The sequence below is a fragment of the Oreochromis niloticus genome, linkage group LG15, assembly GCF_001858045.2.
Source record: "Oreochromis niloticus isolate F11D_XX linkage group LG15, O_niloticus_UMD_NMBU, whole genome shotgun sequence".
Taxonomy (NCBI): Eukaryota; Metazoa; Chordata; class Actinopteri; order Cichliformes; family Cichlidae; genus Oreochromis; species Oreochromis niloticus.
Window position 1 is genome coordinate 21,643,989 of NC_031980.2, and position 60,948 is coordinate 21,704,936.

Below are 60,948 nucleotides of genomic sequence, written 5' to 3' on the forward strand. Positions count from 1 at the left end.
CTATAGGGTGCACAGTAACTGTGCTGGATGATGAGCTAGAAAATGTATTATTGGTCAAAATGACCCAAACAGAACATAACGGTCACTTTCAGGAAGTGATAAAGGCTTGAAGACATCACAGTCAGCTTCTTTAGCCACTGTGACCTTTTTCAACTTCTTGTAATGTGTCCACATAGAAGTGACAAATGGTGAAGATGTGCAGGAGTTTGCCTTCAGGAATCAAGTTCCTGGTATAAAACAGGTGAGAATTTTGTGTGTGAGGTGCTCACAACAGATTTATCCTGATTTTTGTGTTTGTTTGTGTTTTTTCCTTTAAACACAAAGAATCCTATAGTTACTACTGATAGGTACAGGATACTTAAGAGTTATCAATCACTGACCAGTGATGCTGTTGTGTAATCCTTTGTACTGATGACATTCAAACATATCACTGTCACGTCTGTGCAGCACATAATGTTGTCTTACTGAGACTGCACATGAATTTCCTCTTACATCTTTATGTTGCTTCTAATTGCAAAAGTTAAGTTTTTTTATTAAGTGTATTGTTGATCAATAATGGAATATACATTTTCAGAGAGAAAACAAATGGCCTCTTTTTTCTTTTTTTTTTTTAGTAAGAATTACGTAGACTTAACATATAGGTCACTTTGAGGAAGTGATGTCATCGGAAATAATTGGTACATATCTTTATAGGAGGGACTATTTTAGAGCCAGTGTGACAAAGAAGAAGAAAAGCCAAGAGGCACGATGGTGGAATTGAGAGGGATTCAAATGTTTTTTTCTCTAATGATACTTATACATCAATTATTAGGTAAGAATACATGTACTTACAAGTAAAATTTTACAAGTAAAATTTCAAACTTTTACTTGGTTGAAAGAGATGTATGGGAGAAACCACTTTCAGTTTAATTAAGTGAAAAAGATCAAATTAAAAAGATGCCATATAGTATAAGTACCATTCAATTTAATCATTCAGCCCCCCCTCACATAATGTCTTTGTGAAAATGAGAAGGACTATTTAAAAACTGATGTATCTAAAGTTATTATAACTGTATTCTAATATCTCATTTTTGCATTTGTTTCTCATTTTACCAGCAACAGAAGTTCAGGGCTCTGATGTTCCTGTTAGAGTTGGAGATAAAGTCACTTTGTCTTGTGGAAATGTGAAAGATGATCAGGATAAATGTAACAGCAGTGCCTGGCTCTTCACTACATCTAGAAAGCCAAGAGCAGTGACACTATTTGAAAATGGGAAGATGCATGCAAATGCTAAGAATAAATCACCCAGACTAAGTGTGACTGTAAACTGTTCGCTGGTGATAAATGTCACAGCTGAGGATGTTGGCGATTACACCTGCAGAATGTTCGACAAATCAGGAAAACAAGAAGGTCCAGATTTTATAAACAGACTCTTTCCTGTTAACAGTGAGTATTTCCATCATAATACTATCGGCTCAAAACGGCTCAGTTCAACATCATATTACTGTAAAAATCATAGTTACTTTTCCTTTTCCATCAGTGAGCGAACGTAAAGAAGGCAACATGGTGACCTTGACCTGTTTTGTATGAACAATGCCCATACACAGTCAAGTGGCTGTATGAAGATAAACCCATTGATAAAAATAACAAAGGCTTGCAGACGTCACAGTCTGCCTGCTCAGCCAGTGTGACCTTTACAACTTCTCATAATGTTTACACATCAAAGAATTATGACTTATTCAAGTGCCAAGTGAAAAATGATGATTATGACAATATAAAGGAGTTTACCTTCAGGATTCAACTTCCTGGTATGAAAACAGGTGAGAATTTGGTGGTTTTTTGATTCGTTTCTCTTTTTTTTAATCTTAAAAATATTGCAGTTCCTGTACTCCTGTGTAGTGATGACTCTCAAGGTAAGTTAATGTTGTCATTGGGCTCTTCGTCACAATTTGGAATCCAAGTAATTTCCATATAGAATAATCATTATTCATTGAAACTCCTACTGTCCTTCTAAGAAATTCAAATGTTGTATTTTGACACATTTCCTATTAAAAGTTAATGTTCTAAGTCACATCTAAGGCTTACATCATGTTGTTGTTGCTCAACAAGATCCTCTTTTACTCACAAGAAAATGATTTCACATTTCTTTGCCTGGACAAAAAAAACTAAACTTTTGTCATTTATTTTATTTTTAGACAAAGAACAGAACAAAAAACTGCAGCAATATTTTTTTAAATGTTGTCCTTTTCTTCAGAATGGTGGAAGGTGATTGCTGCGTTAGTGGGTGTAGTAGCACTCCTAATAAGTGTAGTTGTTGTTATATTCATCCAGTGGAAGAAATTTAAAGGTAAAAGCCTCCACAAGATGAAGCTTTTATGAACAAAAACATCTAAGCAGCCTGAAGACTCTAACTGGGTTTCTCTTTTTCAGAAAGCAGATTGCAGACGAGGGAAATCACTGTAAGTTTTTTTTTAATTATAAGCCTGTTATAGGCTATGATTGTTAAAGGCTTTTTGTATGGGGCATTCTTGTGCTCTAACACAAGAATACCCAAAATCTGGGATAAACTAAGCACATGTGAACTTCCAATTTTCTAAAAAAGGGAAGAAAGAATCAGAAAAATGACCTTATACTGACTCAGTCTGCTCTCACAACCATTCAGCTCTCTGTAATAGCAAAGAGTCATGTACTGCTTCCTCTCTGAAGTGTGGAATCAACCGAGCAGTCATTATGTTGTTGTCTCTGTGTAGGCTGATCCTGAAGATAGTGTTCGCTATGCTTCCATCACCTTCACCAAGAGTACAACTAAAACTTTGGTAAGCTTATTGTCATCAGTTACATGGACTGCACTGAAAAAATGGGAATTGGCAGGCTTTTGAATTTGCACAAATGAATTTAGTTAATTCTACACAAGCCTTTCATGTTTCTCTTATTTACATGATTGAATAAAGTACAATTTACTTGATTATAAACAATACTGAGACTACTCATTTTTCTTGCATTGATTTAAAGTGACTAAATTAGAATACTAAAACCATTGTAATCATGTTTGACCACAACCGGAAATGATGCAATATATTCAAAGACAACAACTAAATATGATTGGATAATAAGACCTAGAGTCTTATCCAATAAGACAACAACATAATTTAAGGAGAGCGCAATTGACCGCCAGATTCTGGAAGACTGTTTAGCCACATGCAACCTTTCCTTTGGCTCTGAGTCAGGCATACTGAGAAGGTAAGTAATCTAAATACATTTGTTTTAGTTAGGTACGTTTTCACAGAATTGTTGTAGTGCATGCTATATGAAAAGTAATCTGTAATGCATCTACATGTTGTTTTTACAGTGCTAGCTAAAGTTGGTATTAGCTTCGTGGCTAAAGCTGAAAAATAGTAACAAATTGCACATAGTTGGGAGTAAGCAGCTGTTATCGGTTGGATATGGAATTTATGTCTGTGACAGAGAGCACTGGCGTTTTTGATGGCTTAGCAAGTTAAAACGTCACTGAGAGCGCAATAGGGTTTGTGTTACTCGTGCTAGTTATGGCTACAGTGGCTAATTAGTCAGGCTGTAACCGTCAGAGTTTAAGAAGCTGGGAGCGCCACAGTGCCATACCTTAATTCTTGCTGCTGACACGCACTCAAGTTATAATAAGGATCCTGCCACCTTAGACGTGGGTTTAAGAACCTGTGCCCATAAATGCCAAATCATTTTTCCATTTAGTCATTGTTTTAGGTGTGTCACTTACTTGACTATTCTATTGGTCAAGCCCAAATAATACAGCAGATATCTTCAAGGAGATAAGTTTATTAAGTGATGTATTGTGAATTTTCCAACATTGTCCTAACAAAAATTAGGACCCTTTTTTCCCCCTTTTTTTTCTACTTTGTGTGGAACATATGTGAGCTGCTTCTCAAAACATTATGTATAAATGAGAGAAAGATTGGTACTCTTCTGGACTGGAATACCTTTTTTCAATTAAAATTAATGTTTTTTGTGATGGTGGAATTTTTACCTTTATGATCACAGAAGTCAAAACATCAGATGATGATACCTTACCATCTAAACTCCCCATCTCTTGGCAAGTCTGAATTAGAGGTCTCAGCTGTATCAGCTTTTCTAGTGGATTTGCTTAAAGAGGAGATAGCTTAAGTCATTGGGTACATATTCCCTGACATTCAAGAGGTCAACCTTGGACAGTGTGTGACGTTAAAGGGCATAACTTATAGAAAGGGAATGGTACTGGCCCAAAGGGCAGCAGGTGGATTGCCAGAATACTGAAAAACCATATCTGCATTGTACCACAGCATATTCTACATTGTCAGAGAGCTTGGTGGCTGGTACAGAGAGCACGACAGAGCTTTTGAGCTCAGCCCAGTATCCACAAGAATATTCACTCTCGTTTCAATCTGTTAACTCCTTGATACTTATCCATTGGTTGACTATAAGATTGGATCAGTCCACATTGTGACTTTAAAAAGACATATAGAAATAAAAGGTGTTCAGATAAGTGTAATAGGTTCAGTCGCATGTATTTCATTAGATAAATTCTTCTTTTTTTTTGTCTGATCTTTATAACTTTGACTATTGGGTATGGATAGCTGTATGAAAACTAAACTGAAATGGTTCTTTCTGAATGTCTGATATGTAATTCTTTTTTGCCTACAGAGTCCTGTGGTCCTAAAGACTGTCTTGGCTGACGGAACCTGTCGAAGGCTCACTCTCTAATGGAGCGCCCGAATCAACTGAGGATCTCATCGTTGAAGTCAAGAGACAGTGTGGTCTTCAGGGCAGTTTCAGACTTCAGTTTATGGATTCCTTGTTTGGGAATGAGTTTCTTAATCTTACCTCCGTTTCAGAAGTAGCAGACAAAGGGACTCTTAAAGCTATTGACATGTCAAAGCCCACCACATGGACATAAAAAGAGTAACAGAGTTGGTGAAACTCAAGATGGAAGAGACTTTTTCATACAGAAGACATGAAGTTGTTCGTGATGCACCAATGGTGGAGGCTTTCATGGCAAGATGGCCTGCTCTATTTGACTTCCATGAGGTAAGGTTTGCCTCATACACGGTGTTCTTGTGGTATTAGCCTAAAATGGTTAAGGCACAGTTGTTGTTTGACAGCCCATTTCTTCAGCATGAGTGATTGCAGCCTTCTTCCAGGTATTAAACCTTTGAAGCTCATTCCTCTGTGCTCATGTTTTCAGATCAACGCTGAGTTTAAGAGAATTGCCACCATCCCCCCCTCAAACAAAGTTCCTGGCTCAGCTGGATCTCCACTTGGACAACCTGGTGAAGTTGGTCAACAGAAGAGGAGAGCTTGGACTAATACTGGAAAGAATTGTGGCACAAATGGATAATGTAAGCGATAAAGCCTCAACACTCACTTAATATGATCCTCTTTGGATGAAACTTTATAATTGTGGAAGATTTCAGATGTTTTCCCATGATAAATTCTCTCATTTTGTATTTTTACATCTGCTTGTTTTTTTTAACCTTCACTTTGTCAACTTATTATTAATTGCCAGTAAACCTATTATTAATTTGTGTGCCTTTACTTTAAAAACATTCATGTAAAGTACACTATTAAAACTTAAATGAAGGACAAGGGCTGAATGAAGATGCTAATTACGTACATTTCATTTCAGTGTGAAGATGTTGATGCTGGACGTGAGTGTGTCAAGGGAGTGTGTATCTACATGGGTGAAGACCCTGGCATGCTTATCCGGGAGTATGTGGTATGTACTTGTCTTTTTTTTCTTTCTTTTTTCGGACTTTCCACAGTGTGTCATATTACTTACTTGGCATGAAATGACTAACATGGCTTCTTTTTTACAGGGCATGGAAGAACGTGCCATCAATGAGACTGTTGAAGACACCACTGTTCGAATTTATCTTCTTAAAGAGCAAGCTTCAGCAGAAGAACAAGAGTTGTCCTTGCAGGCATCAGGGTGGCGAAGAATTTGGATAATGTAGCATTTGCTGTGATAATGCTATTTGGACTCATGTATGCATTAAACCTTGCCTACCCTGCTGACCTCTGCTACACCTTTGACGTTTTCCAGAAGGTTTTCATGGAACTGGATGGAGCTAAACTCTCTAAAGTTCTTGCTTTTAAAAACCATCTGTTTCATTGAGAAGTCAAAGACTGCACTTCTGCAATTCTTTGCAGTTTTTCATTTTGTGTTCAGTAACGTTATACTGCTTATCTTTTTATTGCTTTCCCCTCATGTGACTGCAAGGATGATTTTTCCTTCTGGTATTATGTTGTAAGAAATATTTACTGACGATTTTTAGCAATATGATCTGAGTCAACCTTAATGTCCTGCTTACATGTTTAAAAGGAAGATTAAGATTCATGTAGGTGTTTGGTATTAGTTATGTAACAATGTCATTTAAGGCTCAGCTTAGTTGAAATTTTGTACAGGTAAATACTTGTACAGAAGCTGAAACTGTTGTCAAATAATACACAAGTTATATTTGTGTAAATCTGTTTATTCATAAAAGCGTGTTGCTTTTTTCAGGTAGTCTTAATTTAGTTTAAATTTTCAATTGTGTAATTAATACAAATGTTATATGTAAGAGATGACAGGATCATCTATAAGCACTTTCTTTTATTTGCTGTTAAGGTCAGTTTTTTGTGAAATATTTCAAATGTTTTACATTTTTCTTTTAGTTATTTCTGCAGGCTATCTTTAAAAATGTGTTAAGTTTATATTGATGTGATTTTGGGGTTGTTCATGGCAGCTTGCTGCTTTCACTGCTGTTACAGTTTAATAAAGGTGAATTGTTCAGCAGCACTCACAGTCTTTGCCTTTTTTGTCAATAATGATCAGTTAATATTTCAATTGAAAAAATTAAGTAGGATTTAAAGCCATAATTTGTGTTGCAGGAACATAATTGCAATGTGTTTACATTACACAATATCATTGCGTACCACTGGCAATCAAAAATAAGTTGGTGTTAAACATTAAAATATATTGACATTATGCAATGCATTGATATTATGGTAACAAATAAATAGTATGTACATCAAACATGATTTTTTAAAGTAATCTGATGTAAATAAAATACTTTGATTTGACAAGCATTAATTACTTGAGGGAAAGTGGAAAATTAAGTCAGTCATACTTATTCATATTATGTGGGACCGATGTACACAATAAAATCAAGTAAATTGAAAGAACTTTTTTTTTCAGTGTGGGCAGATTAGGTGCACTTCGCTTTTACTTAGCTGGGCCCCCTTTTTGCCTTAATTCTTAGTGGTAAACATTCCTCATGACTGTTGGTTCATATTTAAATGATAGCATCACACAGTTGCTGCAGATCCATGATGGCACTCCCCCACTCCCCCACATCCCAAAGGTCTACAGAAGGTACACTGAACCCAATTTCATATTCTAGAGACCCATGTGAGGTGATTTGAGCTGCATAATATGGCACAATATCCTGATGGAAGCAGCTATCAAAAGATGGGTACACTGTGTCATAAAAAGATAGACATGGTCAGCAACAACACTTTGGCTTTTGCATTTAAAGAAAGAGCCCAAGATTACAGTATCCCACACATCAATATACCCACCAGTCTGAACCAGGATGGAGCCATGCTTTTGTTTAAACCAAAGTCTAACTCTGCCTTCCAAATATAAGAGCACAAATTAAGACTCTTTAGAACAGGCAACATTTTTCCATTTTCTATTTTTGCTTTGGTTACTTTGGTTTTAATAATTGGTTATTTGAGTTACTGATGCCTTTCCATCAGCTAGAAGAAAACTGGCCTTTGACCTCTGTTATCAACAAGGCATTTTGCTCAGACTGCTGACATATGATTATGTGATTATTTGCATTACTGAGGAATAGAACAGGTGAGCCTAACAAAATGGCAAGTGACTGTATACATTATAAAACTAATCACAATCTTGATTCATTTCTAGGTCCTGGCAAAAAATGGCAGAGATGAAGATGAAGCAGTTACCTACAGTATGGTGAAAGCTTCCTCCTGCTCTTATCCCAAACCTGTAAACCTCTATGCTACCATCAACAGCCTGAAACAATAACAGAAATGTGCAACATTACATAAAGAGACATACTTTTGCTGTGTGTTTTGCTTAAATATTAATATTTCTTTACCTATGCTTTGATATTTTTTTTCTGCCTGTTTTTTTAAACAGTAATGAGATATTTAATTCATCTTTTATTAATGCAAAACTAATAAACTGCAGTTCTAGTGTACATCAATAAGCACAGCTAGGTATTCCTGACTACACATCACAGTCCACATACATCCATACTACTTTTTGAATAAAGCAGCTAGAAGGTTAGTTTGCTGATAAATTGATCTCTTCTCTCTCAGTCTCTTATGTCAGAAACAAAACAGAGTGATCAAGACAATCACAAATAAGAGGCTACACAACAAAATCTACATATTACAAAGCTGGAAAAGTAGCACATATAAGGCATTTTGAAGGACGATAACATTTGTATTTTATTCCTCTCAATAAATCTCATTCACTTGTACTCGGATCCATTCAGTCCTCATTGCAATTGTATTGATTTGTTTACCTGTTTGTTTAATGACCTTGTTTTCAGATCACAAAAGTGGAATGAACTTCAGGTTGCAAATGTTTACCCAAGACAGCAACTGGTTCTTGTAGCCTTGAATGACATTTTAGTTTTTAAATTTAGGCTGTTTTGTATTTTTATATTTCTTTATACTTTCATGTGTGTGTGTGTAATAGCAGTTTGTGCAGCCCCTGCTGATGTATTTACACTAAATTTCTGTATTTAGATGTTTTCAGTGATGTACTCAGGTGTACTTTTGTTTCCAGCAGACATATCTTTTGGGAATGTGCAACAATCAGAGCAAACCATATTTTTATAGGATGTCTGGAAACAAACACAGAGCCATTCACTTGTTGAGAAAGTGGTATATTGAGTGTTAAAGTTTATATGAAATGAGTTTACACAGATGTGATTATCCTCTTATTTAGCAAACAATCCCGTCCTATACCACGTGAGAACAATTAATGTATCATTTTCGTTGTAACCCACAAACTGAATAGTAACATAACAACACTCATTTATCACTTTTTTACAGAAGTAAAAAATCACTACTTCCAAGTCTAGTTGGTTGGAATGGAGGCGAACTCAACTGGATCCACTCTCCCTGTCCAGTGCGCTTCCAACTCAGGGGAAACAAATTCTGTCGGGAATAACTACCTGATTGACTGTAGCTTCACAGATGAGGGCTTGCCTGACAGCAGTCTTACTTTTTTTTACAGTGATTTTAAACTTGCGCCACAAAGACAGATAAAAACGAATAATATCTACAGGATCATTTCAAACCTGTTGTATCATGTTACCTTACATCAACATTATTTTTGAAGTGTTTGACGCACACTAAGAACGTTCGAAACAGGTGAATTCTATGAATTCTATCTGACTTCCTACATTGCCACATTGCACTTGGCAGCAGCTCTTTTATCTGCTCCAACTCGTGATTGTGTAAGGGATGTTGAGTGAGGGGGTTATGGGCAGGCTATATTACAGCTTTTTCGGTGAAACGAAACTCTTCACCATCTGGAGACTGGAAAGTGACCACACTTGATAGATCAGCTGCTTAGAAAAAAGCAAACAAACAAACAAACAAAAACATGAATAGCAAACCTGCAATGAATAGTGAGTACTTTCACAACTTTTATTCTCATTTAGAGCTAATATGCTTTTCTATAATAGATATCACAGATATTTATGATTTTGACGTTTTATTTATTGTGTAAGATTAGAAATAATCTATTTATCCTATATTTTGTAAATACTCTATCTTTACTTTACGTGGTTCTTTTGTCTTTATAAAGACAAAAATCTGAAGTTAAAGTCAATAAAAAGCCAATTAAATATGTTTTGTGTTTAAATTATAGAACAGTTCAAATGTAATCATTCTGTACAAGGGAATGATTTCAGTGTGTTTTCCAGTCTTCTACCTTCTACCTTTTGAAAGTTATTTGGTATACTTTATATTAAAGTTCATATAAAACGCCAGACACTGCTACTTAAAGGTTGAAGTCAGGTGTGTTTGGCTGTCTCCGAATCTGATGTTCACATGAACTACTCATAGTTAGTCTGAGCCGTGTATTCCCCATCAGCATGAGGGGATTTCCATCTGCTCACTTTTCATTTTCCAAACCATCTTTCATGCATTTAGTTTTAGATGTGACTTCTCCGATGAAGAAGATAAAAACAGATGAGAAACTGTTAGATTATGTAGATATTTAAAAAAATGTTTTCAGAATAAATGTCTACCAAAGTTCGTTCACAAACATGAGAACATTAGAGACCGAATCATGCAGTCAGTCATTTCAGTCTGCAGCATCTAAAAAAGGGGTTTCTCATAGTGTGCCCAAAAAGAGAGTTTGTTTGTTTAGTTTTTATTACATCAAACCATCAAACATCAAACCAGATCAAACCAGGCCTGGTCTGCGGTACCGCTGCAGGGGAGATAGACAGACCTGCACGGCATCTGCAATCACGCCAGCTTAAAAAGCTGTGCTGTCTGTCTGTGGTCGTTGTTGTTGGTGATGTGTATTCGGCGGCTGAGCTGGAAAGCTGAGACTGAGTCGTGTGTGTGATACAGCAACTGTAATAACAGTGTTCAAAAATGCTGAAAAGCATAAACACGTCGCCAGGTCTGCTGTGGTTATATTACACACACATTTGACTTTCAGATTATCTGCTTTATTCGTTTTTTTTACTGTGTCAGAGTATAGATACATAGGAAGAGGTAGTTTTAGATCATTAGAATTAAAAGTTCGAAATAAAAATCAAAGTCAGCTTTATTGTCCGTTCTGCAATACAATGCAAAGGATTTAAATGTCTCCCCCAATCCACGGTATGCAGCTAAAATAAATTAAAATAATAAATAATGTAAAAAGAGAGCTGTAACATTATGAGATACCAGCATGAAAGATAAATAAAGTATCAAGTATTGCAATCTAATGTGATGACATCTTTAGAGGATTTATGGTATGTGATGGTCTGAATCCCCTGCCACAGACTTCTTGTGTCTCTGCTATCCTTGAAATGGCTCATTACCTTTCTTTGTGACAAGCACATCCTGGCAACTCTCAAATTGCCTGTGTTGCAGGGATTAAGTAACCTGTAGATTATCCCCAGTCAATCATTTCAGGTGGCCATTGTCTGTCCGTCATACCATATATGCATCTGGTGATCTGGACAGTGATGGACACACATGTACGTGTATTTTTGTGTGTCAGCCTGTGGGTTGTAAGTGGCTGCCTCTTTAAACATGTTCCAATCTTCTGTGTCAAAGCAGTCTGTGCTGCCATGGCCCCCTCTTCCACCTGCTTCGGAACTTTGTTGGCTATCACTCAAGGTCTGTAGGCTCTTTTTTACATAACACTGATGCAATCATAGAAGCCTAGGTGGGGGAAGGGGGACACCTTGTATGCTATTTTTCAGGTTGTGTAATGCAGGTTCAGTGCGCTGTTTCCCATAGTGAGAAAATCAACATGTTGATGAATTTTTGGAAGCACAGTCTTAAGAACTCCATCGTTGAAATCCCCAGCTAGAATGAGGAAACCATTAGGAAAAGCTGTCTGTTGAGCACTGGTAGCTGGATAAAGTTTGCTGAGTGCTTTATTCCTATAGTTGTTGTTTGGAGTGGGTGAGTAAAAACAGCCACCAGCAGAATAGTTGTAAATTTCCTCAGCAAGTAGACAGGTCGGCACGTAACGATTATAAACTCTGCCACTGGTGGGCAGTGGTTACTGACCATCACAGCAAAACCTTTGATTGTTCAGAGGATGACTTAAAATGTCTAAGTAAATAATTAACAAAGACGCACATTTATACAGATAATGACTAAGATATACACTAATTATCCGTGAGTGTATTACTATAGCGTTTTACATTAAGAACTGTATCTATCCGTCCACACATACATATTCTTGCTCTGTGGGCGCAGTAGCCTAATAGAAAGTGCTTAAACCTCTCTCTCCCCATCCATCTCTGCCATCTCATCCGGTGGAAAGCTGAGTTAATTTGTTGACCAGGTTCTATTTAACTCTTCCCCAACAAACCTTTATAGGTGATATTATAAACCCTGTTTAGATTCAGAATCATCGAGAGAAACCTTGTGGCTTTAACAGTGTTAAAGCAATGGTGCTTCCTGCTGGTGATATGTGGTCATATCACTTGCCCTCATCAAATGCTTTTAACAGTCACAATCAATCTTTTTGAACTGGAACAAAATATTTAATCAAAATTACAAAAGTGAAAAATATATGGTATAATCTGTGACAAAGGGCAAGTATAAGGATGTGTGAAACACAAGTGGGGGAGCCAGGAACATTATCAACACTGTTAGCAGTAAAACTGACAATAATTAATTCAAAACAGAATTAACTTTAGTGTGGTGTCTCTGCAAAAAAGGTAATGGTCATGGCCATCACTGTTGACCAGTTTGGGCTGCAAAGATCTAAAGCTTTTATTTGTTTCTATTCAAAGCATTATGTAAAAATGTTTGCATATATAGTGGTTCTAATGGAGGTAAACAGGTAACATCATTGTGTTTGTGAAATTCTTCAACAGATGTAAAGCAAGGAGATCTCAGGATTGTACTTGTTGGGAAAACTGGAGTTGGGAAGAGTGCAGCAGGAAACACCATTTTAGGAAGAGATGCTTTTAAATCTGAGCTGTCTTCTTCCTCAGTGACAGAAGTGTGTGAGAAAAAGATGGGAGAGTTTGGTGGCCTTAAACTGGCTGTAATTGATACACCAGGACTGGGTGACACAAATAAATCTGAAGAGCAGGTGAGGAGCGAGATCGCTCAGTGCATGTCCTTTGCTGCTCCTGGGCCACATGTTTTTTTGGTTGTGCTCCAGCCAACCAGATTCACAAAAGAAGAACAAAAATCAGTGAAAATCATTCAGACAATATTTGGAAAAGAGGCACCGCGTTACACCATGGTCCTGTTTACCCATGGAGATGAGCTGAAGAAAAGACATGCCTCCATAGAAAAATTAATTAATGAGAATCCAGATCTCCGCCGCTTCATCAGTCAATGTCACAGAAATTATCATGTTTTTGACACCGATGACAGAGATGCCTCTCAGGTCAGAGAGCTGCTGCTGAAGATCCATGCAATGGTTCGACTTAATGGAGGAGGCTTCTACACCAACGAAATGTTCCAAGAGGCTGAGAGAGCCATAAAACAAAAGATTGAAGAACTTCTGAGAAAACATCCAGGCATGAATCTTGAAGAAGCAAGAAGAAAGGCAGAGGAAGACAACTCCTTTATTCAGGCTGTTCTAAAGGGTGTTGTTATTGGAGCTGCTGCTGGAGGTCTAGGTTTAGCTGCTGCTGGATCAGCCGCTGCTGGAGTTGCTGTTGCTGGAGTTGCTGCTAAAGCTGGTGTTGCTGGAGTTGCTGTTGCTAGAGCTGCTGTTGGAGCTGCCGTTGGAGGTGGTGTAGGAGCTGGTGTTGCAGCTGCATCTGTCGGGGTTCCAAAACAAGATATATATTTCAGAGTGAAAGATGCAACAGGATGCATCGTACAGTAATTAGATCATTCCACCCATATGATAAATTTAGATAAACTTTAAACTATAATTCATATATATTGTTAATATTTTCTAGTCTGTCACCATATTATCTTTATCATGAGGCTGATTTGTGCTCTGATATAGATATAGATTAGCATCTTATTTCTTTAATTAAATGTGTGATTAAATGGTTTTTTATTTTTTTGTCTGTCCTTATGCTGTATGTCAGTAGAAGACCGTGTCTAAACTGATTCTCATGCACACACACACACATTTATGTGTGTGTACATGTGTGGCGTGTGGGGTTTTCTGTTGATTAAAAATCAGAACAATTCCGTGCCTTTCCTGTACTTTATGCATGTTCTAATAAAATATAAAGATGACAATCTGTGTCAGGACTTTTGTTATACAACATTATTTAAAGCATCAACATGTGGCCTGAATCATTTCAACATTCAAAAACTAACATTTGGAAGTTTTCTGAAGAACACCTAATCACTTCACTATACAGTGTATGGGGTGGGAGGAAGGCAATTTGTTGTTTCTGAAATAATTCAGACCCTCATATATACATGAGTCTCACTTTGTTTGTTTGCCACTGATGGACTCAAAGGTGATCAAAGCAAACACCCTGCAACAGTCCAACGTTTGGTCAAATGTGTCCCTCTGGATTATTGAGGATAAGAAATGTTAAAGTGATCCTTTTAAAATAAATCTGCATCAAGAGAAAAAGCACATGCTGTCTGAAATGCTGTTTATTGTTATCTGCTGTTTATAAAGTGAGCTATTATGTGTTCAGGTGGTGAGCATACTGAGACACTGGTGTAATACCCCGTGATGACCTGTGTTGTTTCAGGCTCACACCTCAGGGTGGTGCTGGTGGGGCAGGAGAGAGTGGGGAAGAGTTCAGCAGGAAACACCATCCTGGGAAAGAAGGCGTTTGACTGTAAGATCAGTTCCAGCCCGGTGACTCTGTGCAGTCAGAAACTAGAAGCTGATGTTCAGGGTCGCAGAGTCTCTGTGGTCGACACTCCTGGACTCTTCAGCACTCGGTTGTCTACAAACATGGTGAAAGCAGAGATGTTAAAAGCACTCGAGCTGAGCTTTCCAGGTCCTCACGTTTTCCTCCTCGTCCTTCAGCTCGGAAGATTCACCAAACAAGAGCAGGAAGGGCTGAAAACCCTGCAGATGATGCTGAGTCCTGACGTCTCCAAACATACCATGGTCCTGTTCACCTATGGAGACCGACTGAAAAACACCATCGACATAGAGAAGTTTGTCAGCAAAGACAACAACCTGCAGGAGCTGCTGAAAAATTGCAGCGGTCTGTACCACGTGTTCAACAATGAAGAGATGGAAGATAGATGCCAGGTCCAGAAGCTGCTAGACAAAATAGACTCTATTACAGATGGAGGACATTTGTACTATCAGAGAAGCTTTGAGTCACAGAGATCTATCAGGAGTTTCTACCTGTGTTGCTGGGGTTTAACACTCTGGGTTCTTAGACAAGTTCGTCGTGGTTACATGGGGATATACAGCACTGTCTGTTTCATCTTCACATGGTGGGAGACACATTTTGAGTGAGATAAAATTGTAGAATGAGGCAGAGGAGAGAAAGAACACAGGAAGATGGCTGAGAAACAAAGGAGGAAAACAGGAGTATGTGACAGAGGAGGAATATTTTCATCAGTCCTTGATACCCAGAGTTCACACATCCACATATTTTATTAACTATATGTCCAGATTAGGATCATAGCTGGGTGGAGTCTATTCCAACTGACAAAGGTGTGGTTGAAATCTGAAATAAACTGAGGCGCACGCAACCAGGTTGTCTTGATGAGTTGTATTTACCTTTGCAAAAGGGTCAAAAAACAGCACTGAGAAATTAACAGTAGTCTGCATGTTTTTGACAAAGAGAGACTGTAAGCCTAGATTAAAAAAGAAAAAAGAAACATTTTATGTCTCAGAATCCTGGGTAATGAAAGATAACTTGTACATAAACATGTGTTACATCTGTAAGATTAAATTGAGAGCACTTAATTCAGTAAGATCAGCCTGACACAGAAGCAGCAGAATCTCCAATACACTCTTACATTTATTGATCACACAAGTATTTACAATTACAAGGTAAACATGAGCTCTAGAAATGCGCACAGGTTAAATCAAGGTCATCATTGTCTGAGCTACAGAAAGAGTATTGTTGTGTTTAGTGTAGGGCAACAGTTATGAGCAACAAAACAGAGGCAAAGCATCCATTTTACACTGAAGCGTCTGATTCTTTATCAGAGTAAAGATAAGTTGGGATCCTCAGGATGTTCCTTGGGGTCACGTGCACACTGAACCTGCTGAGATGACAGGGAGTGATCAGTAATCCATAGAAGTATCAGAGTACTACAGTACTGTAACAGATTTTCACACTGAGGTATGGACAGATAAAACACATCAGAGCAATAATTATGATATTTAGCTCTTTCATATTGCACACAGGTAAGTCAGTCCATCACACCATAGTACCCTGTCCCTCTACAGTTCTGCTGCATCTCAACATGTCACTTTCATAGTGGTTAGGGTGAGGTGTTCTGTCTGCTGACCCCACCCATCACCAGGGACTTCTCCAATCAAAGGCAAAGGTGAGTTCTTGTCCCTTTCCCCAGCAGCAGGCAGCAAAATTTTAGATTTTAAAACACTGCATTGTATTTGAGCAAATGTTTTAATGTGTCTAGATCTTCCCAGCTGTCACATCTGTACACATCCATCAACATCAACCTTCCCTCTACAGTGCAGGTGAACAGATGTACCTCAGAGCCAGCAGTGAGCAGTGAGTATGAGGTGAAAAGGCTTTATTGGGGGCGATCGTGCCTCAAGAGTTTACAGTTCGTCTTGTAATCGGAAGGCTGCCGGTTGGAGCCCCGGCTCAGACAGTCTCGGTTGTTGTGTCCTTGGGCAAGACACTTCACCCGTTGCCTACTGGTGGTGGTCAGAGGGCCTGGTGGTGCCAGTATTCGGCAGCCTCGCCTCTGTCAGTGCACCCCAGGGCGACTGTGGCTACAATGTAGCTTGCCATCACCAGTGTGTGAATGGGTGAATGACTGAACGTGTAAAGCGCTTTGGGGTCCTTGGGGACTTAGTAAAGCGCTATACAAATACAGGCCATTTTTATTGGTAATTAAATAAATGATCCTTGATCATTCTTGATTTTGCTTTAGGATATTCTATTGATGACTTTCAGTTTTGCAATCCAGTGTGTCATTTATGTAGGTCATTTAGTTTTAGTTCTCATAGGGTTTTACTTCTACTATCTCATTTTCCTGTTGATGCCACTGTTTCTGTTGTCGTGTCTGGTTTGATTCTTCATCTGTATTATTTTTTCAGTTAAAAAATTTTATTTCTGAGATGACAAAGTTTTTTAAAAACAAATAAGAGTCATGGGGCAGGAAGTGAGATCACAGTTACCAAAGGGAATCAGTGCTGTAGTTCTCTGGAAGAAGCACTTTATTTAGTCACAATTATCAGAGTGACAAATAAGAGCAACAGTTGAGAAGCACAATAGTTCAGTACAGATGGATTAAGATGTTTTTGTTAAGGACAGCAATGCTTCAGCTAACAGGAAAGAGTGCGTATACGTGATATTACAAAACCTGTAACTGTACTGTTATTGTGGAAATGTGCCTAGTGCCATTTGACAGAATTAGTACTTTATTTTTGTTTGAATTGTCATTAAACTGCTTAGTGCTGACATATATACTACATGCCATTACACAGTATAGTGGCTCCATTAAAGATTTAAATACTCATTATATATATTACATTTCTTAATACTGATACATCCAAGGGTTATGTGTTATTGAAGTGGTTCAGAATTCCTCCTTTAAGTATTAAAACTGGTAAGAATATGAGTAACTACAGTATAATTACTATCGATTCTAAATAGCATTACAACATCTTTCACAAAAAAGATGGTTTTTTTTCTCAGTAGCAACAACTGAACAATCTCACATTTTCATCAAAGATAGAGATGAAGTCACTTTGTCTTGTGGAAATGTGACAGATGGTCAAGATAAATGTAACAGAACTACCTGGCTCTTCAGTAGTTATAGTAAGATGTCATTAGCAACACTGCTTGAATTAGGGAAGATTCACAAACAAAGCAAAATCCAATCAGAAAGACTGAGTGTTAGAGAGGGATAATAGACCCCTTATGTCAAACTGAGTGATTTATGACCCCAACAAAAATGATTTAGCAATAAAGGAAGTAATAAAACATACGGTAGCCATAAAATTATGATATTAATAAAATTATTATACTAATAAATTATGATATTTAATAACTCATTAATTCCCAATAATTACAAAATTATTGGTTATTAAAAAATATACAATTTTATCATCAGCAGCATTTTCTAATTTTTTAAGCCAAAAAAGGTTTACTTTTTTAATGGGTAAAAATGCCATCTGTTCGCGGGCCTGTGTCTTTTTCCTTTGTGTGTGTGTGTGTGTGTGTGTGTGTGTGTGTGTGTGTGTGTGTGTGTGTGTGTGTGTGAAAATGTGTTAAACCACAGTAAAAGTGCTTAGTTAAACTTGTGCTTTTGTAACGTTCAGTATGGCGAGACATACAGGTTGCATGCCCCGTTGGAAAACTTCAATTTATTTGCATTTGTTTAATCCGACATATGAAAATGAGAATTAAACTCCGGGTCACAAACTCTCGTGATCCCCAAAAAACAACCCTCAAGCATAAGCTCACTGTGCCTCCCACCTAACCCCAAACCTTAGGCAAGTCAACAGGATAAACTCCTGAAAAACCCTCTGTCTTCTCCCGAACTCACACCGCTCCTAAACCCCATACGCTAGCTTACTAGGGACTCCCCATCTATCCCCAAACCCTTGTGTGCGATAACAGGGAAAACCGTTGGTCGTGGGAAGAAAACCTCTTTTTACAGTGAAAAAAACCCCTAAACTTCCAAGCAAGCACCGAGTGCGCTGCCACGTAATGGGAAATTCACAGAGAAACTCGCGGATTCTTCAACTGACCGCTGCAGCACACCTGCACCAGGGTAAACCTCCGTCTACCCCACTCCTGCTTTACAGGTGAAAATAGAGCAACAGGACCGTGAGTCCTTGATTTTATTTATTTTCTGCTGTGTTTTACTTGCATCTATTTGAATGAGTGAGTGTAAACACAAAAAAAATATTTTATTTTATGTGCTGGAATGTGCAGAAAATAGGTTTAAATGTTAAACAAATTTCTTCCAGTCAGAGAATGTTACATATAATTCAATTTTTGGGGTTTGTGTGTGTTTGATCAGTTGAAGTCTTTGTTGTGGAGTCTGACAGCAGTGGGGAGGAAAGACCTGCGAAATCTCTCCATCCCACATCATGGGTGCCGCAGCCTGCCACTGAAGGAGCTGCTCAGTGCTGTCAGAGTTTCTTGCATGGGGTGGGAGATGTTGTCCAACAGGGATGACAGCTTAGCCACCATTCTCCTGTCACTCACCACCTCCACTGGGTTCAGAGGGCATCCTAGAACAGAGCTGGCCCTGCGGATCAGCCTGTTCAGTCTCTTCCTATCCCCGGCAGAGATGTTGCCATGCCAGCAGACCACACCATAAAAGATGGCTGAGGCCACCACAGAGTCATAGACGGTCTTCAGGAGTGGGCCCTCCACTCCAAAAGACCTGAGTCTCCACAGTAGGTACAGTCTGCTCTGACCTTTCCTGTAGAGGGTGTCTGAATTATGAGTCCAGTCCAGTTTGTTGTTCAGATGAACACCAAGGTACCTTGGATGTTCAGTGGTTGCAGTGGAGGATGTTGGGGCCAGATCTCACTAGGCCACTGCAAAGCACCAGCAATGCACTCAAATGCTGAAAAATAAGAGTCCACCTCAGTCTCTTTAAAAGAGGGCACTAAAGCAACGCATTTACTAATGTCATAAGGAGTAGTAGACACGGGGCCAGAACCTGGACAATCAGCGGAGACAGATGAGGCTCATGGCTGAGACTCCAGCTCCAGCTTACGCAGCCTCACTGTTTAATCTGCCTCTATTTCTAGCCTTCTGATCTCAAGCTCTAATTGAGCTCGCCTGACTTGAGCCTTCTCCTCGTCCTCCAACTGGAGCCGTGCCAGTCGCACCTTTAGCCGGGCCCCATCCCGTGCTTCTGAACTTCCAGAGGAAAGGGGATCATAGCGAGGGAGCATGTGCGGCATCTTCCCCCACTCATCTCCCACACTGTCATGACCAGAACCATCTTTATGGTCCCCCTCAAATGAGGAAGTTTGACTAGGCTCTCCAGAGACCACAGGCATTTCAGGCAGATCAGGGACTTGCACTAGACCAGCCTCCACCAACTTGTCTACTACCCGCGCTTTCAGGTCACTCTTATGGAGTGTTTTAGAGACCTGTAGCTTAAGGTGTTCTGCAATTTGCAGCAATTCACATTTGTGGCAGCTCTCAAGGAGCACAACAGATGGAGCTTTTAAGAAATCCTCTAAACAAAATGCAGCCAACATGGCGCTCAAAACAGGGAAGAGGGCGGAAGAAGAAAAAAAATAAATGGAGCAAAACACACATTCTCTCTTTCACAATTGGGAATTCTCCTTATGGGGAAAAGGAGATCCCGGACGAGCTCTCACGTATGCTAGGTGACAGGTGGGGAGAAAGATACACAAGCCCTCTCACGAAATCAGAGTAAATAAGGGGTTTTATTGCAAAGGTTAAACTGAAAACCGACGGGGCTGTTCAACAGACCACCAGGCAAACAATTAATACACAAAGAAAAGAACAGGCAAGAATAAAAGCTAAGGGTTAACTAAGGAGAGCCAGCAAACACAAGACTCTAATAAAACTAAGGTCAGCTGTATATCAGGGTTTACAAACACAGTTCAAATGCTAGGCAGACGAGGAGGACATTGCATGTTCACTTCAGAGCAGCAGTTCCCCGCAGTGTGAAGAATCTTCAGCCTTTTTATACTCCCAGGTGCAGACAATCAGCCAGTCAGTTGGTCTTGGAGTGTCATGGGGTCTCTAGGCAGCTAGTCGTCCGTGTGGTCTGGCACACTTTGATCTGCATAAAAGAAGGCTGGCACAGGACTCCCAGCAGCCAGTCATCCACGAGTCCTAGCACACTTGGATTTGCATAAACAAAAGGGCAGTCTCACTTCCTCCAAGGCCCAGGGCCATAACAGACATTCAGATCATTTTGAAACAGTTAGAACTGGGTGACTCGCCTCACCCACACTGGCTCTATCTGAACTCTGCATTGCCTGCTGGGTAATAATCATGGGATCAGAGATTAGAGCCTGTCCAGACTTTCTGTACTGGGGTGCTGGTCCCTCAGTTTGACAACATAAATTACAGTATCAGGCAACATTTAAAAATATAGTACTGTCTAGTACAGGGCACAAACCAGAGATCTGCTGTTTCGGTAGCCACATTTTCAGAAGTAATTAAAATATAAATAAAGGTAAAATTTAAAAAGTGCCGTGAGTCATACACTAACATGCGCAAAACATTTCTGCGTCCCTGTTGATGTGATGCTGTCAAACTGTGGAAGGTAAGGAATTCCACCCTTCAACTATCTGTTACCGTGTACTGTTTGTTTAATTAATATAACCCATCACAAGAAAGAACAGCTGCAGACAAACAGACATTTATTTTAACCTACACTCTCCACCTAATTCTTCTGGAACTAAAGGGATTCAAAATTTAGAAATTAAGAACCAAAGTAACAATATAAAACAAAAAACATTTAAAGTCCCAAATGCAAAAGGACCATGACACTTTCCATCTGTAACGTTTGACTTTTTTAATATTTTCACTATGAGTAACATAAGGAAGTAACACAGGAAATCACTGCAACATCTCTTTCCAAGAAGCACTATTTTAGACACTGTGACATTTATTAATGTGAGAAAACATTTCATTTATGAGTTACTAGTTTACTCGAGTGAAAACAAATAGAACAGGGGTATTCAGCTAAAATTTGAGAAAATCCAGTTAGAGAAAATTTGACGGGTAATCTGACAAATAATTCAAAAATTATTTTTGGTCATGGCTGCTGACAGTTCTCACCATTGAAAATTGAGCATGCTCAAATGAAGTGGTTAACTTCAGAAAAATTAAATACATCTTGAATTTCCCCTTTTCTGTTTCACATCCTGAATGAACAGTCTCAACCAACTTTACAGATAATAAATTTCAACACAGCTTAACAGTTGTGAACAGTTTTAGAAGCTCACTTTCTTCCTGTCTTTTAATTATGGTGAGAAATTTGCAGCAAATGGATTGCAATTGTGTACGATATGATCCACGAGTGTAAACTTGGGTTTGAACGAGAAAAAGAACTCATGAAGCTGAATTAAAAAATTGTCAGTAAGACATCAGTGTTTATTCAGGTTTGGATATACACATATGTAAAATAGTTTTAGGTGTGGTCAGGTTACTTCATTTTTGTGTGTGGATTGAAGCACACACAAATCATTGTAAGAAAAAATAGCAAGCATTTTCTCTTAGCTGAAACATTTTTAACACGAAACAGCTTTGCTTACACTGAAAAAAAAAGTTCTTTCAATTTACTTGATTTTATTGTGTACATCGGTCCCACATAATATTAATAAGTATGACTGACTTAACAAGTAATTAATACTTGTAAAGCCAAAGTATTTCATTCACATCAGATTACTTAAAAAAAAAATCATGTTCGATGTACATACTGTTTATCTGTTACCTAAATATCAATGTATTATGTAATGTTGATATATTTTAAAGTTTAACACCAACGTATTTTTGATTGCCAGTGGTACTTAATGAAATTGTGTAACATAAAGGCATTATAATTATGTTCCTGCAACACAAATTATGGATTAAAATCCTACTTAATTATTTTAAGTCAACTTCATAAAAATTCAGTCCTTGGTTTCTTGCCTATGTACAAAATAATAATGTATATATAAACTAAATGTTATTGACAAAAAAGGCAAAAAAATGTGAGTGCTGAAAAGTTCACCTTTATTTTAACAGCAGTGAAAACAGCAAGCATATAAACTTGTTACACAGTTTAAGAGATTGCCTGCAGATATAACTGAAAGAAAGATTTAAAACATTTGTAAATATTTCCCCTCAAAACTGACCTTAGCAGCAATACAAGAAAGCTACAAATAAGTGCTTATTAATGATCCTGTCATCTTACACATATTTATATTTAATTTCACAATTAAAAGTTTGAAACTAAATTAAGCCTACTACTAAAAAATCAAAAAGCATCCATGAACAAACAGGCTTACACAAATATAACTTTTTTGCATTTAACATTTCTACAACTCCTGTTACCTGGAGTTTAAGAGACAGAAACCAGCAAGCTGCTTTGAATGATCAAGTCTGTACATATATAGAACAATTTCAGCTTAAATTGCTCTTCCAAAATTCAAAGAGGCAGCAGGCTGCTATTAAGGACTATATATCTTCATATATATCACATTTTGTATTTAGCTGTACAGAATTTATTTTTACTAAATTGTAGCTTAAATGACACTGTCACATAATACCAAACACCTAAATGAATCTTCCTTTTGAACATATAAGCAGGATGTAAAGGTTGACCCAGAGCACATTGCTAAAAAACCTCTGTAAACATTTCTCGCAATACAATACCACCGAAAGGAAGAAAAAAAAGTGTCACCCTGAAGTGCAGTCACATGAGAAAAAAAAAACGAACAACAACAACAAAAAACAAACAAACAGTATCAGCAGTATAACATTGCAGTTTTTCGTTGTGTTCAGTAAAGAATTGCTTAAGTGCAGTCTTTGACTCTTCAATGAAACAGACGGTTTTTGAGAGCAAGAACTTTGTTGGAGAGTTTAGCTCCATCCAGATCCACCAAAACCTTCTGGAAAACCTCAAAGGTGTAGCGGAGGTCAGCAGGGTAGGCAAGGTTTAGTGTATACATGAGTCCAAATAGCATTACCACAGCAAATGCTACATTATCCAAATTCTTCACCACCCTGATGCCTTCAAGGACAACTCCAATGTCTTCTTGTTCATCTGCTGAAGCTTGTTCTTTAAGAAGATAAATTCCAACAGTGGTGTCTTCAATTGCCTCATTGATGGCTTCTTCATCCATGTCCTGTAAAAAATACATAAATAAAATAAAAGAAGTCATGTTAGTCATTCCATGCCAAGTGAGCAATATGATGTACTGCTGAAAGTCAACAGTCTAAAGTATTTTAGCTTTACATCTCTTCCAAGAACTCCCGGTATGAGTCAAACTTTACCTCATGGACATCAAATAGAGCAGGCCATCTTGCCATGAAAGCCTCTACCATTGGTGCATCACAAACAACTTCATGTCTTCTGTAGGCAAAAGTCTTTTCCATCTTGAGTTTCACCAACTCTCTGTTGTTCCTCTTCTTTATGTCCAAGAGTAAAGTTTTCCGCATTGCCTCTAGGCTCTCCTCAGTTTCTTCTGGTGGGTATGTTGGGCAAAAGTTAACTTCTGCCCTCTTTGCCTTTTTGACACCAAAGGCATCTTCCAACAGGTTTGTTCTTTAGAGAGTTTACAGTCACCTCTGGGCAGCCCAGTTTTCGTAGCTGGGTGCGATAGTTTGAGAGTTTATATTTTAAACTGGTCTTCCATCCTCCAAATCCAGTGTTGGAGCCTGTCTCAGTTAGACAGGGATGCTTCTTGATCAGACTCTGAGCTACTTGATCCATTTCTTTATCACTGACATACACTTTATACTTCACAATTTCCTGCACCAAACCTTCAAGGATGGCTGACTTCAACTTGGGATCTGGAATAAGTGCAGTTCCATTCTGATTGTACGCAATTTTTGCCTGCTGAAGTTGTAATTCAGCATCATATGAAAACTTGGGCACATAAAAGACGGCAGGCCAAGAAGATCGTGAGCTTGTTGACTCACTTGATGACAACACATCCGTGTCCACAGATCCACCAGAGAGGTACGATGTGATATGATATAATCCTCATGCTGCATAGTGGTGGGTCTTGACATGTCAATAACTTTAAGAATCCCTCTGTCTATAAAAAAAAAAAAAAAAACACCCAGCGCGCCCCTGCGGGCGGTCTATCCTTCAAGCTCGGGTCCTCTACCAGAGGCCTGGGAGCTTGAGGGTCCTGCGCAGTATCTTAGCTGTTCCCAGGACTGCGCTCTTCTGGACAGAGATCTCCGATGTTGTTCCCGGGATCTGCTGGAGCCACTCGCCTAGCTTGGGAGTCACCGCACCTAGTGCTCCGATTACCACGGGGACCACCGTTACCTTCACCCTCCACATCCTCTCGAGCTCTTCTCTGAGCCCTTGGTATTTCTCCAGCTTCTCGTGTTCCTTCTTCCTGATATTGCTGTCATTCGGAACCGCTACATCGATCACTACAGCCGTCTTCTTCTGTTTGTCTACCACCACTATGTCCGGTTGGTTAGCCACCACCATTTTGTCCATCTGCATCTGGAAGTCCCACGGGATCTTAGCTCGGTCATTCTCCATCACCCTTGGGGGCATCTCCCATTTTGACCTCGGGACTTCCAGGTTATACTCAGCACAGATGTTCCTGTACACTATGCCAGCCACTTGGTTATGGTGTTCCATGTATGCCCTGCCTGCTAGCATCTTGCACCCTGCTGTTATGTGCTGGATTGTCTCTGGGGCATCTTTACACAGCCTGCACCTGGGGTCTTGCCTGGTGTGGTAGACCCCAGCCTCTATGGATCTTGTACTCAGAGCTTGTTCTTGTGCTGCCATGATTAGTGCCTCTGTGCTGTCTTTCAGTCCAGCTTTGTCCAGCCACTGGTAGGATTTCTGGATATCAGCCACCTCCTCTATCTGCCAGTGGTACATACCGTGCAGGGGCCTGTCCTTCCATGACGGTTCCTCGCCTTCCTCCTCTTTCTTGGGTTTCTGCTGCCTGAGGTATTCACTGAGCACGCTGTCAGTTGGGGCCATCTTCGTGATGTATTCGTGGATGTTTCTTGTCTCATCCTGGACTGTGGTGCTGACACTCACCAGTCCCCGGCCCCCTTCCTTCCGCTTAGCGTACAGCCTCAGGGTGCTGGACTTGGGGTGAAACCCTCCATGCATGGTAAGGAGCTTTCTTGTCTTTATGTCAGTGGCTTCTATCTCCTCCTTTGGCCAGCCTATTACCCCAGCAGGGTACCTGATCACGGGCAGGGCGTAGGTGTTGATGGCTCGGATCTTGTTCTTACCGTTCAGCTGACTCCTCAGGACTTGCCTGACCCTCTGCAGGTACTTGGTGGTTGCAGCTTTCCTAGCGGCCTCTTCATGGTTCCCATTCGCTTGCGGGATCCCCAGGTACTTGTAACTGTCCTCTATGTCTGCAATGTTGCCTTCTGGTAGTTCAATCCCCTCAGTTCTGACTACCTTCCCTCTCTTTGTTACCATCCGACTACACTTCTCCAGTCCGAATGACATTCCAATGTCATTGCTGTATATCCTGGTAGTGTGTATCAGTGAATCGATGTCTCGTTCACTCTTGGCATACAGCTTGATGTCATCCATGTACAGGAGGTGGCTGACAACCGCTCCGTTCTGTAGTCGGTATCCGTAGCCAGTCTTGTTAATGATCTCACTGAGGGGGTTCAGGCCTATGCAGAACAGCAGTGGGGACAGAGCATCTCCTTGGTAGATCCCGCACTTGATGGTGACTTGTGCTATGGGCTTGGATATATATATATATATATATATATATATATATATATATATATATATATATATATATATTTGTATATATATACAAATAAATAATACATAATACATACACAATACATAATACAAATAAATAAAACCCCTGACACAAATCTGCCATCACTCTTACATTCACAGGTGCTTAAAATTGGAAGCCAGCATTAAAGAATTATTTTGTTTCTTTATGCTAATCTACGTTTACAATAACATTGATGTTATTGCACATAACAAGAATACAACCTCATTTTCCAGACATATGTGTAATCATAAAAGTAAAAAATGCCACCATCACAAACAACATTAAGTTTTACTGAAAAAAGTTATTCCGAACAAGCAGAACATTAAAGTGCCAATCTTTTGCTCATTTATACATAATGTTTTGAGAAGCAGCTCACATATGTTCCTCACAAAGTAAAAAAAAAAACAACAAAAAAAAACAGAAAGGTTGTAACTTTTGTTTGGACAGTATTGGAAAATTCACAATCCAGAACTTAATTAGACAATTAGGACCACTGTTTATTGACCATGCTTATCTTGGGGTGCTGGGAACATGCTCCATTGAACAAATGTACATATCTGTTTGTAGATATCTGTATTAGTTGGGCTTGAATAAGATAATAGTTAAGTAAGGGGCACTTCACCTAAAACAATGACAATGACAGATGAGTTGGCATTCATGGGCAAAGGTTCTTAAACCCAAGTCTAAGTCTACATCCACACACACACACACAGGTATTTTTGAAAACGCAGCTTTTTCTGTGCATTTGGGTCTTTCGTCCACACATAAACGGGATTTTGTATCATGGAAAACTGAGATTTTCACGCAACACCTTTTTAGACATCACGCTGTGACGTCTACATGAGATTAATTTCTTCAGTAGCGGATATTGACAAAATACTGTTGCTGTTAACCTTACTGTTTGCAGTTTTTACACACTTACATATACATACGCAGTTACTGTGCCTCCATTTAGAAAGACAGAGGCGTCAGGGTGAACTTATACATTTAACACAGACGCTCTCACAACCTAAATACCTACGTCAACTTTGTAGTCGGTTTTGTGAAAACATTTTATTTTTATTAAATTTCTGTATGCTGTATGCATTTTGTTCATTCCCCAGTTGTGAGTCTAGACCACTCGTATTTCATAGCGTTGTGAACCTGGCCATGAGAGCCAGAGACACAAAATCCAAAATACTGTCTTTAGTTATTAACATTTCAAATGCCTTCATCATTTCAAAGGTAACACAAAATTAGCTGCCTTTCTAGAAAAACACGAAAACTTTTCAGAATTACCTCAAAGTTTTGTAAGTATACAAAACTGTTTACTCATTCCACTCCCAGGCTTCTAGACTTCTGATTAACCAACATTTCTACACTGTTAGGATTTGGTTCTTGACAGCATTTGAGTTTACATGTGGACGGAGATATTTTTTTCAAAACTGCAGCGTAGATGGGATTTTTTTTTTAAATAAAATGGGAAATCTCCGTTTTCAAAAATATCTGTGTACGTGTGGACGGATTCTTGTTATGACTTGCGTGTGTGTCAGCCACCAGAATTAACATATCTCACAGTGGCGATCCCAGCTTGCTAAACTCTGACGATTACAGCAATTAGCCACTGTAGCAATGACTAGCAGTGTAACACAAACACTATCGCGCTCTCTCGGTGATGTTTCATGAATTTGTTAAGCCACTAAAAACCCCAGTGTTCTCTGCTACATTCCAAATCTGACCGATAACAGCCGCTTTCTCCCGACTATGTGCACTTTGTTAGACTATTTTTCAGCTATAGTCATGTAGCTAATACCAACACTAGCTAGCAGTGTAAAAAGAAAAGGAAAAAAACAACAAGTGCATTTTGGAAAGCATTACAGATAACTTTTTTTCCAGCACGCAACAAAATAATTCTGTGAAAACATCCCCAAATGTATTTAATTCACTTACCTTCTCAGTATGCCCACTAACACAGTGCCAAAGGTTGCATGTGGCTTAACGGTCTTCCAGAATCTGGCGGTCAATTGCGCTCTCCTTGAATAATGTTGTTGTCTAAAGGCTGCGCTTATCCAATCATATTTAGTTGCTGTCTTTGAATATATTAAATCATTTCCGTTGGTGGTCAAACATGATTACAATGGTTTTAGTATACTAATTTAGTCATTTTATATCAATGCAAGAAAAATTAGTAGTTTCAGTATTGTTTATAGTTAAGTAAATGGTACTTTATTCAATAATGTAAAAAAAACAAAACATGAAAGACTTGTGTAGCATTAACTAAATTCAATTCAATTCAAAAGTCTGCCAATTCCCATTTTTTCAGTGTAGATTACATTTTCATGAACAGGGAACTTAAAGAAACCCCAGTATTCTCCCTTGTAAAAAGAATTATTTTTTCTCTTTTTCAGGAAACATCCCACTGAGGATTGAAAGGACTGTAAGTTTGGAAGAAAAAAATCAGACACATTTCCAATAAAAAGACAAAATGCTTGAGTTTAGGAGAATGGTGTACTGTATCTATACAAGTAATATGTATAGATGTTACTTTAAGAAAAGTTTTTTGATGGAAAACAAATTACATTTTATATTTTATTATATATTTTTATATTTTATATTTTATATTTTACCTTACTTTGTTTGATTTTTTTCAATCTGTTATTTTCATGAACTGAACTACAACCCTGCAGTGCAGTGTCTCAGTCTGCTCCACACAATTCAGGTAATCAAACAGTTACTCATTACTTGTTTTCTAATATATTGTGGCATGCAGAGGAATCTTAACAAAGAAGCTCACAGAGAGATTGAGCTTGTTGTTCAACCCCAAGCAGGTAGGGGGGGCTCTTTATTAAACACCTGCCGGTGCTACAATTTGCCTCAAGGGTCAGCAACAGCACAACAGAAGTCACTCATGGTACAGCACTCTCTCTACAAAACAACAACTGCCAGTGACTCTGCACCACAGCGTAAACACAACATTCAAGATAACAGTTAAAAGTAACGTAACCATAAACAATAAAACAAGAACATCTAAACAGCAGCACATGTCCCAAGGCATGATGGGAGAGAACTAGCTGCTCCCCCAACACGCCACACAGCCCCCACCTGAGTGGTTAGCTGTCCCCAGCAACCGGCATGTCCATAGCAAAGTCTCTGAGGTGTTGGGGAAGGCGACGGCGTCGTTGAGGACGTTCCGTGAGTCCCCCAGCCGTCTCTGAGGCCAGGTTGGGGGCCTGCAGTTGAAGCTGGGACCCTGGCTCCTCCCTGGGTGGACTCAAGGGCTGATAGGGTGCCAAGCGATCACGATGGAGTACGACCACCCTGTTCCGTTTGACCAGCCGCACCCTGTAGACCACATCGGACAGCCTCTCGAGAACAGTGCAGGGTCCAACCCACTGGCTCATCAGTTTCTTCCTCTCCGGGCTGTAGACCCACACATGCTGACCTGGCAAGAGTCCTTCACCCTTGCAGCGGGTATCATAAGCTCGCTTCTGCCGGGAGCCTGCATCTCGGAGAGCCTGCCTGGTCAACTGGTGCACCTCCTGTAGCCGTGCGAGGAGGTTGTGGAGGTAGTCCAACCCGGGGTCCCCGCACACTTCCTGCTCAGGGGGGGATCCAAACACCAAGTCCACTGGGGTACGAAGCTCATGACCGAACATCAGGGCCGCTGGAGTGCACTTAGTAGATTCCTGGACTGCAGAACGGTAGGCCATTAGGACCAGGGGAAGGTGTTGATCCCAGTCACGCTGCTGGCGGGAGGTCAGGATAGCAAGTTGGGTGGCCAGGGTGTGGTTGAAGCATTCCACCAACCCATCGCTTTGGGGGTGCAGTGGCGTCGTCCGGGTCTTCCTGATACCCAGCCGCTGACAGACCTCCTTGAACACCGCAGCCTCAAAATTCCGACCCTGGTTGCTGTGCAGTTCCTCTGGTACCCCGAATCGGCAGAACATCTCGTTGACCAGACGCTCAGCGGTGGTAACAGCACTCTGGTCAGGGACTGCATAGGCTTCAGGCCACTTAGTGAAGTAGTCCATGGCAACCAGGACGTAGCGGTTCCCCTGGTCAGTGGTGGGAAAGGGTCCCAGGATGTCCACACCAACCCGCTCCATGGGAGCCCCCACCTGATACTGCTGCAAGGGGGCATGAGAGCGTTGGGAAGGCCCTGAGCCGTGCAGGCATCGCACCGATGGACATGGAGCTCTACGTCCTGGCGACACCCGGGCCAGTAGAACCGAGACCGAAGTCGCCGCAGAGTCTTGGTAACTCCAAAGTGTCCTGCCCCCGCCGCACCATGGACCAGCTGGAGGACCCTGGACCGCAACTGTTGAGGTACCAAGAGCTGGAAGACCTCACGGTGACCCCCGGGAGCCTGCCAGCGGTAATAGAGGAGGTCGTTTCGGCTTGTGAGGTTGGCCCATTGGGAGTAGAGAGCCTTAGTCTCGAGGTCCAGTGCAGATACTTCTGGCCACGATGGTCTCTGACCGGCTCCAATCCAACACTGAACTTGGGAAAGGGCAGGGTCTTGGTTCTGGTCGTGTTGCAGCTGTTGGGGATCCATGGCCTCCAGACCCTCGGTATCCCCTGCGGTGGACTGGACCTGAAGACTGCGGTGACGCGATCACTGAAGTCATGCCCTCCGGGTCCTCCAAGCGTTGGCAGTACCTGCACTGTTTTTCCTCACAAGGGCGTCGGGAGAGGGCATCTGCATTGGTGTGGAGACGTCCCGCCCGGTGACAAACCTCAAAGTAGTAATCTTGCAACGTCTCCAACCACCGGGCTAGCTGTCCCTCCGGTTCTTTAAAGCTGAGCAGCCAAGTGAGGGACGCATGGTCTGTGCGCAGGAGGAACTTCTTCCCGTAGAGGTAGGGTCTGAAATGGCGGAGACCCAGGATGATGGCCAGCAGCTCTTGACGGGTGACACAATAGTTCCTCTCCGGTCTGCTGAGGGAACGGCTGTAGTAGGAGATGACCCGCTCCCCCTCAGGGCCTTCCTGCGACAGTACAGCCCCCACACCCGTGTTGCTGGCATCGGTGTCCACGACAAAAGGAAGCTGCAGGTCTGGGTAGGCTAGTACCGGTGCCTCAACCAGTGCAGATCGGAGCCGATCAAATGCCACGGCACAGTCCTCACTCCAGTGGAACTCCCGGCCCTTCTGTGTGAGCTGGTGCAGGGGGCTTGCAATGGTAGCAAAGTCCTTGACGAAACGCCGGTAGTATGATGTCAGGCCAAGGAAGCTCCGCAACTCAGCAGTGTTGCCCGGAATGGGCCAGTCCTTCACAGCAGCCACCTTTGCAGGGTCAGTGGAAACCCCTGCTCCGCTGACAACGTGACCCAAGAAGGTCATCTCCTTTCGGAAGAGGTGGCACTTTTTGGGGTGGAGACGAAGGCCAGCCTGGCGGATAGCATGGAAAACCGCAGTCAGGTTAGCCAAGGCTTTCTCGAAGTCTGTCGCGTGGACGAGGAGGTCATCCAGGTAGACCACACAGCGGTCGCGGGGAATGTCAGCCAGAACCCTTTCCATTAGGCGCTTGAATGTGGCTGGGGCATTGCAGAGGCCGAAAGGCATCACCTTAAACTGCCACAGTCCCTGGCCAATGGAGAAAGCAGTCTTTGGGCGGGCCTCTGGCGTCAGCTCCACCTGCCAGTAGCCACTGCGCAAATCGAGGGAACTGAACCAGCAGGACCCAGCAATGTCGTCGAGGGCATCGTCAATCTGGGGCAATGGGTAGGAGTCCTTGCGTGTGATGCTGTTGAGTAGACGATAGTCGACACAAAACCGCCAGGTACCATCCCTTTTTCTTAACCAGTACGGCCGGGCCTGCCCAGGGGCTGTTTGAGGGTTCAATGATGCCTGCCTCTGCCATTTCCCTGATCTTCTGCTCTGCTGCGGCACGCTTGGCAAGGGGAAGGCGACGAGGGCGGAGGCGGATGGGCCGTGCATCCCCAGTGTCAATGTTGTGTTGTACCAGGCTGGTTTGCATGCAGTCCTTATCCTTGGCTGCAAAGATGTTGGCAAACAAGTCGAGTATCTCCCGCAGCTGCCATTGCTGATCAGCCTGGAGACCCTCGCAGCTCCTCTGGTATAGGTCCTCGACAGCTTGCTTGGTCTCTGTGGACAGTTGCTGTACTGCTGGTGAAGGAGAGGCCCCTTCAACCGCCAGCAGCGACAGGTCCTCAGGCCTCCTGATGCTGTCTGAAAAAGTGGAGGCAGGCAGCGGGACTTCCTTGGTGGTGTGGAGCTTCACAGCCTCCGTGCCCAGGTAAAGGATTGCTCGGGACACGTCCACTGTGGCCTCCCATTTGGCTAACAGGTCCAGACCAATGATGCATTGGTCCTGGATGCTGGCTAGCCAGAACTGGTGGTCCACAGTGCAGTTAGCAACAGTCACTGGGAGGGATCTTTCCCCCTTAACTTTGGCATGCTACCCCGTGACTGTGGTGATGTGGAGCTGAGTAGGCTGCCAACCCTGCGGTCTTGGGCCGTGAGTACCAGGGAGGACTCCGGCCTGTACCAAGGAAAGCGTGGATCCAGTGTCTATCAGGGCTCTACGAGTGGTGCTGGCAAGGTCACAGTCCAGATACAGTCCCCGTGTCTGGCCCAGCCGGCCAACCCGCAAGTGTGATTCGGAGGACAGAGTGGTGGCGGGGGCAGTTCCTCCGTTGTGCCACCCCGCCTTAGTTTTTTATTTTTATTTTTTTTTAACCTGTCCCGTTTGGTTCTTTTGCCATCAGAATTATTGTCTAAAGGCGAAGAAAGATGCCCAACGGATTTAGTTTACCAAATGGATCATCCCAGCCTTGCCGTAATGGTCCATCTGATTCACCTTTTATTGTTTATTTTATTTTCACTTGCTGAATACGGGACAGACTTGACTGGTGGAAAGAAAGGGGAGAAAGAAAGAGGGAAAGGAAAAAAAAAAAAAACCTGAGAAGAGGACGGGGAAAAAGGGCAAAAAACAAAAACCAACAGAATAAGCAGACAAAAAAAAAATACATATCGATCACCTGGATCACCTGTTGAGAAAGAAAAAAGAAAGCAAGCAGAAGAAGACAAGAGTAATAAACAAGATCACAATGATATATGGGAATATGACAGTAAATACTAAATATTAAACATTATGGTGCAGCACGTGAGATCGACAGCGCACAGTGTGCTTTGAGGTAGGAGCCCAAAAGGGTGTAGTTTGTGTGTGTGATCACCCGTGTGTACACCTGTGAGCATGAACGCGCTTGTTTTTAAAAGGTTCCTTCATGTAATGATCTGCTAGAGGGTGTGGGGGGGCCACTGCCCCGACCTCCAGGGCATGAAGCAGGTATGGAGGAGATCAAAACTCCAGACATCCAGAGGCCCCCAGAACACAAGAGACCAAGGAAGACCAACAGAGGGGCAGCCGCGCCACTATCCCAGAAAGAGCTGAGGAGAGTCCCAGATGAGGGGTCACTCAGCAGCCGCGGAGCAGAAGCCAGGGGGGTTGCAGTGACGTGCCCGTGAGCTCCGCCGGCAGCCAGCTGTGCCTGAGTGACCGAGCCCCGGGCCGAGAGGCCGAGGGCACCCCATCCCCGAAGTGGCCCGAGCGAGCCCCAGGCTCCATGCCCCGATAAGCAGCCGCCAAGAAGTGAGCCGGTGGGTACCTGGGCGCCCACCCCCGGACACAAAGAACCACCAATGCACCGATGTCTGAGGGCGTCTGCCACCGGCAGGGGAAGTGGTGGGGGGAGATGGGCCTCCAAACCTTGGAGGGCCTGAGATGTCCCCAGAGAGGTGGGGTCTGATACCCAACCTGACATATAGACACAGACAAACAGGCACACACAGATACAAACATCTATTCCCACCCTCATGCTCTCAACACTCACCCAACGTGGAGACAGACATAGAGAGACACTGTACACACAATCACACTCCCCAAGCGTACTCTAAGCCCCGGGTCTAGGTACCCTTGCCCCTGGAGGGGGAAACTGCGCCCAGACCCAGGTGGTGTTACCCTTTTCCCTGCGGTGGGGAGAAGCAGACCGCCCCGACTCCGCAGCAGCAGGGAGGCCCCACATTCCAGACCCCAGTCGGACGGCCAACTCCTCCTCCTAGCCCCCCCGCTCCAGCAGGCCACAGAGAACGGGGGTGTAGGAAGACTCCAAACCTCCCTCCACCCGCTCATATGTAGTGTTGATGTATGTGTGTTCTAAGGTGCATTTAAAACCCAGGAGGGCATGGAGCTACCTGCCAGAGCAGCAGGTAAGCGTATAGCCCCTCCTGCTAGCCCTCAATGTCTACGTGTATTTAAAATTGAGAGGTGGGCAGCGACGCCAGGGGTGAGGTGTACACCCTGATGGTGATTGGAATCCGTGTAGCGTGCCCACCCTCAAGATCCTATATGTATGTGTAATGAGAGTGTGAGTAATGTGAATGTCTAAGTTGTGGGATAAAATTGAGGCAGAGGCAGCCAGAAGGGGACAGAGGGGGGGGATGTCTCCTCTGCAACCTGGTGACACACCCCTACCCCAAGGCCCTGCATGTGTGGGTGATTGTGGTGGAGCGGGAAGAGGGAGGCAGCTGGAGATGGGGAGGGAAGGAAGGGAGGGGCAAGTGACCCCTCCCTGGGGTCAGCTCCCCCGCTGACCCCAGTAGGCACCCCCATACTCTGCAACCCGCCAGGGAAAGGGGGCCCAGGCCCATCCAGACCGGGGCCCAGTGGAGCAGCGCCTCCCGGCCCCACAGAGCCCGGGACAGTCCACCTGACCCCACCACAGAGAAAACTGCACCCACCCCATCATCCACTCATCTTCCAGACTACACAAGACAATAGACGCCCAGGCTGAGATCTTCCTCCACCTCTCCTGTATCTCCCCCTCCTGCAGAGAGAGTTCCTGAAGAGAGGAAGGCTCCTGCAGGATGTGACAACCTCCCCCACCAGTTGAAGAGCCCCCCAGGTGGTTCGATGCACAGGCGGCACCCTGCGCCAGGACTGGGCCCCCATACACCCACCCGCCCACAACCCCGGCAACACACCAACCAGGACCCAAGCCCCTGAGGCTTGGCCAGGGCCCCAGCCCAGAGACGGAGTGCCCCCAGAACCTCACGCCCATCCCGGACCCACCCAGGGGCAGCCAGGCTACCAGGTCAGTAACCCACGTCCGTCAGCACAGACCCTCCCCTAGCCCTGCTGCACGCAGCCACGAGGAAACCGTCACCTAAGAGCCAACAGAGCCCCTAATTGGCCATGACCACTACCCCGGGTTGAGCCCCCCAAGGAAGATTCTCCCGGGGAACCCCCCGATGCCCCAAGTCTGTCCCTACCCCCACACCAATCACAACAGTGAAGGTGGGACCAAACTAAGACCCCCCACCCCCACTAGGTGATGGAGCTGATCAAAGGAGCCCAGAGCAATTGATCTGATGTGGTGGCAGAGGCTGTATCAAGACTAATGTGATCTAATAGATAATTTCTATATTGGTTAGAATTAAGATTATTTTTATTTTTCCAGTTCATGAGGACTGTTTTCTTGGCTATGCATAGGGCAGTGAAAACCATATGGGCTATATTCTTTTCCGGAGTGACATTATCTAAGCTGCCCAACAAACATACTAAAGGGGAAGTTGGAATGTTATATTTCAGACACTTTGATAAGTCTTCACATATCTCACGCCAAAACTTCTGAACTGGTGGACAGAACCAAAGTGCGTGGATATAATTGTCCGGTGAATTGGTTTGGCAGTGTGAGCAGTTGTTGGTAGACGTAAAGCCCATCTTGAACATCCGATGACCTGTATAGTGCACTCTATGTAGTATTTTGTATTGAATTAATTGAAGACTGGGATTTCTAATTAGATGAAAAGTTTTTAAGCAAATCTGAGACCGGAAGTTTTGGTCAAAGTTAACTGATAAATCCTCTTCCCATTTTGCAATAGGAAGTGATATTGATTCATCTATTTTAGAAAGCATTCTGTATATTTTGGATAGTAATTTGGGGGTTTTAAGAGTAAGAAATTGAACCACACTTGGTGGTGTTTGTAGTTCAACTTGACCCGGTTTAAATCTCTTTTTTACTATGGATTTAATTTGTTGATATTCTAAAAATCTTTTCTTGTTGATCCCATATTGTGTAACTAGTCTGTCAAATGAAATAAATTCTGTTCCTTCTAGTATATGTTCTAAATATTTGATTCCTTTACTACTCCAATCTGAAAAGTTTATCATATTATTGTTTTGTAATATGTCAGGGTTGTTCCAGATAGGTGTACGTTTGCATGGGATTAATGAAGACTCAGTCAGCTTCAGAAACTCCCACCATGCTGTCAGAGAGGAGCTGATGTTGATGCTTTTGAAGCATTCATGTCGTTGGATGTTTGAGCTGATAAATGGTAGATCTGAAATCTCTAGATTATTGCAAAGTGCTTGTTCTACATCTAGCCAAGGTTCATCTAAGAGGCTATGTTTTTGCCATCCTGAGATAAACTGAAGCCTGTTGGCTAAGAAGTAGTGCTGAAAGTTAGGTAGTTCTAATCCTCCTTTATCCTTGGTCTTTTGTAGTGTTTTTAAGCTTATACGTGGGGCTTATTTTTCCAAAGGAATTTGGACATATATGAATCTAGAGATCTGAACCAATCTTGCGGCGGTTTAGTTGGGATCATTGAGAATAAATAATTTATTTTTGGTAATACCATCATTTTTATAGAGGCAACCCTTCCCATGAGTGATATGGGTAGACATTTCCACCTAGCCAGATCACCTTCTACTTTCTTTAAAAGTGGGATATGGTTTAATTTAGTTAGATCTGCAAGCTTGGGAGAAACATTAATACCTAAATATTTTATATTTCCCAATTGCAGTGGAGTAGAAGAGGAATTATGGAAGGAGCAATTAATCGGAAGGACTGTAGATTTTGACCAGTTAATTGAGTAATCTGATATTCTTGCAAAAGAGTTTATCAGTTCAATCACCCCAGAGATATTGGTTTGTGAATTTTGGAGAAAGAGTAACACATCATCCGCATAAAGGCTGATTTTATGTTCCACGTTCTTGCATTTATGCCCTTAATTACTGAATTCTGTCTAATTGCTGCTGCTAGTGGTTCGATAAAAATTGCAAACAGTGAAGGGGAGAGTGGGCATCCCTGCCTGGTGCCCCTCAGGAGACAGAAGCTGGAGGATGTCTGGTCATTTGTTCTGACACAAGCTGTTGGGGAATTATATAATATTTTTAACCAGTTGATAAAAGAAGATCCAAAACCAAATTTATGTAAAGTTGCAAATAGAAATTTCCAGTTAACTCTGTCAAATGCTTTTTCTGCATCTAAAGAAAATATTGTAGTTTCAAGATTTTTACTGTATGAGTAGTCTATCAAATTAAGTAATCTACGTGTGTTAGTTGATGAGTGCCTACGTTTTATGAAACCAGTTTGGTCAGGATGAATTAAGAGGGGGTTATTTTCTCTAGTCTCTTCGAGAGAGCTTTGCAGATTATTTAAGGTCTACATTTATAAGGGATATTGGACGATAGCTTGAGGGATATACAGGGTCTTTGCCTAGTTTTAGCAGGAGATTAATGTTTGCAGAATTCATATTTGATGGAAGTCTGCCATTTTCTTTGATTTCCAACAACGTTCTGTAAAAAACTGGTGCTAGAACCGTCCAGAATTCTTTGTAGAATTCTGCAGGAAAGCCGTCTGGACCTGGAGCCTTATTATTGGGCATACTTATCAGGGCTTCCTGGAGTTCACCTGATGTCAGTGGCGAATCCAGTGCCATTGCTTGAGTGTCTAATAATTTTGGGAGAGTTATGTTGTCTAAAAACTGATCAATTTCCTTTTAGATGGGTTTATTTGTGGTGAATACAACGTTTTATAGAAATCCCTGAAAATGTTGTTTATTTGTTTCGGTTCATATATTGTGTTCCCAGATGAATCTTGAACAGCACATATCGTTGTTTTTTCTTTATTTATTTTTAGCTGGTTTGCTAGAAATTGACCGGATTTATTACTATGTTCATAATTTTGTAAGCGTAGTCTTTGTACTAAGAATTTTGTTTTTTTATCAATTATCTCATTTAATTCTAGTTTTGTTTTGCGTATTTTGTTCAGTGTTTCCTGATCTTGGTGGGACGCGTAGGCTTCTTCTAGTGATTTGATGGTTTTTTTCTAATTCCTGAATATTTTTGTTTTCTTTTTTCTTTTTATGTGATGAGAAAGAAATTATTTTACCTCTCATCACAGCTTTCCCTGCTTCCCATATAACAGAAGCTGATGTTCCGGGAGTGTCATTATAGTCTAAATATGAAGTCCACTCTTTTTTAAAATATTTAATAAAGTCTTCATCTTTAAGCAGTGATGTATTAAATCTCCAGTTTTTACTTGGCGTAGTATTATTCTTGTGCATTAGTGTTAAAGATACAGGAGCATGATCGCTGACAGCTATAGGATGAATCTCAGTGTCTGAAATGTCACTCAGCAGTGAGCTGCTGACCAAAAAATAATCCAGACGAGAGTAGGAGTGATGAACATGTGAGAAAAAAGTATATTCCTTACTGGTGGGGTGAAGGGAGCGCCATGCATCGCAAAGACCAAAGTCGCTCATATACTGTTTGATTATATTTGTGGACTGCCAATTACGCTGAGTTCCTGCTGTGTTGAGCCTATCCATTTCTTCATTTAGTCCAAGGTTGAGGTCGCCTCCAAGAACAAGTGTGCCATCTAAGTGTTCAGAGAGTGCACTGAAAAAACTGTGAAAGAATGAGGGATCATCAACATTTGGACCATATATACTTACAATACATAGCTTTTTATCAAGTATAGATAGTTTAATGATTAAGAATCTGCCTTCTGGATCTATAACTGTATCGAGTACTGTGAAATTAATATTTTTATGTATTAAAATTGCTACTCCCCTTTGTCTAGAATTATAACAAGCTGAGAACACATTAGGAAACTCAGGTGTTTTAAGTTCATTCGAACCTCTAAGAGGTCTGTGGGTCTCTTGTAAAAGGACAACATCTGCCTGTAGTTTTTTGAGTTGGTTAAATATTTTTAACCTCTTTTCTCTGGAGCCAGCTCCATTTACATTCCATGTAACGAATCTTAGTGCGCCCCATAGATGTCTGTGTATAACTAGGGGTGTATGCTGTGTGTGTCGCTTAGACAGGTGGAGAGAATACATCACTTGTTCATAAATAAAGAGAGGGAGAGAGAGAAGAAATGTGTGGCGAGATGCTCCCTGAGTCTGACTATGTGTGTGCATATTTACTAATATGAGTACGTTTGGCTTAAGTGTGTGTATCCTATACCACTGTGTGCGCTGTCTGACTGATGTAAATGTGCTGCCGTTGAGCGCATGACTGTGCGTGATCGTGCTGTGCGTATGTGTCGAAATAAAGGATGTTGTTTGTGGATGAGTGTGGAAGCAGGTGATCGAAGCAGTGAAAGAAAGAAAGAAAGAAACCAAGGACAAGTGTGAGCAGCATAAAAACAAGAGGAGGAAAAGGAGAGAAGAAAAAACAAGAAGAGAAAAAAAAGAAAAGAAAAAAAAAACGGAAACATTCCAATCAAACCATTGACGGAGAGTGACGGTGTTAATACTGCTATGATATCACACTTAAGATGCGATTTGATACTAGTAAGTTAAACAGATGTTAATGCAAGTTAGTGTGAGTGGATGGGGAAAGGGTGTAGCGGATTCTTATCTGGTGTGAAGTTAATACAGCCACGGAGTGATGTCGGGGTCGCGGTGGAGCTGTCCGTCCACGTACAGCCGGTCCACAGCGATGACAGCGCGGGAGCCCTTCTGGATGAAGCCGCGTCGGATTGGGAAGAGGACCCTGCGTCGTTCCAGGATCTCTTTGGGGAACTGGTCGTTCACGCTGAAGTCCGTTCCTTTTAATTCCCTGCCGCGGCTTTTCACATGTTCCTTTTGTTTGAAGTGGCCGAATTTGGCCACAATAGGACGTGGTCTCCCAGCCGCAGCCCGAATGGGGCCGAGGCGATGCACCCTATCGAAGACGATGTTCTTCACCGTGTCCTCCGGCAGCTTCAGGTGGGTTTTGATGAAGCTTTTTACCGTGGTCTCCACGTCCTCTCCAGCGGCTTCTGGAATACCAGAAAATACCAGATTATCACGCATGCTACGAGCTTGTAGATCAATAACTGTTTCTTTTATTTTTTTATTGTCTCTATTGAGCTGGGTAACATTTTCTGTGAGACATTTCACCGACTCCCTTAGCGTGGCATTTTCAGCAGCGAGCGTTTCCACCTGCTGCTGGCTGAACTCCAGGGATTCTCGCAAGCATTTAAATTCCCGGTGAAGAAGCTCCACCAAGGACAGCCTTGCGTCGAAAGTGGACAATCGCTTGTCGATTGACTCCAGTATGTCGGCAATATCTTTGCCGGCTGGCGATGTTGTGCCGGGGGAATCTGCCGGGCGAAGTCTTTTCGACGATGGCGTCTCAGATTTAACCGGGGAAGCTGCACACTGGGCCTTCTTCATCACTAGATCCTGAAAGCACTGATCAATATAATCTTGGAGAGCCTCTAAACTCTCCCCGTTGTTCTCCAGGGTGTTGGAGATTATTTAGACAAATAATGTTAGTTGTAAGACAATTGATAAATGTATTTGGTAAGATTGAAGCTTAAAGGAATTTATTCAAATCTAAACTACCATTCGCTTTAATTTTCCGCCAAAATCTCTGGCGTCTGACGTCAGTTACAACATGAGTCCCTTACCTTGTCCGTCACTTCCGTCACTTACCTCCTCCACCACCCCGCCTTAGTTTAACGGCAGCTGGGGTGCCAGGCTTCATGGGCTTGGTGCTGGACAGTAGCGTGCGATGTGCCCTGGTTCTCCGCACCGATGGCAGTTGTCCCTGGATTGGCCACCTGCTCGTCTATTCCCTCACCGAGATCGCCAGGGTGGTGTGATGGTGGTTTGGAGGGCCTTCTCCTCCTGGTCGCTAACTTCGTAGTCCGTTTGGCGCACTCGGTGACTTGTGCCAGGGCTGCATGCACCTGGGCTGAGCACATGCTTCACTCTTTCTGCCTCAGTTAGAGCTGCTGCCAGGGTTTCCGGTGCATGCAGACGGATGTGCTCTTGTAGTCGTTTTGGCTGGAGACCCCGAACGAAAGCCTGGAGAGTAAGCTCTTCTTGTGCTGCAGCATCAAAAGCAGGGTAACCTCTTCGTGCATAAAGACGTAGGTCGGCAGCATAGGCGCCCAGACTCTCCTCTTGTCTCCGTGGGCGGCTGGCAAGTTTATCTCGGGCATCATCTGCATGTGTACGGAGGCCAAACCTGCTCTGCATCGCTCTGGCGACAGCAGGCCAACTTAAACGCTCTTCTGGCTGGAGATCTGTGAGGATCTGCAGGGCCCTGCCTTCCAAGGCGAGGGCGACTTGGACAGCTGTCTCCTCTGTTGAGCATCCATTTAGCTGAGCAGCCAGCTGTACCTGGATAAGGTAGGTCTCTTGAGGTGCCTCCCCATTATAGCGTGGCAGTTTCATGCTCCCCCGGACAGGAACCCCTGATGGCAGCGCCAGCTGTACTTGGTCCAGGAGGCAGTTGGCGTTGTCCCCCTCAGCTGCCAGTAATGAGGGTGTGCTGCTCCCAGGCATCACCATGAGTGGAGGCTGGCTGGCTGCTCGTGGTCTTGGAGCCTGCAGCATGGCTTGGCGGCTCCAACAGCTTCCCAGTGGGCGGGGGTGTGAGGCTCCATCTGGTAAGCCCAACAGATCTTCCCCTGGCTGGCTTGCTGCTGCCTGGGGCTCTCCCCGCTTCTTCGGTTGTGCTCCATTCGACGCTTCCAGGTGAGTGATAAGCTCCTCAATCTTCCTTAGCTCCTCGTCCTCTTTCAGAATAGTGGCCATGCTCTTGGAATCACACTTCTGACACCAATGTGGCATGCAGAGGAATCTTAAAAAAGAAGCTCACAGAGAGATTGAGCTCATTGTTCAACCCCAAGCAGATAAGGGGAGCTCTTTATTAAACACTTGCCAGTGCTACAATTTGCCTCAAGGGTCAGCAACAGCACAACAGAAGTCACTAATGGTACAGCACTCTCTCTACAAAACAACAACTGTCAGTGACTCTGCACCACAGCGTAAACACAACATTCAAGATAACAGTTAAAAGTAACGTAACCATAAACAATAAAACAAGAACATCTAAACAGCAGCACATGTCCCAAGGCATGATGGGAGAGAACTAGCTGCTCCCCCAACACGCCACAATATACAATTAGCATTTTGCATCTTCTCTATAGGTTGACCCTCAGCTGATGTCTCCATCATATCACGAGAAAATCATATCACGAGAAGATAAAATATCACATCTGATGGTGTTGATTTTTCCCCGGAAGTGGTCTGCAAACTGCTCACAGAGTGAGTCTGTGGGGGTTCTTTGGGAGCTGTTAAAATCAGGGTTAAATAAGTGATCTATGGTGGAGAAGAGGACCTTGGGATTATTTTTGTTATTACTGATTATTTTGGCGAAGTATGAATTTCTTGAATTCCTTAGTGTATTATTGTAAATTTTTAGTTGCTCGCAAAGTATTTGATAGTTGATTTCATTTTTATTTTTCCTCCATCTCCTTTCTGCTGCCCTGCAATTTCTTTTGAGTTTTTTGACTTCTTCGTTTCTCCAGGGTGATACACGTTTTACGTTAATCTTTTTGGTGGTGAGTGGAGCAACGGAGTCAAGGCTTTTCTTCAGTTTGCTGTTAAAATGATTAAAAATAAAATCACAGGGTGCAGGTAGAATCACAGGGGGGCATTCGTCTAAAACCCTGGTAAAATTTGCAGCCACTTCAGAGGTTAGATAGCGCCTCCTCACAGTTCGCACCGAGGTCTCCCACTGAATAAAACCGGTGATGTTAAAAAACACACAGTAGTGGTCAGAGACAGCCAAGTCAACAACAGAGGACACACTGGTGGACAACCCATGGGTGATGACCAGGTCCAGACTGTGTCCTCTGTTGTGAGTCGGCTGCGTGACGTGCTGGGTAAAATCCATACAGTGAAGAATGTTTAAGAATTCTTTTGATGTAGGGTCAGAAGGATTATCTATGTGCAGGTTAAAATCACCGGTTAGAATTATCATGTTATATTTTGAATGTATGTTTGTTTCTGAGAATTCCTTGATAAAAGCAGCACTGTCTTTAGGTGGTCTATAAATTGTGACAGATAAAACTGGAGGGCTGCTAAAAACAATAGCGTGGAATTCGAAAGTGGTAAAATGATCAAATAAAATGTGTTTGGTGGTGAGTGTGTTGTTGGTTAAAGATGCAGTCCCACCACCTCTCTTACCACTTCTAAAGGAAAAAGAGAAATTAAAATTAAAATCATCTGTTTCCTCGGAGGGGGCTCTCTGCACCGGGGCTGTGATCGACCGTGGCTGCTGGGGCCCTGTGGGTCCTCTGAGCCTGGCTGGGGGGCTTCTTTGCCTCCCTCCTGCTGTGTGCCCAGCCTGGAGGCTGCGGTCTGTGACCGGCTCCCGGTGCAGACAGCTCCCTGTGATAGTGTTTCCTCACTTGGCTAATGCGTACCCAGCCCAATTTTACTCTTTAGGTGTGTGTGTGTGTGTGTGTGTGTGTGTGTGGGGGGGGGGGGGGATGTGTGTATCATGACCGCTTCTGTTAATGACAGTGCGGGGAATGAGTGGGAGGGTGGGGTGGGCTGCTTTTAACCATGTAAAGCACTTTGTGCTACAGTTTGTATGAAAAGTGCTTTATAAATACAGATTGATTGATTGATTGATCAGCTTCACCAAGAAAATTTATAATGAGGAGCAGGTGAAAAACAAAACTATCTGTCAACATGTTAGGGATTTTCCATCTATCCATTTTCTTTAGCTTATTCAATTCAGAGTTGCTGGGGGGATGGAGCCTATTCCAGCTGCCATAGGGCGCGGTACACCCTGGGCAGATTCCGAGGTTGTCAAAGGTTTGGCTGTGATGTATGATGCAAATTTTCAACCATAATAAAACATTTGAAAAACTGTTGTCCAGCGTATTCAGTGCTTCAGTGAATCAGTGAATCAGTTTTGTGCATTTGTTCCACTTTCACTTTGTACTTCACTACTAGACATTGTGTTGTGTTTATCACAAAGCTGTAATTTCTTGTTTTATTCTCCTATTTTCCATTTTCACCATTTCTCTATTTCTAGGGGAAACACATCATACATTGCAGTGGCTTTAAATGTAAAAGGTGTACACATAACACATAGGCTCTCGTCCTCTAGGGGGCCTCTGGATGTCTTGGGCTCAGGTGTCCTCCATGACTGCTTCATGGGGCAGGGCTATTAGACACTTACATGGAGAAACCTTATCAACACATGTGCACTCACACACAGGTGTGCACACGTGTACAAACAGGTACGCTGTACTCACAGACACTGGTCGGCTGCTGCCTCTAAACATATCATGTGTTATTAGTACTGTGTCCTGCTCAGTAACATTTAGTATTTATTATTTACTGTTACTTTTGCATATGTTGGTTGTTGCTGTGGTTTTCCTGCACTGATGTTCTTTGATATTTTTTTCAGCAGGTGTTGAAGCAGATCATCAGTGCCTTTTCTCTCTCTGTCCCTCTTCTCCTCTATTTTTCTCTCCCAACTCCTTTTTCCTTTTTCTTTCTTTTTCCCACACCCAGTCCTGTTTGTTTTGATTGTAATAACTGAAAAGAAAATCCTAAGAAAAATGTGATAAATTATGCCTAAAAAGTGACAATTCTTTTGATCTTACCTGCTTACAGAGCCACTTACACATATTAATAACATCAATAGCAAAACTAGTGAAGTTTAAAGAAACCACCATCCACATACCCATGCTACTTCGTTGTTTAAGTAGCTCTAATGAGGGTCCAGTTAACTAGGAAAAAATTGTCTGAGCCAGTCAAGTACAAGGAACAACAGAGCAAAATCCCCATTTGACAAAATTGGACTGGTATTCACAGTCTTGGACTTTTCAATAAACCTCATGAAATCACACTTGAATCCACATTCATAGCAAACGAAAAGAAATGCAGTCTATATTTTATCAGTGTATTAATCAGCAAGCACAGAAAAAATGACGACCTAAAAATTGAAGTCTTATGACTGCCCAAAGTACTTTAAGTAGAAGGATACACTTAGATGACACATTTTCTAATTGCAACACAGTTAGATGAGGAAGTGATACTGCCTTTCTTCCTTCCCTTCCTTCTTGACCTCAACGTATTATCAGTGTGGGTGTGGTATGATAAGAAAATTCTGGTGCAAATATGACTTAAAGCTTAAATTACTTATTACATATATCAGGACACGGGTGTGTATGTATATTAAAAGTGCTTCTAATAGAAGAAACAAAAGAAAGAGACAGTGAGAAACAATGATTGCAGTCTTTGTATTTTTGATACCAGCACTTTGGTTTACAGGTAAGGATGAATTTAAAAGACATATAACAGAAATATACAGAAAGTTCTACCTTCAAAGGTTACTTCATAACATGAAGACAGACATGTTTGTTTCATCAGTCTTGGAATATGGTGCACCAAAAGATGAGAACTAATTTTTTTTTTTGGTAGACTTAACTACTTGTGGAAAATATCTACACTAATATGTAATAGTAATATTTGTGTTTGTTTTTCATACCTGCAGGAGCACAGGGTGCAGTGAGTTTTTGGCCCTTAGCTGTCAGAGATGGAGATGAAGTCACTTTGCCTTGTTCCAATTACTGCGGTAACAGTGTCACCTGGCACTTCAGGGGGTTAAGACCAGGAGCAGAAGAAGCAGAGCTGTTTAATCAAGGTCAAGAAAAAGCCACATCAGACCGACTGAGTGTGGACACAAACTGTTCTGTGGTTATACACAAGGTAACAGTTGAGGATGCTGGTTATTACACCTGCAGGGTGGCTGACAAAACAGGGAGAACTCCTGGTTTTGTTCTTGACATCGACCTTGCTGTTGTTGTCAGTGAGTATTTTCACCTCCAGTAGTTTTTTTAATAAAAAATCAAAAAATGTTTAATTCAGTTTGTCTTATTATATGTGTTACCCTAAATTGTAAGATTTAGGGTAACACAAACCCTAAATCTTACAATAGAATAATATAATAATAATTTTTCATTTTATTTTCACCAGTGACTGAAAAGAAGTATGGAGATACAGTGACTTTGAACTGCTCTGTGTTGTCTGAAAATTGTGAACACACAGAAGTGAAGTTGACCCACATCATAGGCATCAATATGTATAATTCATTTATGAAAACATCACTGACTTTATGCTCTTCTTCTGTGACCATTCTGAATACTAACTGCAGCCACATATCAAGTTATGACTTTGTATGTGATGTTACAATATATTACAGCAACCTGGCGTTTTCTTACAACCCGTGTTCAACAAGTAAGTAACCAAGAGAGAGTTTTATGAATTTTATATTAACTTTAAACTAATGTGACTAATTACTACCTAAAATATTTATTTTTTCCACATTCTTTTCATATTTCTAAAGCTTCATTGTCTGTATGTTCTGGTAGAAAACATGCAGTTTCCATGTGAACAGTTTGTTGAATTTTATTCTTTTGTTTAGGTGAAGAAACAAATTCATCAACCACATCTAAAAACAACACAAATACAGGTAAAACCACAATACGGTCTGAAATGAAGGATGGTTTTAGTTTTCAGGTTTGCGTAGGTCAATTAGTGAATGTGCAACAAAAATAATCAAAACATTTTTTTGTTATTTTGACAGTTCTGTTTAGTGTCATGTCACACGGCAGGCTCACAGCGTTATATTGAGCACACAAATGAATTGTGTTTGTTGCTCAGAAGCAGAAAGAGGAACATTTGATCATCAACAACATCAAATAAGGATGTGGTTTGGTTAAAGATAATGAACTGTTGCATGAAATGTGCTCTGCAAAAGCATGCAGTTTCCTGTCAGCCTGAGACCGAGTTTACACTCAAAGTTGGCCCTCTCTTCCTAAAATACATAAAACAATACGATCAGCAAATAATCATTAAGAATAGATATATATTTAAATCCCAACACCACCTTGATGTTCCTCTGGAAAAGCTGGAGGAGGTCAGGGCTTTTCTGCTTACGCTGCTGCCCCTGCTACCCGTCCTCGGAAGACGAGCAGAAGAAGATGGATGGATGGACAAATCCATAATTTTTATTACAAAATTGATTATTGGCTTTCTCTTGCAATTCTTTTTTAACAGTCACTGAAAATAAACCTGGAGATAATGTGCCTTTAAACTCCTCTATCTTGACTCCCAAAAAATCTGAAAACGCAGAAGTGAAGTGGATCCACAACAGCACAGGTATCAATATACTATAACTCATATATGAAAGCATCATTTGTGCTCTGCTTTACTGTGGCCATTCTGAATCTAGAGCAACATGTTATCATGTTATGTCTTTATGTGTGCCGTTACAATATATGATAACAAAGTGGAGCTTTTTCCTTCAACCTTCGTTCAACAGGTAAGTAACCAAGAAAGAGTTTTATCAATTTAAAAATAACTTTGAAATAACATTTGAATACAACATAAATACAGGTATGACCACATCAGCCTGATGAACGACTGCATGAAAGATGGTTCTAAGTTTATGGTTTGTGTTGTTTTATTATCAAACAAGTGAATGTGCAGCAAAAACCACTGAAACCAATTTTTTTTTAAATTTAATGTTATTACATCATAACAGACAACACGCTCACAGCTTCTTGTTGATCAGCTGGATTAATTTAGTGTTGTTTAACAACACTATTTATTATTATTAACAGCAAATTAAGGATTTAAAGAAAACATATACATGTAAAAGTCGCCATGTGAAACCAAACTTCAGATTACCTTAATATTAAAATGTACTTTCATGTTTTCTTCCTTTTTCCAGTCTGGTGCAGGCTCATTATTGTGGTTGTGAGTTTGGCAGCACTCATAACAGTTGTTGTGATCATCAACATACTGACAAAAGCTGGTGAGAATATTCATATGTAAACAAAAAGGTTGGGAAAATCTGAATTCTGTTTTTGGAAACTGAACTTGAATCTTTATTGACTTTTCATTTACAAAAGCAGAAATGGTTGGAAAGATGGTAAGTCTGTTAAACAGAACACAAAGTCAGCTGTGAATGATACATTTGTAAATCAACCCTTCTTCATACACAAATCTAATAACCGGCTCTATCATGAACAGGCTGCATTCAGGATCAAAACAGTAACTCATGACAAATATGAACAAAGCTCAGTTAAGGATTCTACCGTAGTTCCAGTACAAGCAGGCATCTCATCCTGTGTTGTGTGATATGTGCTTCTGTTGTAGATTAAATGATCATGAGAAATAATGCCAAATGAGCAGCATGTTCATGAAGCTGACAATTACACATGATTAAAATCTTTGCTAAGTTTTGAGTTTTGGAGAAATGTCTGACTTGCTGAAAAGGAAAATCAAAAACTGAGTTCTATCCACGGCCATGTTTTTGTAAAAACAAAAACAAAACAAAAAAAAAAAACATCACACCAAAGCTACAGTTGTTTTCATGCCTAATTTCATTCATTGTTTGCATTTATGCATGTATTCTTTGGAGCTTGATTGCATTTGTTATTCTTAGTTTTGTATGGAAATGTGCGCTAAATGAGCGTAATGTCCTGTTCTAGTTATCATACTGCCATTTCTTTAGTATAATTACCTTCTGTTTAATGAAAGGTAATTAATTCCTAAAGATTAGAGTTGTTATATTGTTACTGAAAAATGTGAAGGCATTTCAAGAATATCATTATGCTTTATTTCACAGCATAATGAGGAAGATGATGGAGTAGCAAAGCATGAAAATGCCCAGCCTTCTGATGAGATCTGAACAACATCAGCGTGCTATATATTTGCGCAAGTAAAGAACCTTTAAAACAGAAACTGATTTTCACTCTGTGTAAATTTGGGCAGCATTTAAGTCTGTAATCTTATTTTACTAAATATATTTTCTTGTATTAGTTGTTGAAACATTTCTCTTATGGTCAAGAGAAGAACAAGAAGAAAAAACAAAACAAAAACTACTGCTGTGGTGGCTGAGGTACTTTTATTACTTGATCTGGAAAAGTAATAAAATGCCACTATTTAAGCAGACAAGAGGCATTTATAGGCCTTCATACCCTGAATGGGTAAACTGTCTTAAAGCCTATTTCAAGGAGGCCCAGTGGATCTTTTAGGCCAGCAGCCTGGCCTTTAGCTGTGTACTTTTTTTTTTTTTTTGCCTCTGTAGCACTCTCAAGCACAACCTAGTTCTTCAAAAAGCAGTTGTACAGAATATGTATTCATATTCTCTAAAGCAGTTGTACAGAGAAAATTATCTGTGCAAGGACAAATGTCAGAATGGAGATGGTCTGCAGAATGTATATGTGCTCACGTGTCTTAAACTTGACATCAAACATATAAAATATTTGTTATATTTTTACATTTTATATTTTATGCTTTACATCTATTTCCTGAAACACTCCTGTAACCACTTCGACATATAAAGGTTAATATAATTTAGTCCTGAGTTGAGGAATTTTTCAGCAGCAAAAACTCATTTTTATGACTGTGTAAGAAAGAAGTGTCTGTGAAGGTTCTCAGTCATCCAGGTCATCGTAGTCAAAGGAGTTTGCAAAGAAAAAGCGTCTGGACTTCTTTGAGTTGCTTGAAGACGTTTCACCTCTCATCCGAGAAGTGAACTGAAGAAGCTTCTCGGATGAGAGGTGAAACGTCTTCAAGCAACTCAAAGAAGTCCAGACGCTTTTTCTTTGCAAACTCCTTTGAGTAAGAAAGAAGTAATTGGAAAAGAATTAAGGGCAGGTTTTTTGTAAGACATATGTTTTAAGATGTGCTTTAATGAGCTTTGAGTCATATATTTATAATATCTGAGCATAATGCAATCTGCAAATAAAGAAATTCTTAAGAATTCTGTTTTGTTTTGTATCTTATGTTCTTCCATTTTGTGCTTCCTATTTTCATTCTTAAACTTGTGTGTCATTTGAATACAGCCATTCACCTTTCTACCTCTGACTTAAAAAAACACACAACATTTTAGAGCTTTTTAGTGTTTATTAAATGATAATGATTAAATACAATGGTGGTGTATTTATACTCAGAGAGTGAAAAGAGATGAATGAAGAAGAAACACATCATGGGAAACCCCCAGCAGTCTGAGCCTATTAAGGCATAACTATGGGATGGTTCAGAGTCACTTGATCCAGCCCTAACTATAAGCATAAAAAAAGGAAAGTTGTAAGCCTGTTCTTACAAGTATAGAGGGTGTCTGACTCCTAAATCCAAATGAGGAGCTGAAGGCTCTGCCTCACATTCCACTTTTGAAAATTCAGTGCAGTGCCAAAGCAAAGTTCTTTGTTTGGATATTTGTTATGTAGCATGACATTGTATTCAGAATCTAAGCTGTAGCACCGTACTGTAGTGATGTGGGAATCTCAACAGTATTGAACATGGCGGCACGTTAATGATTAAAAACATTTCAGAGGGGCAACTTGTCATTTTAAGGCATGCTGGAGAAGGCAGAAGAAGACCCAGAAACAAAGATGAGAGTTCATCCAGCCTTACCTGAAACTTTTGGTATAAAAACTGTAACTTCTATAGTGTCTTTCATGCTGCATATTGAATGTTTTTGATATCCAAATATTAGATGCTGTTTACAGGCAGTAGCGTTTTTTTTTTTTGTTTTTTTTTGTCTGTCCCATTTGGTTCTTTAGCCGTCAGAATTGTTGTCTGAAGACCAACAAGGATACCAAATGGATTTATTTTGCCAAATGGATCATCATGGCATTGCCGTATTGGTCCATTTGATCAAACTTTGTTGTTATTATTTATTTTATTTTCAGTTGTTACAGATGGGACAGACATGACTGGGGGATAGGAAAGGGAGAAAGAAAGAGAGGAAGGAAAAGAAAAACAGAAGGGAAAAGGGACAGTGAGAAAGGGCACTTACAAAGACAAAGAAAAAAAAAAAATCTCCTGGATCACCTGTTGAGAGAAAAAGAAGAGAAGACAAGCAAAAAAAAACAAACAAAAACAAAGCAACATACTAAACACAACACCATCACGTTAATCTAGCTAAGTGTGAACAGCAGTAAATACTAAATATTGAAAGTTGTTGTGCAGCACGCAGGACAGACAGCGCACAAAGTGCTTTGAAGTAGCAGCTAAGAAAGGTGTTGTTCATGTCTACGAACAGTGAACACCCGTGTGCACACCTGTGTGGATCAACGCACTTGTATACAAAAGGTTTCCCCATGTAACGGTCTGCTAGAGGGTGTGGAGGCCCATAGCCCCGTCCCCCAGGGCATGAAGCAGGCATGGAGGAGATCCAGGCTCCAGACATCCAGAGGCCCCAGAGTGCAAGAGCCCAAGGAGTACCACCGGAGGGGCATCCGTGCCACCCTCCTGGGAAGGGCTGAGGAGATCCCCAGACGAGGGGGTCACCCAGTAGCCACGGAGCAGAAGTCAGAGGGGGCTGCACTGGCGTGCCCGCCGGCTCTGCAGGCAGCCAGCTGTGCCAGAGTGAACCGAGTTGCAGGCCCCGAGGCCGGAGGCCCGAGGGCCCCCTTTGCCCCGGAAGAGGCCTGACCGAGTGACAGGCACCAGGCCCCGCCAAGTAGCCACCGGGAGTGAGCTGGTGCATACCTGAGCGCCCAGCCCCGGACACCAAGAACCACCAATGCACCAACCCCTGAGGGCATCAGTTACCAGCAGGGAGTGTGGTGAGGGGAGATAGGCCTCCACACTTGGAGGGCCTGGGAGTACCCAGGGAGGTGGAGTCTAAGACCCGACCTGACATATAGACACAGACAAACAGGCACACACAGACATAAACATGCTTTCCCACCCTCATGCACACATATACAAACACTCAGCACTCACCCAACGTAGGGATAGACATACATAGACATGTACACACAATCATACTCCCCAAACATACTCTATGCCCCGGGTCCAGGTACCCTCGCCCCCAGAGGGGGAAACGGCACCCAGACCCAAGAGATGTGACCCTTTCCCCCGGGGTGGAGGCAAGCAGACCGCCCCAGGCTCCGCAGCAGCAGGGAGGCCAATCGGACAGCCAACACCTCCTCCCAGCCCCCGCCCCGATGGCTAGTAGAGAACGGGGGGTGTGAAGACCCCATACCTCCCTCCTCCCGCTCATGTGTAGTGTTGCTGCGTGTTGTTCTAAAGTGCATTTAAAACAAGGGAGGGCATGGTGCTGCTGCCAGAGAGCAGCAGGTGTTAGCACGGCGCCTCCCGAGAACCCTCAATGTCTACATGGATTTAAAATTGAGAGGTGGGCACCGGCGCCAGAGGTAGGGTTGAATACACAGACCGTCCTCTGGACACCAGCAGTAGCGGTTTTTGATACGGGCGACATGGGTGGTTGCCCGGGGCGGCATCATGGTGGGGGGCATCGGGAAAAAAAGAAAGAAAAATGCTCGTACTTATGCTGCCCCTGTCAGGATTTGTGTCGTGGATGAGAGAAGGAGGACCCAAACGCTGGACTCACGGTGCAGGATAATGGGGTTTATTGTAGGTAGGTTGGATGAACAGAACATGAACTGAAATGGCTGACTGGGTGGACGACTGACTGAATGAACGAATGAAGGACTGACTGACTGAAGGACTGAATGGCTGGCTGACTGATCTGAACATACATGCGGAGAGACGATATTAACATCAATGACACGACAGTGAACGAGTAGAAACAGAGGACTTAAATACACAGACTGATGAGGATGATAATGAGAGACCAGTGAGTACACAGCTGAACATAATCTGGCTAATGACACGAGACGAGCTGACACAGGAAAAGCAGGAAGTGAGAACATGGAAGTGGCAAAATAAACTGAACATGAACAAAACTGAAAGCACTGGGTCAACAACCCAGGAATCCTGACAGTACCCCCCCCTTCAAAGGCCGGCACCCGACGGCCAAAAGAAAAAAAAACCAGAACAGGGCGGGCGGAGGGGCCCAGGACGGAGGGACGGAGTCCAAAACAAAAACAGTTCAGGTGGCCGAGACGAGACAGTTCTGGTGGGCGGCCACGTGGCCGGTGGCCGAGACGAGACAGTTCCAGTGGCGGCCGCGAGGAAGACGGCGGCGGCCACTGAGCAGGTCCGGTGGGCGGCCGCGAGGAAGGCGGCGGCGGCGGCCACTGAGCAGGTCCGGTGGGCCGCCGCGAGGAAGACAGCGGCGGCCACTGAGCAGTTCCGGTGGGCGGCCGCGAGGAAGACGGCGCCGACGTTGACATCCAGAACATGGCTTGGGCGACAATACTTAATTAGAAATGTGAAATTCATGTTTTATGCCACGTCATATTATTCAGTATCTGGAAAAACATTCCTAATTTAGATCTGCATGAATCTCTTATCCATCACGTTCTTCTCTAACATGCTGCAGTCATTCAATTTAATGTTTGGGGTTTTCTGGGGGGATTTTTTTAGATCAACATTTTTGATTAACCGACTTTGTGGAGGAACTGTCAATCCAGGAAGTTCCTGTTGTCAAGTTCAAATTTTTATTCGTCACATACACAGTCATACACAGCAGACGTGGCTGCACCAAAAAGAAAACAGTAAAAGTACACACCAAGGGCGTAGATTTGGTTTTGGCATTGATGGGGACGGATGATTCAACCACCGAACCCTGCCCTGTTTCTTTTTTTTCCCTTTTTGACTTTGCTTCTTGATAAAAAAAAAAAAAAGGAGAAATATACTTGCCTACATATGCTAACATGCTTTTAAACCATTTAAAATTACAATTCATAGTTTTATATGTGAATTATATAATGTTAAATTACTTAAGTATTTAAGACTTTAGTTTACTTGAGCCATATTCCATATAAATCAGGTATCATACAAAAATAAAAATAGAGTCATGACACTAAAAGAATATGACTTTAAGGACTTAACAACATTGCTTCAGTTATAATACACCAACATCTCTTATACATTAGCACTAAGGGAACACTGAATGACCTGGTGGTTTTTGTCCATAAAACTACTCATCTAAGATTACAACCAGTGTTGGTCAAGTTACTTTGAAAAAGTAATTAATTATAGTTACTAGTTACTTCTTCAAAAAAGTAACTGAGTTAGTAACTGAGTTACAATATTCTAAAAGTAATTAATTACTTGAAAAGTAACTGTCAAGAGATTTATTCTAAAGACACTTCTTCAGCTAAGAGTCTAAGAGGAGAAACACACACAGACGCTGCAGCATTTACTTGTATACAAGTGCGATCACAGAACGCTCACACCAGAGTGGGGGCCCTGGGATGCGTGCTCTGTTCTTGCACTTGTCTTTATTTATACATAAGAAAAATGAATACATTTGACGTGAGCATGTGCGTATGTGATTGTGTGTGTGTGTGTGTGTGTGTGTGTGTGTGTGCGAGGTCAGAACTGCTTGTTTGACTTCTTACTATCGCTGTGAGAAGACTCAGATACAAATATCAGAACATATTTTATAAAGAACAATCAGTCCTGAACAATGAAAAGAACAACCAGTTCTAAGCAAGGAAATGATCATCATGCAGCATTCTATCACAAGCAAACTTATATCATTAAAAGCTTATACTGACTAAAAAATACAATTTTCTATTGACAGTAACTATTGCGTTACTTAAAAAAAAACGTTTAACCCTCTGGGGTCCAGGGTATAATTGGCCATTTTAACCACTTTTGATTTGAACTCTACATTTCACCTTTAAAAACGATTTACTTTGCCTTGTTTGGTATCATCCTTTTCAGCACAACCTCACGTGTCTGCATTTACAGTTACGTTTTCATTTTGACATACTGTATTAACACAATTAACACAATCAGACAAAAAACATAAAATCAGAGTAGAAAAAGTTATATTTTTTACTGTAACAACCACAAACATGTTTAATGAATCATATTTCATAATTTTAAATGCAAATATAAATTGTCAATTTTAAAATCCTATGCACAAGTTTTGCAAACAACAAAGTTATTTGCATCCATTTACCTTTTACCCTTTTTTAAAATAACCATTTCAAACTATTTACAGAACAATCAGCTGTTCTTTAATAAGATGCTACACAAATTATTTGTGCCACTCCAAAAAAATAATTTCTGTCCACTATAAAGGAGAACATCACAGCCTGATACCTGCAGGTCTGACAGCAGCAGGTGTATCACTCCTTTTTCTACCTGGAGACAGCAGTCGCCTCATTGTTCTGACACACAACACAAAGCTATCCACAACACTACACACTAACTACACAAGTGTCAAAAGAATATTGTATATATGTGATCAACTACATGAAATGTATCCTTTTATTATTTGTCATTAAACACATTTACACATGACTTTTTACCTAGTAATTTGTGTGATGAACTTATGCAGATACTAACCGCTTCCTGTTTTAAAGAACATTTAGATGTAGAGAAGTGAAACCTCAGCTCTTTTACAAGAACATACAGATGTAGAAAAGGGGAAAAAACCCGCTGCTCTGAGTGACGTTGTTACCTTTGTACACACACACACACACACACACACACACACACACACACACAGAAACATCTTGTATAAATAAAGGACGCAGACAGTCATGAGGCACAGATTCGTGCGTTCCATGACTGCCCCTCGCGAGTGAAAAACTTCTGCAGTGTTGTGTTTTCTGACTCAGATGTCTCAGCTGAAGAACGGCAGGGTGATTTAAAGAAATCCCCTGTCAACAAGACAACACATTAACTACACACTCCAAACATGCTAAACGTCACAAATCTCTCACATCTCAAAACTCGCTCTCTCTCTTTTTCTGCTGTCTTTCTCTCTCTCTCTCTCTCTCTCGCCGTCACTCCTAAAACTTCCCCTATTTTTTTTTTTTGTTTGTTTTTTGCTCATAAGCAGAGAGTGCTTGCTGCTCTGTCCTTAGACAGTAAACGTGACGAAGCTATTGAGGAAAAAACGGCGCGTATATATTGTTTATCATGACTCTGGTTTTACGTGGCCTATCAACACAATTTAAAAACTGGTATATATCACCTTGTTGCTTTGTCTTTAAGTGGTCATGTGATTGGCTTACCACGACTACTGTATTCTTCCTCAGTCAAACAGCAGCACTCATGCAATTGTTTTGCCCCCTTAGCTCCAGGTGTTGTGCTAGACAGTGATCGTGATTGCCGTCCGCGGGAGCGCGCAGCTGCTTAAAGCGGTAGCGTCCATGTTTTATGCTTGTTTTTTTTGTTTGTTTTTTTGTCCCGTTTGGATCTTTAGCCATCAGAATTGTTGCCTTAAGGCCAAGAGAGATGCCAAGCGGATTTACTTTACCAAGTGGATCATCATGGCCTTGCCATATTGGTCCATTTGATTGACCTTTATTATAATTATGTATTTATTTTATTTTCGGTTGTTACAGACGGGACAGACATGACTGGGGGATAGGACAGAAAGGGGAGAAGAAAGAAAGAAAAACAAACAAAACACCTGGATCACCTGTATGGAGAAAAACAAACAGAAGAGAAAACAAACAAAAAAAAGAGCAACATAATAAATACAACACCATCACAATAAACTAGCTAGCAGTAGATAACAGTAGATACTAAATATTAAATGTTATTGTGCAGCACGCAAGATAGACAGCGCACAATGTGCTTTGAGGTAGCAGCCAAGAAAGGTGTAGTTTGTGTCTGTGAACACCTGTGTGTACACCTGTGTGGATAAGCATGCTTGTATTCCAAAGGTTTCTTCATGTAATGATCTGTTAGGGAGTGTGGGGAGCCATAGCCCCGTCCCCCAGGGCATGAAGCAGGTATGGATGAGATCCAGGCCCCAGACATCCAGAGGCCCCAGAGTACGAGGACCCAAGGAGGACCACCAACCGTGCCACCCTCATGGGAAGAGCTGAGTAGAGCCCCAAACGAGAGGTCACCCAGCAGCCATGGAGCAGAGGGGGTTGCAGTGGCGTGCCCGCGGGCTCTGCCGGCAGCCAGCTGCGCCAGAGAGGACCAAGCTTCAGGCCCAGAGGCCAGAGGCCTGAGGGCACCCCACCCCCTGGAAGGGGCCCAGCTGGGCCACAGGCGCCAGGCCCCGCTAATCGGCCACCAGGAGTCAGCCGGTACATACATGAGCGCCCAGCCCCAGTCGACAAGAACCACCAGCACACCAACGTCTGAAGGCATCAGCCACCGGCAGGGAGTGTGGTGAGGGGAGATAGGCCTCCATACTTTGGAAGGCCTGAGATGTTCCCAGAGAGGTGGAGTCTAAGACCCAACCTGACATATAGACACAGACGAACAGGCGCACGGAGACACAAATGTGCATTCCCACTCCCATATACACAACCAAATACTCGGCACTTACTCAACGTGTAGACAGACACAAATAGACACTGCACAGACAATCACACTCCCCAAACATACTCTATATCCCAGGTCCAGGTACCCCCGCCCCCAGAGGGGCAAGCCGCACCTAGACCCAGGAGATGTAACCCTTCTCTCTGGGGTGGAGGCAAGCGGACCGCCTCCTTATCTGCAGTAGCAGGGAGGCCCCGGGTCCATGTTTTATTCTAAACATGAACTACTGTTACAGCAACAGACATGGACTACTGGTGCCCCACACAACAACTCAATGTCCACTATTTGAAGGAGCCAAACACATGCCTTCTCTTCTCGTTAACTGAGGTAAACTGCTGGCATATTTGTTTTACATCTATACTGTCCAGTCTCTCCTGGTGTACATGGCATACAGCAGCATTGTTTAATCTCATTTGAGTCATTGTTGACCTTAGCCATGTTTTTAGTCTTCTGAGAGCACTGAAGCTTCTTTCAGCCTCAGTACATGCATTTTATCCTCAGATTAAAATTATTATTATGTGCTTGATGTGCCTCACCTTTGGCCCTGGCTCTTCCCCTCTGACTGCACTAGGACATATTGCCACCTGATAAAATAACACATTGATTCGTGCCATATAAAAAGTGAAACATGTCAATTCAGATTCTTTGTCAAATATACACTAATGAATCAATTTAACCTAACAAGCCTAACAATTGTCATGATAATAAATACTAGTTAATCTATAGCACCAAATCATCAGTCAGTCACCTGTGACCTCGCCTCTTCACCTCTGTCCAAGCTACAACATGGCAGAGCTGCCTCTGTCACCTGATAAATAACAGTGAGACATTCCAAATACATGCAGTCACACATGTGCTTCAAATACAGTCATGAACCACCAAGTCAACATCCAATTTCACCTGTGATCTTGTATCACCATTACTCTCTGAGCTTTGTGTTGGTTCTTCTGTCACCTGACAAATAGGACATACATGACAATAAGAATAAAATGGGTAGCTGCTTCAGTGTTTCTGTCAATTTGTGCAGATCTTGACTCACCAGTAATGTTTGTAGGGTGAGTGCATTTTTAAAACAATTTGTGCAAACTGCACTACAAGGTGGAATATTTGCAAAATCATGACTACCTCATGATATTTTGTCTCAAAAATTAACCCTATGAATATGTCAGTGCCATTAGGATGAAATTATTGTGTCACCAACATTTTAACGTTAGACATATCATTTTAACAGCCTATGTAAACTAATATCCTGGTTTGCTCGAGGCTGCTGTTTTCTCTGACAGTTTCAATCAAAATTAGAAATGCTACTCTGGGAGATTGAGATAACTAATAGTGCTGCCTGTTGTGCAGTTATTCATGGTTACATACAATTTTAGACTGATGTGGGCCAAAGCCTTGCATAGCCTGTAACGTTTTTATGACGGACACATTTTATGAGTGAACTTGGCTTTAAGTGACTTACAGGTTTCTTTGAAAAATACTTTCTTATATCCAGGGTCTTCTTTTTTGCTGCCATCCTCCTCTCCTCCTTGCGGGTTCTCGCAGCGCAGGCTTCCCGCTGCTAAAACTAAACAGAGCTCCCTGAAAGGCACAGCCAATCACATTGGCCATATTTGTCACATGAGGTAGGACTCCAGCAGAGAACGTAATTTAACTCTTTCTGCACCGCTGGGTGGATGAGACGTTGACAGATTGTTTTTTTCTTTCTATCGGGTTTGTTTTTCTTTACTCGAAGAGATCAAATTATTGGTGGGGACAATTCAATAATCACTGGATATTGGTGGGGACATGTCCCTTCCGTCCATGCCAAATCTACGCCCTTGGTACACACATCAGGGACAAGAGGAGAAAAAAAGAACTCTACTCGAACTGGGCTCAGACCAGTTTCAGGACAATAAAAAAAACACACCTCAGCACAAAAACGCTCATGAATATTCACATCTACACCATGTAAAAGGATGTGACATGCAATGAAGGGAGGGTGTAGGTAGGGCAGGGGTCGGCAACCCTGTGCACGTGTGAAAGGTGGTGGATTGGCCAGATGCTGGTTGATGTGTAAAAAATAACTCAGTTGTTTGGTGGTGGCTATGGCGGAGCTTCCACAGAGGCCAGCAGGTGGATGAGGGAAAGGGGAAGCAGGAGGAGGAGAGACCCGAGGCGGCCGCCGGTCCGCGTGTCAGGTGAACTGAACTTCAGGTAAGACGTTACGACCTGCAGTCTATCTGGGTCAGATATAAACCAAGTTTTGGTGTAGTTTATTTTAGCTACCATGATGGAGTTTCTATACAGCTGGGTCGGTGCTATGATGTTACTGATAGTGAACTTTATTTTATTCATAAGGTTAGTTAGTAGAGTTGCCAACTGTCCCGCGAAAAACAGAATCGTCCCGTATTTAGAGAAAATATTACACGTTTCGTATTGAGCTAAAAAGGAACACAGTTTGTCCCGTACTTCAGCTAGAATGGAAAAAGACACAAAGCGGGAGTTATTCTGTGTCTCTCCCCTCCCTCTCCTGTTGCTACTTCAATCATGAAACTGATCAATGATCAGCTGATCGGCCTTTCTCTCTTGTTTATTTATCGCCCACTTTGCGTCAGAAAGCGGAAACCAGCGGATGTCGAGCTAAACAACAGCAGCACGTTTAAGCTTGATCAGCTGTTGTTAGAATTTGTTATTACTTTCTAGTATCAGCTGATGTTTGCTGGAGCCACAGCTGTAAAAGCTGCTGGTCATGATGTCAGTTTGGATATCCTGGTGAGAGGGAAACATGAAGATGAAACCAGGAGATGCCCATACTGAATCATCAGAGCTGAACAGGTGATGGAGAAACAGGTTTACCTTTTAGGTGACATGAATGAGTTGAAGGGAAGTTGTGAACTGCTTCTGAGAGACAAGTAACACCAGGATTCTTTTATACGTAGCTGACAGCTGGTAACTGTGCAGGGGCGGGTCTAGCAAAGTTTTGCCTGGGGGGCAGGTAGGGCATTAACAGGGAGAGGGGGGCACAAAGAAATACTTTTCTTTCTTATTCTCATTTAAAATGTCTAGCTTTTAATAAATAATTATCTGAATCTTACAACCAAAGTTTTTATCTGATGTAAAATGTATAGAAATCATACATATACCAACAAGACAGTATACATCTACTCTACTGTTCTCACTCAGTTTTAATGATGTATTGGCTGCCCTGGTGTATGATCGCCTGGCTTTGCTATCCATCCAATCCTCTATGATGCCTCACGATGTCTCGTCGTCCTCCGGCATTTTCCACCCTCCTCCATTAACTGGATCCTTGTCAGGCAATTTCGGTGGTTCCTCTAGACCACGGGGAAGGAGAAGAGGAGGTTTTCAGGTAAAGCTCAGGCTTTACTGGCGGTGTGG

At 41.9% G+C, this 60,948-nt stretch overlaps 2 protein-coding genes across 6 annotated transcripts; both read left to right on the forward strand.

Annotated features, from left to right (window-relative positions):
• The first annotated feature begins 9,525 nt into the window (after positions 1-9,525).
• LOC100709400 (GTPase IMAP family member 7) lies at positions 9,526-15,372 on the forward strand. 5 transcript variants are annotated; one of them, XM_019345497.2, is made up of 3 exons: positions 9,532-9,662; positions 11,314-11,376; positions 14,403-15,372. In XM_019345497.2, the coding sequence occupies exons 1-3, from the start codon at positions 9,638-9,640 to the stop codon at positions 15,128-15,130; spliced, it is 816 nt and encodes a 271-aa protein (XP_019201042.1). In that variant the 5' UTR covers positions 9,532-9,637; the 3' UTR covers positions 15,131-15,372. The 5 variants fall into 5 exon arrangements, with proteins under 5 accessions (XP_019201041.1, XP_019201042.1, XP_019201043.1 ...); XM_019345498.2 differs by having other exon boundaries at positions 11,317-11,376; XM_019345495.2 differs by lacking the exon at positions 14,403-15,372 and adding an exon at positions 12,594-13,929 and having other exon boundaries at positions 11,317-11,376.
• Positions 15,373-45,536: 30,164 nt separating this feature from the next.
• On the forward strand, positions 45,537-49,814 carry LOC102077143 (uncharacterized). The gene is made up of 7 exons (XM_005466194.3): positions 45,537-45,642; positions 45,866-46,180; positions 46,348-46,608; positions 46,796-46,843; positions 47,431-47,532; positions 48,107-48,190; positions 49,007-49,814. The coding sequence occupies exons 1-7, from the start codon at positions 45,597-45,599 to the stop codon at positions 49,009-49,011; spliced, it is 861 nt and encodes a 286-aa protein (XP_005466251.2). The 5' UTR covers positions 45,537-45,596; the 3' UTR covers positions 49,012-49,814.
• The last annotated feature ends 11,134 nt before the right edge of the window (positions 49,815-60,948 follow it).

Coding starts and splice junctions, on each gene's coding strand:
- LOC100709400 (XM_013267826.3), top strand. CDS start 9,638: ATGAATAGCAAACCTGCAATGAATA. Junction 9,663..11,313: donor TAGCAAACCTGCAATGAATA/GTGAGTACTTTC, acceptor TCTGTGTCAAAG/CAGTCTGTGCTGCCATGGCC. Junction 11,377..12,593: donor TTTGTTGGCTATCACTCAAG/GTCTGTAGGCTC, acceptor ATTCTTCAACAG/ATGTAAAGCAAGGAGATCTC.
- LOC102077143 (XM_005466194.3), top strand. CDS start 45,597: ATGATTGCAGTCTTTGTATTTTTGATACCAGCACTTTGGTTTACAG. Junction 45,643..45,865: donor ACCAGCACTTTGGTTTACAG/GTAAGGATGAAT, acceptor TCATACCTGCAG/GAGCACAGGGTGCAGTGAGT. Junction 46,844..47,430: donor TAAAAACAACACAAATACAG/GTAAAACCACAA, acceptor CTTTTTTAACAG/TCACTGAAAATAAACCTGGA.